Source organism: Glycine max, chromosome 9 (assembly GCF_000004515.6).
Source record: "Glycine max cultivar Williams 82 chromosome 9, Glycine_max_v4.0, whole genome shotgun sequence".
In the NCBI taxonomy this organism is placed as follows: domain Eukaryota; kingdom Viridiplantae; phylum Streptophyta; class Magnoliopsida; order Fabales; family Fabaceae; genus Glycine; species Glycine max.
In genome coordinates, this window is record NC_038245.2 from 49549022 (window position 1) to 49621110 (window position 72089).

Consider the following 72089-nt stretch of genomic DNA (forward strand, 5'->3'; position numbering starts at 1 on the left):
TGATGAGGCATATCCACAACTTTAGCTGTGACACCATGCAAATCATTTCCTGAATACCTCTGCATGACATTAAAATTCCAATCAATTCATGGATCAGCAACAAATTCTGAAATAATAATCAAATAAACTGAACAAGATCATGCACATGACCTATCATGAGCACAGCATTACCAGATCTACTTCGATCATTGGAACCTCTGTACTTTTCCGATTCACCACAAGAAGCCACGGGATTAAAAACTTTTCCCTTCCAACTTGAAACAATCTGCAGATAAATTAAAAATAAAGAAAACTATAACCACATTTTCTCCCGCAGTTTAAGAGCTGGGGTCAACCAGATAGAATCAGATAACAACAACACAATCATCCCATATGGTATAACCGGTACAATAGCACAAAGTTTCATCTCATCGTTTTCAGAATAGGATACATTTTTTTTTTGGAAGGCAGAATAGGATACATTATTCCTTTAATTTCCTGTGTCAAGCATTCCAACTTCTCTTCTCTCACCAATGCAATATATAAGAAGATCACCATCTTTTGGCAGCACACTGCTCATTTTAATTATTTGGTAAAAAATGCACAACCATAGATTCACTGTGTCTTCAGATTTTCATTTTATCTATTTTTCCCAGAATAGAGAAATCAATCAGGCACAAGCACCATTCACAAATTCACTCTGCAGAGAACAACTATAACTATAATTATCAAATCAAGGTTTTAGAAAATGGTCTGCAATTGCAATTTCAGCTGTATCATCGAGGTTTTTCGGCTCACTACAACCACATCAGTCACATTTGCCCACATTTCCCACAATGTCAAAAATTGCGACAAAACCACAACCTCCAGTGCAATCTAAAACCTCAAAAATCTTCATTTAGCAGAGTCACATTAAGTACAAACAGCAAATACCCCCCCCCCCCCCCCCCCCCCCCCTTCCCCCCTCCTCAAGTACATGCAATTAGCATCCGAAATGGATGTATTTGAGTCGAATACCTTTTCCTTCAAATTACTTCGTGCCATGTTCGTGTTGGATTAGCTTAAGCTAAAACTAAAAATCATTCTGAGAGATTTTCAAGGGAGAAAATTGAAAAAATAAATAAAACAAAGAGGCCTTTATTTCCTTACAAATTAAGCAAATTAAAAATGAGATCAACGCAATAAACACATTACACTGGAAGAAAAAAAAAAGGCTCACATTTTATAAGCATCAGCACCAGTGTAACCCGTGGGCTTGGGTATGGGCATCAACACCTACAAAGCCAATTCCCAGCACAAATAATAATTCATGTAGAAATTAAGAAAAAATAAACCTTAATTTAATGAATTCAGAAGATTCACACCTCGCGATTCACGGCGAAGATGGGGCAGTGGCGGCCAATGAGGTCCTGCCACACGGTTCGCGACTGCAATCGCAAAAGGAGAAAAAATAGTGAGAGATGCAACGGCGTCGTATGGAAGGAAGAGAAAATCGCAGAGAGTGAAAGGGGAAATGAGAACGAACGGAGTGGTATTGACCCATGCAGCTCATGGGAACGATGTCGCCGGGTCGGTAAGCGACGGCGATCCGAAGAAACGACGGTAGCAGAAGCATAAACCACAGTGACAGAAGCGGTTTCGCGGTGGCTGCTGCAGCCATGGCTACCAACAATCAACTGTTCAGCGTTTCAGGATTCGGACTCTCACTCACGGTGTCGTTTTGGAGCTTGAAGCACTTAGCCAAAGGAATCCGTATTGTCGTTTTTGCTTAGCGGGCTACTTGATTGGACCGAGCCATGGCTTATGTGGACTCTGTCACGGCCTAACTGGTTTAGTATGTAAAGTTGAACTTTGCTATTGGCACCTTCGAACGTTGTAATTTATCATAATGACCGAAATGCCCATCACAACAGAATTGTATGACTATGTGTCCACCACTTACACAAATGTAACATTTCCGTTGTGTATTTTTACTCAACAGAAATCCAACGTATACGTCTTTGTGACACCGATCGACAACTACAATGCAAAGGCATTTCCAATAATTGTTGTCGCTGTGATTACATTGCCATTATTAATTTTACCTTTATTATTGCCACATGTGCGATGAGCAAGTTAAGCAAAAAAGCTGAATGCAGTTGGGGCCAAGCTGGTGATGACTGATCAATCCATTTTATCTGGTCAAGAAAAAAATAAGCAAATCCATATCAGTAAAATATTTCATTCAATTATTGAAATTTACACTATTTTTATTGTAATTTTTTATACATTCTAATGTGATTTTAACTGAAAATATCAATTCCTTATCCAATGTCCTAGACATATTAACAAGATTCAGGAAACAAACAAACAAAAAAACGTGCCCCCCCACAATCTTCTCTGGCGGAGGAGAAGATAAATTATTGGTTACGTACGGATTAATTGTTATATATATATATACACCTTGAAGGCAAGGTAGCCTTCCTAATTTGCGCCATCCACAACAACAATAAATAAAGAGAAATAAAGTAGAATTGTTACAAATTGTAACTTGTGCTATGACACGTGTTCCAATTGCAAACCATGTTTTGCACTCAAATAATCTAGATAACCAAATATTCCTCTTCAATCAGGACCACGACAAACAATGAACTAATTAAGGAAAACACTTGAAAGAGACACGACCAAATTTTCCACCCGTGTAGTTTACACAGTCTACAGATCGAGTCGAATATTTACACCAACCACCACCCTTCTCCTAAATCCTACACACTTCACATATCCAAATTTGGGACTTAATTTCTCTCCTTTTCCTTTCTCCACTAAATCTTCAACAATCAACACTTGTCATAGCACATTCCTCTCTAATCCGATTTTTTTCACACCCCAACAACACTCCTATCCACAAATGTTCATATCAAAACTCTCCAAATTTAGCAGCCATGTTTCCACCCCTCGTTTCTTATTTGGTCTTTTCATTTTCCTAGCGACTCTTCAAAACAGTCTTTGTCTTCCATTATCTTTAACACCAAGGCACCAGCTATGAGTTAATCAGTAATCACACACACCCTTAGGCTCAGAAATCAGAATTCACTCTCTCTGGTGTGGTCTCATTCCGGGTTGCAACTCACACCATTATTAGCTTTATTATTAGTGTCTGGTTTACACACAACGGTTTCTTTGTCCTCTTATCTTCCAAAAAAATCTTAAAGAGTGTTATCTCTCTTTGTCCCTCTGTCTCTGGTGTTTTCTCCCTCTTGACACTGTTGCACCAGTGGTGAAGATGCCCTTATATGGGTTTTTCACGTGGAGTTGTTGAAATAATAACGTGGTTAATGCTTAGTGTTGACTACTCAAGGCTCTTGTGGCTATTATTTGGTGTCTTCTATGAGAGCCATGAGTGAAACTCAGCATGAGCTTATATATAACTAAATTGTTTGTTGCTATCTATATTATTAGCACTCGTGTCTATACACAACAAGCATAGCACGGGTTTGAGTTAGGAAAGTTGTGAAGATGGAATTGCCTGATACAATCAGTACAGCCATGTATAAGGGGAGATTCTGCACGAGTAGTGGAGTTAAGTCTCAGCTTGGTTATGTTGAAACCGATCCATCTGGTCGATATGGCCGCGTAAGTGTTTTTGATTGATTCTCGTTTCTTATTTTATTAATTGAAAGGCTCGGGGATAAGAGGACTCGCCTTACATGTTAAAAAAGTGGTTGGTTTTAGGCTCTGGTTGATTCTAGAGTGACTCTATAAGGATGCAAAATGAATGGTTTATGCTAAATCAATAGTTATGTTTGAGTATTGATGTAATCTGTTACATGTTAATTAACCTAACTGACTAATTCACTTGTGTCATTGTGATTTGTTGGTGCTTGTAGTTCAGGGATGTTCTCGGCAAAGGAGCAATGAAGACTGTGTATAGGGCATTTGATGAGTTACTAGGGATTGAAGTGGCTTGGAACCAAGTCAAGCTTGGTGATGCCTTTCACTCACCAGAGCAACTCCAGCGCCTTTATTCAGAGGTTCATCTCCTTAAGCACCTCAACCATGACTCTATGATGATCTTCTATGGTTCTTGGATCGATGTCAGCAACAGAACCTTCAACTTCGTCACTGAATTGTTCACCTCCGGCACCCTTAGAGAGTAATTAATCAGTCCCCTAAACCATGTTTACTACTCCATTTAGCTTAAACTAACCATCTATATTTCATAGGTTATATTATATTTGTGTTAACATGCTATATATTATATTTATAGGTATAGGCAGAAGTATAAGAGAGTTGATATCCGAGCAGTTAAGAATTGGGCTCGCCAGATTCTAAGTGGTTTGGAGTATTTACACAGCCATAATCCTCCTGTGATACATAGAGATCTCAAGTGTGACAACATCTTTGTCAATGGCCATCAGGGGAGGGTCAAGATTGGTGACTTAGGCCTGGCAGCTATACTTAAAAGCTCCCAACATGCACACAGTGTCATCGGTAATACCTCTTGCTCTATTTTAGCAGTTAAAATAAGTAAGATTAATGGAGTAATATGTAATTCAATATATGAAAGTGTGGTAAGTGGTAACTTGTATTGCTTTGGTTCTTGAAAGTGCACCTATTTTTCAAATTAGTTCTTCAATTTGTCAACTTGGTTAGAAGTTTATCATGTTTGAGTGAGCATTTTACAAAATTAATTAAAATTGATTTTGAAGTGAAATTATTTATATTGGAAAGATTTTATTCTAGAAACAAGTTAGTAATAAAATTTAGTATATTTTTTTATATTTAATGTTAAAGTTACTTTAAGTTATTTCAATTCAAAATCGATTTTGTAATTATAATCAATTCTTTCACATGAAATCAAACATCTTAGTATTTACCTAAAATCATGTTAACTAGTATTTCAACCCGATTTTGGATGAACAATATGAATTCAAACATGCACATCAGCTTAAAAAAAAATTCATCTATCAAAAGGATTTATTTGTTAAAATGAAAACTTTCAAGAACCAGATCAGCACAAGTTTTAACTGTCAAGGACCAAATTGTACATGATAAGTAATCTAGAGCTTGTATCTATAAAACTGAAATTGCGTTTGATGTGAACCATCAGGCACACCAGAATTCATGGCACCAGAACTGTATGAAGAGAAATACAACGAGCTGATAGATATATACTCCTTCGGTATGTGCATGATAGAGATGCTTACTTTTGAGTTCCCATATAGTGAGTGCGCCAACCCAGCTCAAATATACAAGAAAGTCACTTCGGTAAGCATAATTAAACATTGGACACTTCCCTTATTCTAAATTTCCCCTCATTTAACTCGAATTCATTAATTTCTCAAACTTTGGTTAATTTGATGTACCAGGGGAAGCTACCTGAAGCATTTTACAAAATCGAAAATTTGGAAGCCCAGGAGTTTGTGGGAAAATGTTTGACAAATGTCTCAGAGAGACCATCAGCGAAGGAGCTCTTGTTGGACCCTTTTTTAGCCATGGAACAACTTGAAATTCCATTGCCACCAAGCATACCAGCATTATTTACAAATAAGTCTTTCAAGCTTAATTGCCCTGCACCAATTCCCAGTGACCATCGTGATCAAACAAAGAACGCGGATATGACAATCAGCGGGTCAATAAACGAAGAGAACAACACTGTTTTCCTTAAAGTCCGGATATCTGACATAACGGGTATGCACAATTTTATCCAACATTTTGTAGTAATCTTAACAAGAAACTATTTCATGGTTTAAACACCATGTAGCCATGTTCCGATGAATCTCCACGTGATAAATAATTGAGTTTTTTAGTTTACGAACAAGAGTTGATAAAAACTGATCATGTATCACATGAAAATTGACTGAAATCATGACTGTCCAAGACCAATACCATATAATAATCAAGCTTAATCACTATTCTTTACAGTCAGTTTGTCAACAAATAATAAAATTACTGTTAATATAACTTTTTTCATACTTATTATTATCAGCAAATTTATTATACATAATAATTTATTATTAGATAACAGTGTAAAACTACCTTTTATCCTGTTACTGCATAAGATATTTTCTTGTAATAATTTCTCCTTTCAATATTTCAAGTCTCATAGTAAAGTTTTATTTCCTATACAGGGCATACAAGACATGTGTTCTTCCCATTTGACACATTAAAGGACACGGCTATTCAGGTGGCAATGGAGATGGTGCAAGAACTTGAGATTAGCCACTTGGAGCCATTGGAGATTGCTGTAAGGATAGATCATGAGGTATCAGCTCTAGTTCCAACTTGGAGGGACAGGGTTAAGTGTCACCACCAACGACAGTACAGCTTTAACTACGAAGAAGATGAAGATGTCAATAACCATCACCCTTTCTTCTTATCATCTTCTCCATCATCCCCTCGCGGTTCTGGCCACATGTCTGCTTCCAACTCCTTCAAGACTCGTGTTCGTGGAAACCATTACCCTTTTACTCAAGAATGGCCTCAAGGTACCTACTCTTTTTACCTTACATCTTAAGATTATATTTTGTATGCATGAACTATCTTTATCTCAATTTTTATTATTATTTTAATATATACATAAAAATATACACCTTAAAATCATAAAAAAAGAAGAAGAAATTGTTTACTTTCTTAATTTGTGTTATAAAAAACTAACCAAAACCATTCCAATAACAGAGGATTTGAATAATTGCATGATATTCTAAATCTAAACCTTACTATTGTTATTGTAAAAAAAAAAAAAAAAGTGTTCAATCATTCACAAGAAATGTCCTTTCCCGAAACTAAAATGTTATTTTAAACGCATGAATTTGGGATACTTATAGTACATTGAAGAATGGCTTACAATATTTGTAGATCTTTTCAGTTGTCTTTAGATTTAATTATATTTTTTATTCTCAACTTCTTATTTCTTAACAAATTTTACCCAGCAAATTAATTTGAACTTTTAAAAAAAAAAACTTCTAAACTAATAAATTCTCTTTGAGAATGATAACTCACTTCCAACACTGAGTCTTGGCAGATGATCCGTTCATGGTCAACGACGACGCAAGCCCACAAGCCTCACTGAACTCCTTCAAGTGTTCGAGTTTCCAGTTCTTGGACCCGGGCCAGGAAGACGAGCACGCCCCAACAGATGCAACCGAACGCACCAAGAAGTGCACACCATTATCGTACCGTACCGAAGAACCAGAACCCAATTACACGAAACCGTTTAATTACTGCCCTCCTCGTATGGACTCTTGTTCGTGTGGTTGCAGCAGGTTCGGGTCGAGCCACGCGTACCCGAGGCTCACAAGGATCCGGTCCTGCCCGCACGAGCGGAGGAGCCAGCAGCAGCTGCTGCAACGGTCGATGATGTTGGAGGAGATGTACAAGTACAAGAGACGCTTCTTCAACAACGTTGGCGCCGTTGAGAACCTCGTGTCTAGATGATGATCGATCATCATGCAATGCAAATTAATGAATCTACGTGTTTCATAACATCATGTGCTAATTTCCTTTTTTTCTGAAATACTGCATGCTCTCTTTATCTTATTTGGACTCTCCCACCAATACGAGTGCTTTTTATTTATTTATTTATTTACCTATTATGCTGAATTTGTAATGTTAGTCACGTAAAAGTTTCTCGTGGGGAAACTAAAATAAGTTCTTGATTTTGATTACCGTGGATGATATATACTGAAAGGATAAATTATGTTAAAGATGGTATCTCAAATAAAATGGACAGAAAAAGCATAACAGGCACAAAACAGCATCTTTTTATTTTATTTTCAGTTTACGTTCCTCATAGTCAGAGACCATGAAGATCTGTTAGCAGTTAAAGTTAACCTACAGCAACTTCCACTGAAAACCCGCTATGAGGCCCCACACAACTAACCGAATTTTTGTCTTGATATACACGTGGCGCTATAACAGGTGGACGTGGATGATACACACCATAGACCTCCATGGTTATTTTTAATAGAAGTTTCATTGTTAACTGATGTAGAAGAGAAAGGCATGCAGCTTGTCAAGGACACTGTCAATTGTCACTAATGGAGTTGTACAAGGTGCTAATAACTTATTTTATATACCAATATATGATAGCTGGGTTCACATGGGGAACGTTGCAAGTAGATTGGATGGGATAGTTGAGCAAGTGACTATGGTTCTACAACACAAAACATCAGAAGAGTTTAAGGAGCGGATTTAAGATACAGATTCTTGGATTTGCTTGTGCAGGTATCCGCATGATAATGTTCCCAAACAAAACCAAGACGCCTCGGCTATGAAAAAGACAAATTATGTGACCATGCTTTGCGCTTCTACCTTCCTATGGAGCACTGCATATTTTACGTCCAAACTGAAAGAGGTCCCCTATCATTTGACGCAGGTCCAGAGAACATAGTTGTCACCGTTGGCAAACAGCTAGAGGTAATTAATTTTATCTGTTGTTTCATAGTTAGGCAACTCAAATGGGTGTTTTCATATTTTAAGATCAAGTTTAAATTTCATGTATTCTAAGTGTTAAGTTTTTTATGCTATTATTTGATCAATTATTAAAAATGTTAGACCGGTAGCAATTGTGATGGTCAAATTTCTTTAATGATTTGATCATGCATAATAGAATTGATAGTGTAAAACGTTTTTGACTAACCAATGCATGAAAATTAAATCCTTATATTTGATGAGATTAAGATAGTGATATATATACTCTACAATAGTTATGCTGGAGGAGGTAAAAATCGAATTAACAGACGTTAACTTAAAAATCCAACTATTTGATCAGAGAGGGTCTTTTATTGATCACTAGAGAGCCCCATAAGATCAAATATTTTCTGTGCTGAGCAGAAACTAACTAAAATTTCACTTTTTGAATGTAGGGGTGGAGCCATGGTGTATTCAAATGTGTTCCTGGGGAAATGATCTTCATGCCGAGTTTCCAGAGTAGCCCTGCCTCTTTCTCCATAGAGCTTGTGTGCTTGGCCTCTTCGAATGATCTAAGTCACAGTTTAAACAATTCTGACGACTGTGACAACATAATATCCTTGGCGGATCAAATCATTGTTGTATTTTGTCTTATATTTTTATACTTCGTTTTTTCCTGATCCTCAGGACATGATTGCGCCGTTTCCATTTATTTGGGTGCCTGTTGCGTGGTCTTGATGAGAAGCGTAGCAAGTAAATTAATGAGAATGGGTGTTCAGAATTTCTGTGGAGGCAACACTTGCGCCAACAATTGCTGACAAGCTTCCTTCTTTTAGTGTTCAAAATCTAGAGTATACTTACTCGAATTCCTCACCCCTTTCATTTGTGAGTAGCTCCTTAGGTACCGATAGGAGTGGGTATATATTGGATTTTTAAGAATTTAATCCTTATCCAATTCATATATACTTAAATGGATTGGATCTTAAAATTATATTCATATCTTTTTTAAAAAATAATTTGGATTCTAGATTGGATTTTTTTGTCGACATCATAAGATGTTTTTGGCCGATGATAATCATTGATATTTTTTGGCCAACATCATTTGGAATTATATTTTGATCAACGTTGACTAGGTTTTTTTGTTGGTGTCAGCTAGAGTTTGTTGGCCAACATCGACCATGACTATTTCTTTTAGCCGACGCTGGCTAGGGATATTTTTTTGTGGACATCAATTAAGATTTTTTTATCAATGTCAATTGGGGGAATATTTTGGCCGACATTAGCTAGTTTTTTTTACCGATGTTGGTTGGTGATGTTTTTTGGTCAATGTCGGCCAAAAAAGTTCTAGCTGACATCGACAAAAAAAAAAGAGTCTTGCCTGACCTCGACCAAAATAATCTTGACCGATGCCGGTTGAAAAACCTACTCGACGTTGACCAAAAAATAATCTCAACAAACATCGCAAAAAAACCCTAACTGACGTCGACCAAAAAATAACCTCGACTGATGTTGGCCAGAAAAACTTTGGACGACATCGCCCAAAAAATAATCCCGATCAATGTCAACATTAATTAAAAAATAGTCTCAACCGATGGCGGCTTAAAAACATCATCAGTTGACGTTGTCCAAAATAACTCTAGACAAGATCGATAAAAAAAATAGCTCCTACTGAAATTGGCCAGAAAAACCTAGCCTTCATCATCCAAAAAATTGTATTGGATTTAAAAATCCAAACAAATATCTAATCCATATCCAATTAATAGGATTGGATTTAAAATCTAAAAAATTAGATTTGGATATAAAATCATATCATTTAAATAGATTTAAAGTGAGTTAGATTTGATTGAATTTATATATTTGAAATTTTTTGCACAACCCTAAATATGGATAAGAGCTTCCCTCTTATAGATTCTCATAGTTGTATTTTTTTTGGATATGATTTGATTCTCCCAAGTGTTTAGTTATTTTTGATTTATTAATATATTTTGAGATGGGTTTTTTGGTGGGGTAGGGATTGAGATGCCAACATAATTGGGATATCAACCTCTTATCTTATCTAGTTCTCATTTTTATTTTTGCTAAAATAAAAAATGAAATAATTAGAAATAAAAAAGGACCATACAAGAGTTTGATGTGTATAGGCTCTCAAAGCAAAATATTTTTACACACCTATCTAATGAGATTTAATCACTTTACCATGATCTTATTTATTAACATGATGATGACATAAATTCTTATTGAATATCTCTTGGAATATTTTATATTTATAAAATATATAAATTAAACTCGTTATAAAAATACGAGTAAAGAGTGGGTGAGAAAAATGGGATATAATTTTTTTATTTATTATTCTCACAATTTTTAAAGTAACAAAACAAGGCAAAAAATATTTTAATTTTTTTTCTCAAAATAGTAGGTGGAAGAAAACGTGCAAAAAGTGTAAGACAAATCTTCCTTTCATAAAATTAACTAAGTAAATTACAAAATCATAAGACAAACGTTGAGCACTGGGCCGATAATATTGTGTCGATCTCCTCTTTTCATTCCAAAATGATAGGAGTGAATAATGGACCCTGAATTCGGCCCATGATATCAGGCCTTCAGTACTGAGGATGAGATTTAAAAAGGTAGTATTTTTCAAAAACTCCTTTCTTGTTATGCCTTGCTTTTTAGACAATCAGAAATAAAACATTACGTAGTTAAGAAGCTTATCTATGAAGGGAATTTAACTCAATTAACCGAATAAAATGTGTGAATTATTATAATCTTATAATACTTATTTTATTTATTTTTTATTCTTACAAATAAAAAAATATAATTTTGTATTGTTCATGGGAGCATGTTTGACAAAAAGAAACTAATATCTAAATAAACAAAATTGTACGAATAAAATATTATTTAAGCCAAATTTTTTTGTACTGTGGTGTAAACCTTTCCATCTCAAATTAATTGTGAAGTACCACCACTTTAAAATTTATTTTATATTGAAAAATGGTTGTGCATGTACTTGAGGAGACTTTGTTTGCTTTTATAAATCATGGGGTTTGGAGGGGCAGAGAGATTTTTTCCTAAAAACGTTTTGGGTAAGGGCAGACATTCCATTCTAAAGATTGTACAAATATTCCCAACATTAACAAGGATGTCAGTGGTGGGGTAGGTGTGGAAATAGGTCAAGCAGACCTACATGAGTCTACGACCTGACCTATATAAAGTCTGATCTATATTGACCTATTTAATTAAAAGATTAGGTTCATGTTTTTTTAAAAGTCTATTAAATTAAATAGACCAAATTTAGACTTATTAAAAAGTCTTATAAGCTGACCTATATATATATATATATATATATATATATATATATATATATATATATATATATATATATATATATATATATATATATATATATATATATATATATATTTATATTATTTTTTGGGTACAATTAATTTTTTTTAAACTAGCAAACTTTGGTGCTCCATAACTTTCATTGCTATGAATAAGACTTTAAATGTGAGTTATGTGTCCCTTTATATTCCTCTTCAGAGCACAAAAATATTAAATATTTAATGTGAATAAGGCTTTTAAAAAAAGTATCAGGCCAAGTCAAAATAAAAGTTTTTGATAGGTTATAGGTCAGGTTCAAGCCTAAAAAATTCATCATAGATTAGACTCAGACCTCTTAAAACCTAACCTAATTTGACCTATTTCCAGCCTTAGGTGGGGGAAAACCTTGTTGTATTATGGTGTAGACGTTTTGAATTTCGATAGAGTAAAATAGCTAGTTTATAATTTTTTTAATGCTTAATTTTTATTTTTACTTTACTATTTTTCATCCATATCTTTCTTAAGTCTATCATATTATTTATTATTTACAGATCGTTCTTTTTTCATCTTATATATATTTCTCTTCCCACTTGAGGTACATATACTATACTTTCGATGAGTGTGAAATTAATTACTCTAAAACTAATTACGGTGAATCGTAGTTTGTCGTAAGCATACACTATATTCAATTCACTTAACATGAAATGGCATTTTCTGAAAAGGAAAAATGCTATATCACTAAAAAAAACAATGAATTATCGATTAAATTTAATGATCAAAATTATTATTTTTTTCTCACAAATTTTAGTGACGAATTTTTAAAAAAATATACTACCTATTACTAGCTAGTTGGATACTTCTAAAAAATATTAATGTAATTTAATCTTTCTTTGGGGAGAGAAAGTTTCATTAACTAATCGTGCAAATAGTAATTAAGAAAACGATACGCTTTTAGCAGTTACGATGTCGTAGTTAGAGGCCCCATGAGAATCTAACTTGAAATAACTGAAGTTTGTTGCAGCACCATATATTACGGGGAAATCTAGAAAATCACACCATTATCGTCCTATGAGATTATGGTACAGCATCTTCAAAATTGCCTAATTAATCGATGCATCGAAATAAAAACTCCACAATTTTGATATAATTTCACTATTAGGGTGATGTGTAGTATGAAAGTGTGATGCAACTTAAGAATCAAACGGTAATGAAGATTAGCTAGATGCCTAGATAGATGTTTTTGTATGTTCTGTGCTTTTGGATTTACTTAATAGCCCCTTGTGTAAAAAGTAAAATTGAATTTAGAGAGTAAGATCTAAGAACGTGTTTGACTGTAGTTTTTTGTTTTTTAATTTTTGAAAATTAGTATTTTATAATTTTTTAAGAAAACTAATTTTTAGAAAATAAGAATAAATGTAGAAGATAAGATAATTAAAAAAAATATGAATAATAGAAAATAAGAAATAAGAGATAAGAAAACAAAATCAGTTAGAAATATTTAAAAAAAATTAAAACGAGGCATTATTTTTTAATAATAATATTCAGAAATCAATATAATTAAATGAGTTATTTTAATTTCTTTTAAAAACAGAAAATAACAGTTAAAAATATAAGAAATAGATATGCCCGAAATCTCGAATTTTGATACATGTTTAATACATATAAAAATAAAATAAAATGAAATTTAATTTATAATTTTAGTGAATTTAATGGTGATATATTTATAATATAAAATAGTTTTACATCATTAATTTATTTTAACCAAGCGACGTAGCAAGGAAAATCAATTAGATTATGAGATTAATATAGATTGAGTCTATGGAATGGTATTTTTTTTTTTTTGTCTGTGTGAGCTATTCGGAAAGGAAGTAGTTTATTATATGATGAGAATCATGAAACTGGCCAAATACAGGCTAAAGGCCCAAGTGGAGAAGGACGAAGGCCCAAGTGGAGAAGGACAAAGCCCCCGAGTGGAGAAGGATGAAGGCCCAAGTGGAGAAGGATGAAGGCCCAGAGGCAGAGACACTATCAAGACTATTAATTGTTGCTGAAGGCCCAAACTAATTTGAAGGCCCAAGTTAAATAAGTTTTTAGTTATAATTTATTTTTATTGTAATTTTGGCCCAAACTGTTTAAAAGGCCCATGTCTATTTTTATCTTTTAGTTCAGATACACTATAAGTATTGGTTTTTGTTTTGAATAAAAAAAACTTTTGGCATTTTGATCAAATTTGGGTAGAGTTTCTCTCCGGGTTCCTTGTTGAACCAATTATCAGACTTATCAAGGTAATCCTTGTGGCGTCTACCCTGACTTATCTTCCTTCATTGGAAGTGGCGTCTACCCTGACTTATCTTCCTTCACTGGAAGTGGCGTCTACCCAGACTTATCTTCCTTCACTGGAAGTGGCGTCTACCCTGACTTATCTTCCTTCACTGGAAGTGGCGTCATCCAAACCTTCGTAGCCTGTATCAAACGATCCGCCCCGTAAGATTCACATCATCTGGTATCAGAGCTTCGGCTCTTGATACAGGTTCTATCTTATCCTATTATTTTTCTTTGTAATTTGTCCTGGTTCGTGTTTTGTCCTTGTTTTGTTATTTGTTTTTCTTGTTTGCGTCTTGTTGCGTTCTTGTTTGTGTCTTTGTTTCGTTCTTGTTCTTGTCACGTTTGTGTTCTTGTTGTTGTTCTTGTTTCTAGTGTCTTTCAGACTTTGTGTCAAAAAAAAATTGTTTGGGTTCTGTTTCAAGTAAAAAAAAAAAAAGTTGCAGAAATTTTGAAAAAAAAAAAAGAGAAGAAAAGAAGAAAGAGAAAAAAGAGAAAGTGGGTGTTTGATCTTTGAACACGAAATTGAGGCAGTTAGAGGCTTTTTTTTGGCAGAAAATCGTGTACCAAATCCCCTTATCTAGATTCTCCTCTGAATTCTGAGCATTTTGATATATAGTGTGCCTCAAACGGACAACCGTAGCAAAAGTTATGAGCATTTGAAGTTTACTTGTCATATCTGTTATCTTATCTGTTATCCTATCTGTTATCTTATTTGTTATCATATCTGTTATCCAAATTAAATCTAATTTGTTATCCCAAATCTGATCTATTATCCAAATCAAATCAAATCAAAAAAAATTATCCAAATCAGATTTGTTATCCAAATCTAATCTGTTATCCAAATCAAATCCAATCTGCTATCCAAATCAAGTCCAAGTTGTTATCCCAAATCAAATCTGTTACTCTGATAATTCTATTGTCTTTCCTTTTATTTTATATTACCTTGTGTGTCTAATTCGGTCTATCCAGGAACTTAAGAGGGAGTGAGTGGTAAAAGGCAAGAGTGAAAACATCACACAAAAGCCTATATTGAGAGCATCAAACACGAGTGAACTACCATTAAAGAGAGAAACACGTGAGTAGAGTGTGGTGAGGTCCTGAATTTTTTTTAATTTACTGCAAAATTCTTTGTTCCTTAATCATGGCAAGAGCTGGTGACAATGGTGGTGTATATCATCAACTGGATGAATCTCAACGCTTATTTCTGGACGCGTGGACTACACAAATGCAACGTTTGTTGATCAAATCTTCCTTGTTTACTCTTAAACCTCTATCCCCTAGAGAAGTGTGTGATGACCAAATCAGAATGAGAGAAAAGAGAGAACAAGAGAAAGAAAATAGTGAGGCTCCACAAAGGAATATGAAAAAGAAGAGTGATACACCCGAGGAAAAGAGTGATACACAAAAGAGAGAGAGTGATAATTCTAATCAGTTAACTATTTATGTTTCTCCTAGTGTTCAACCCTTATTGCAGGAATTTAAAGATGTCTTTTCCAAGGAGATTCCTCATGGACTGCCACCTTCAAGAAGCATAGAACATCCAGTTGATCTCCTTCTAGAAGCTTCATTGCCTAACAAGCCAACTTACAACAGCAAGCCCCAAGAGACTCAGCATAAGGATGCACAGGTCAAAGTTGAGTATGTGAAAAGATTGTATGACCAAGTGAAGGTGCAAATTGCAAAGAAGAATGAAAGTTATACTAAGCAAGCCAACAAGAAAAGGAAGGAAGTGGTACTTGAACCCGGTGATGATCCTGGACATTTGAGGACAAATGTTTTCCAAGAAGGAGGGAATGATGAGAATCATGAAACAGGCCAAATACAGTCTAAAGGCCCAAGTGGAGAAGGACGAAGGCCCAAGTGGAAAAGGACAAAGCCCCCGAGTGGAGAAGGATGAAGGCCCAAGTGGAGAAGGATGAAGGCCCAGAGGCAGAGACACTATCAAGACTATTAATTGTTGCTGAAGGCCCAAGTTAAATATATTTTTTAGTTATAATTTATTTTTATTGTAATTTTGGCCCAAACTGTTTAAAAGGCCCATGTCTATTTTTATCTTTTAGTTCAGATACACTATAAGTATTGGTTTTTGTTTTGAATAAAAAAAACTTTTGACATTTTCATAAAATTTGGTGAGAGTTTCTCTCCGGGTTCCTTGTTGAACCAATTATCAGACTTATCAAGGTAATCCTTGTGGCGTCTACCCAGACTTATCTTCCTTCACCGGAAGTGGCGTCTACCCTGACTTATCTTCCTTCACCGGAAGTGGCGTTTACCCTGACTTATCTTCCTTCACCAGAAGTGGCGTCATCCAAAACCTCCGTAGCCTGTATCAAACGATCCGCTCCTACTCAGGTTCGCATCATCTGGTATCAGAGCTTCGGCTCTTGATACAGGTTCTATCCTATCCTATCCTATCCTATTTTTTTTCTTCGTAATTTGTCTAGGTTCGTGTTTTTGTCCTTGTTCTGTTATTTGCGTTCTTGTTCTTGTTCTTGTCACGTTCTTGTTCTTGTTTCTTGTGTCTGTCAAACTTTGTGTCAAAAAAAAAATTGTTTGAGTTCTTGTTTCCTGTTGTTGTGCCTATCATATTGTATTCTGTCTTTTGTTCATAACTTTTGTTTCAGCCTATTCGAATTCTGTTTGGGGTAAAAATTGCCTAATTGCCGAATTGCTAAATTGTCAAATTTGCCTAATGATGATTGCCTATTGAACGAATTCTAATAGCTGGACGTCTGAAGAAAAAAAAATTTTGGGCGTTTTCATAAAATTGGGTGAGAGTTTCTCTCTGGGTTCCTTGTTGAACCAATTATCAGACTTATCAAGGTAATCCTTGTGGTGTCTACCCAGACTTATCTTCCTTCATTGGAAGTGGCGTCTACCCAGACTTATCTTCCTTCACCGGAAGTGGCGTCTACCCTGACTTATCTTCCTTCACCGGAAGTGGCGTCATCCAAAAACTCTACCGCCTGTATCAAGTGATCCGCCCCGTAAGGTTCACATCATCTGGACTTATCTTCCTTCATTGGAAGTGGCGTCTACCCAGACTTATCTTCCTTCACCGGAAGTGGCGTCTATCCTGACTTATCTTCCTTCACTGGAAGTGGCGTCATCCAAAACCTCCGTAGCCTGTATCAAACGATCCGCCCCGTAAGATTCATATCATCTGGTATCAGAGCTTCGGCTCTTGATACAGGTTCTATCGTATCCTATCCTATTTTTTTCTTCTTCGTAATTTGTCTAGGTTCGTGTTTTTGTCCTTGTTCTGTTATTTGCGTTCTTGTTCTTGTTCTTGTTCTTGTTACTGTTTGTTCTTGTTTCTTGTGTCTTTCAAACTTTGTGTCAAAAAAAAAAATTGTTTGAGTTCTTGTTTCTTGTTCTTGTGCCTATCATATTGTATTCTGTCTTTTGTTCATAACTTTTGTTTCAGCCTATTCAAATTCTGTTTGGGGTAAAAATTGCCTAATTGCTGAATTGCTAAATTGTCAAATTTGCCTAATGATGATTGCCTATTGAACGAATTCTAATAGCTGGACGTCTGAAAAAAAAAAACAAAAAAATGAGAAAAACTTTTGGCATTTTCATAAAATTGGGTGAGAGTTTCTCTCTGGGTTCCTTGTTGAACCAATTATCAGACTTATCAAGGTAATCCTTGTGGCGTCTACCCAGACTTATCTTCCTTCATTGGAAGTGGCGTCTACCCAGACTTATCTTCCTTAACCGGAAGTGGCGTCTACCCGGACTTATCTTCCTTCACCGGAAGTGGCGTCTACCCGGACTTATCTTCCTTCACCGGAAGTGGCGTCTACCCTGACTTATCTTCCTTCACCGGAAGTGGCGTCATCCAAATATCCGTAGCCTGTATCAAGCGATCCGCCCCGTAAGGTTCACATCATCTTACGGGGCGGATCGCTTGATACAGGCTACGAAGATTTGGATGACGCCACTTCCGGTGAAGGAAGATAAGTCAGGGTAGACGCCACTTCCAATGAAGGAAGATAAGTCTGGGTAGACGCCACTTCCAGTGAAGGAAGATAAGTCTGGGTAGACGCCACTTCCGGTTAAGGAAGATAAGTCTGGGTAGACGCCACAAGGATTACCTTGATAAGTCTGATAATTGGTTCAACAAGGAACCCAGAGAGAAACTCTCACCCAAATTTTATGAAAATGCCAAAAGTTTTTTTTATTCAAAACAAAAACCAATACTTATAGTGTATCTGAACTAAAAGATAAAAATAGACATGGGCCTTTTAAACAGTTTGGGCCAAAATTACAATAAAAATAAATTATAACTAAAAACTTATTTAACTTGGGCCTTCAAATTAGTTTGGGCCTTCAGCAACAATTAATAGTCTTGATAGTGTCTCTGCCTCTGGGCCTTCATCCTTCTCCACTTGGGCCTTCATCCTTCTCCACTCGGGGGCTTTGTCCTTCTCCACTTGGGCCTTCGTCCTTCTCCACTTGGGCCTTTAGCCTGTATTTGGCCAGTTTCATGATTCTCATCATTATAATATAACAAATTAAGTTCAAGTCTTAGTTGATTTTAATGGAGAGAAATATCTACATTTAATATACAACCATGATTCAAATAACATTATTTCAATGTATTTCTACTTCATGTTGGATTCTCCCAAATCACGTTGAAATGTTTTACTGTTTGATTTTACATTAAAAAATTGATTTTTTTATTTATAATTAATTCAAGGTTCAAGTAATTTTAGGTAGCTTTTGTGATTAGATAATTTTTTTATATTAAATTTTACTATTAATTTAATTTTATAATAAAAAATTTCAAATATAAATTACATTATTTTAAAACAAATGTGTGTTTGGTTTCTCATTTAACAAATATACGTTAAAAATAGCAATGCAACTAGATTACCTTTTTTGTCTTTTTATAATGTGAATTCTGGATGAATTGACGTGTATTCAAATATAAAATAAATTTGAATCAAAATTAATTTTATAAAAGTAATTCCATTCAGAATCGATCTTACATAAACAAATGTGGAGGAAAAAATCACTAGGGTGGACAGAGAAGGTTGAAGCCATCTCGTGAGCTGGATATGACATTGACACAAGGCAAAGATAATGACAGTGGCTTGGGTTATTGATTTCAGCAAAGCATGAATGAGATACTGAAAGCCCAGTACAAAAAGCAACGCCATTAGATGAGGACAATATAGACATAACCATTTATCCAATAAAAAAAGTTTTCAAAAATGTATTAATTACAGTAACAATCGTGAAAGTATTTGAATTAATTTAATATTACCTTAAATTTTCATTAGTTGTGTTTATAAACTTATTTGTAGTGCTTTCAAATAAACCTCAACGTCGTTTCCACTATGTTATGAAGGGGTTATTTATCAGGCAATCTTGCAGCAGTGATGCATATAAGTACAATTAATTAAAAACTCAATATGATATTAAAAATCATATGAAATTTGTAACAGATAGACTTCACTTTTATTTTAATACATTTCAAACATTTAATTTATCATTATTGTTTTTTTTTCTGTTCAAGCTAGATTGATTATTATTAATGTTAATGTATAGGTATTGTGATCATTCAATTTGAATTACTTCCTTATGTTCCACTTGGACAATGTTAAACATTATAGATACAAATATTAACTACTACGTGAACTTTTTTTTATTTTTTATATAGAGCATAACTATTTTTTGTGAAAAAATAATCTTATTTAAATCATATAAGATTGCTATAAACAATAAAAAATTCAAAATATTTAATGTAACCATATTCAAAATTCAAACTAATCTTCAATTAAGTTAAAACAGCCTCACACCTGTTGATTAATATGCTCGGTAATTAAACACTTAAGACCTAACACACATAAATTAAGACTTGACTTGAATTAATCCACATCTCTAAATTTTTACATGATCATATTTTGTGAAAAAATCATGTTTATTTCTCTCTTTTTAAACATGTACAAATTTTAATATGGTCGATTACCCATATAATTTTATGAAGAAAAAAATGATAAATACAATTTTCTTGCAGAATAGTAGTATAATAGTAATAGTAATATGAAAAATTAAACATGCAAGCCCTTTCTCGGAATCTCAGCTCCGTTATGTAGGGATATAGAAAAGGCGCGAGAGTCCAAAGCATTTAAGAACATATACACCGCATCATATAATTAATACTATGACCACTCCTCCCATTAGGATCTCCAAGATTTTGCCTCCTGCACGTGCAGTTAACCCCACATTTTTTTTCTCCATTTTGTCCCTTGTTTTCTTTTTTAATGTACATGGATAGACAATAGCAACTTCTACCCAAAATTTAGTAGGAGTTTAAGGGGAAGAAAACTCTTTCATGACCTCAGCATTGTATTTATTTATATATATGCGTTTCTCCCAGTGTTGAACTTCAAGCCGATGATAATGATGTATTCATGCTTGTGGCTCACAAATTGGCTTTTGAGAAACTCAAAGATTTGCATTAACTTTCCCGTATTATTATTTATATAAAATACATCTTAATCAAGTGGAAATGTTAATACTACTATATTGCTAAAAGTTGACCAACGAGTATGTGAATAAATAGATAAGAAATTGTTTCATTTTTAAAATTGAATTTTAAGTATGTAATTGTGTTAATAAAATCCATTAATGGTAAGTGAAATCTAAAATAAACTGAAACAAATTTTTTTATTTAAAATAAGAAAATTATATGTTGAAGTTTTTTTCCTCCGCAATATATAGTGTTTTTACTTTATAAAGTAATAAATGTTTTTTGATGAACAAGCTTAATTAAATAATTAATTAATTTAAAGCTTAATTTTTAATAGCCTTACTCTTGCATCAATCCTGCCGACCTGAGTAGGCTGGATTACTTCTTTTGAATGATACATGTTATCTCCCAAAAAAAATAGTACTAAAAATTGTTTCAGCCAAAGTAGATGGAAAAAAAAGAAAAGGAAAAATCTTAATTTTGTCTTGATAGCTATGTGGCCAAACCCTAGAAAATGTGAATTGTGGAGCGTGCAGCAAAATGATAGCGAAAAAGCAGCAGCCACTCACACACATGCAGGAGTTTGGTAGTGGCATGTTCCACAATAATTGAAGGCATTAATATTTTTATAGGGCAGTAGATAAAGCTACGAGGACCCTATGCCCTAGCTACATATGCATGGATATGTCTGTTCCTTTTCTATTCTTCTTTTCTTTTATGGTTTTTGTTTCTTGTGAGTCTTTTATGGTGTGGTGTGGTTCACTTTCAAGTTTCACCATTACAGTAATAAATTTTCTGAAACAGAAACTAGAAGAGCGACAAGACAATATACCCTTATCGAAAATCCAGAATCTTGCAGATTTTTCATGGCACAGTGTGCATGTTAGGGTTACTCTAAAGGTAGGTGTTATGTTGGATCTGACTCTACTTGTCCTTTGACAATTGAGATTTTTTGGGGATCATATATGTCTGCCAATAAAATTACTATTTTGCTTCTGACATTAATTAACAGACTCACCTGAGAACAGTATCAAACATTAATCCTTCGCCATTGTTACATTATGAAACGTAACTGTTCTAATTTTTACTTTTTTTATTTGTTTGAACTTCGAAAAGGGTAAAAACCAAAGTCAACGTCTACAGTTGATAATGTAAGTCACACGTTCTTAAAATGTTTTGTTTGATTTAGAAAATAGAGAACTAAAAGAAAAGGAAAGTAAGGAAAAGAATACAATGTGAAATGATTTTCAATTTTTTTGATAATTAATAAAAAACACAAAACAATGAAATGTATTTTTCCTGTTTTATTGTATAAAAATAATAAAAGAAATGATATATATATATATATATATATTTAATTATACAAATGTTTTTAATGAAAAGAAGTATGTAAAAATAAGGATATTTAATTTAGTATTTTAATCACAGAAAATGTTTATAGTAGCACATTAGTGCCAGTCCTGCCCCATGTTCTAGAGTTTGCGTCTTGAATGTTAACTGTTTCAGGTTTTGAACGTAATATTTCACATTTTGGATGTTGTTTGTAAAATCTAATAGTTATATATTTCACATCTTAAACGTGGTTATTTCATTCTCAACGAGTTTTCATACACATGAGTAGATTATGTACGTTTTTATTGAGTACGCAAAAATTAATTTCTTCCTAATGATATTTGTTAACAACTATAAGTAGTAAGTTTTATTAAAAATTTATGTTAGGGTTGCATTAAAAATCATGAAAAGTGCATTTTGTTTTCAAAAAAAAAAAAAAACTCCCTTTTGATTCCGTAACCTGGGAATACTTAATAATTTATCCCTATAGACATTTATTAACATATTTTCCTTCTAACTCAATTTTAACTCAATTTTAAACAGGCACACCTATTTGTTGTCTATTAATTAAGACACAAAATTTGAACAACAACTCGTTAAAGTTTGCATTGTTAATTAATTATCCGAGCAAGCTTATATATTGAATTTTTCTACCTCTCAAGCAACAATTAGGAGTCGTTTGGTTGCGGTTAAAGGTGCGAGAAGAGCAAGGAAAGGCAAATAAGTGGAAAGAAATATAGGGATAGTGGCGATTCGGTTGCAACGAGCAGCAGAGAATTTTTTTAAAAAATTAGTGGAACCCATAAAAAAGCATTCCCAAAGTGAACAAATTTGAGATTAAATCGAATGTTGTCAGCTTGCTGCTGTATTGTCATTCAATATGCTGAATAAACAAGTCATTTCTTACCACATAATAGTAATATATTTATTTAATATTAATTTTTCTTTTTTAATATTAATTTTTATCATTCAAATCACTTTAATTTAAATATTTATATTTTATTTTTTCCAATCAAATCACTTGTATTTTTACTTTACTCTATTACATTTTTTACATATTTTTTTTCTTTATCTATTCTCTTCTATTTTCTCATTTTGTTTCCTTACACCCAAACACACCTTTATTGTCCAGGTGGATCGTTAACTGAGGGAAAAAATTACATGCAGTACTTGTTACATTCTTGATCCTAGCAAGAAATACATGGAGTATTGGGAAAGATTAGAAGAGATCGAAGAAAAAAGCAACATGGGACCCGTACGTACACAAACATAGGTACATACGTAAAGATCTTTTGTCTTTATCTATTTGCTTAACTGTTCCTTTGCGGTTATTATATAGTATAAATGTATGTTCAATAATTCAATTGGTCACTACCCTATAACCCTAGTTATTGTATATGTTCGCAGTGCAATTTCCTAGCTAGGGATGTTGCTATCCTTGAACAATCTGTCTTTTGTTGACCCATCACTGAAATCTTATTTTATAAAGAAAAGAAGACAAAATTTAAAAAGATGTGAATCATTTCCACCGTTGAAATGCGCACATATATAACATATACATTTATTAATTCCACGTACTCCAATCTTTTTCATTGAATCTTCTAAATAGTAAACAAATGAAATGTTTAGCACGAAAATATCTATCGGTAAAGATTAAAAGTGCTCCTTTTTATTTTCCTTTTAAACTATTGAAACCAAAACTCACTCCTCGTAATGTCTATTATAGAAGCCTTGCTAGAATATAATGCAGCCAAATTGTGCTAAGTTTACGTTCTGCGCGCGCGTCTTGCTTGAACTAAAGGATACATGATACGTCATTCTCCCTACACCACATGACACCTTGAAAACTTCAACATTCACTACTTCAAAATGGAATTAGACCATGATAATAAATGAGAGCTGCCATGCCTTATGATTTTTCAGAAAACTGTGATCAGAAACATATACTATATGAATTGTCATTACCAATTATGAAAATGTCTTTTCTTGGCCCTACTTCCTCTTTTCATATACACACATTTATACTTAATCATTTTAAATATAAAATTTCTCTGAAATAAATCATAATATTTAAATTTTTAATTAATTAATTAATTAAAATAAATACATATATATGACTTTTTCCGAGGAAATATTTTTGCCGTAAATTAATCTTGCCTCCAATAACTCTACAATTAAGATTGAAGTTGCATTTTAATTTTTCGCACAAAGAGAATGGTAAAAGCCTTAATCACATTGCATCGATCATCTAATACTTCATTAACCTAAATGGTTGAACAAACCTCTAAGAAGTTGGAGACGTGGAAATCATATGTTCGACCTCATTTCTTGAATTGGATTCCACTGCACTACATTCAGTGAAACCATTTGGCTTGATGCCCTTGATTTTTCATGATTATTAATTAAAGAGTTTGTGGTAGGAGCCTTCTTTTTTTATGAATTTTCTGGTTATTGTTTCTTCTCTCTTTAGTCTTCTACCCCCAGATGTTCTTCCAATCTCTAGTCTAAATAGCATATCAACTCTTATATCACCTCACTTAAACAAGGAAAGAAGGAAGAGGATTATAAGAATCCAAAACAAAGAAATTGAAATAAAAAGAAAATCAGTGGTGAATCTAGCAGTCTTGATTTGATATTGTCAACAATCCCTAGCAATGGCATTAAAAAACTTGATGGGAATTTTGTTTTAATCATGTTAAGTATACCAATCATGCATATTGAGTAATAAAAGAGTAAGTAGAGTATCCTTAATTTTCAGATTGATTCAAGTATCAACTACTTTCTCAAAGTAATACTTTCGAGTAAATAAAAGATAATTAGAAAGACTAAGAATCATTAATTAAAAACCAAATTAAGAAAATAAATAAAAATAGCAACTACAGAATTTTTTATTTTAATTTGAATTATACTCTAGTAGTTCTATTAATTTGAATTTTCATGGAAAAAAGTTCCATAGCTATTATTTTAATTTCTTTTTCAGTTTAATTTTTGTTTTACGACCTATAGATATAATTCTATTGAAGGTACGGTAATATACTAATAAGAACATTAATTTATTCCAGTAAGATTTTTCAGTTTGGTTCTTAGCTCTCAATCTTTTTAAGATTTTTTTGCTAACTCTTTTTATCAGTGGAATTATATGAAAAAAGGTTAAAATATAATTTTGATTTCTTATCTATATTTTAATGTAAAAAGTTAATTGAACGATCAATTTGGTATAACAAGGCACTATACGAGAAAAAAAAATACCATTGGTGTACTTGCCACGATTAAAAAAAAAATGCCACTAGTTATACTAATCAAGACCGATCCAATATAATTTTTTAGTGTATGGACCAAAAGATTACTCACGTTTTATTAATAATTAGGGGACTATAGTTTAATTGTCGACTGTGTATATATTCTTGTAAAAAAAAATGTTGGGGGTAACAAGTTTTAAAATTAAATAAATAAGTATTTTTTTGGGTAAATAAATAAATACTAGTATGTGACAATAGGCTGAGGCTTCGAAAAAATATTATGAGGTCTTTAAATATTAGGGAGAGGCGCTTCCATGGCTCCTGTTTGTGGTATGCATGCCTATGTCTGGATCCATAACCACGCTTTTTTAAATTAATTAAAAAAAATAAAAGGGTCAAAGTTAATTAATAAAGTATTTAATTTAATAGAACGGAGTTAATTAATTCCAAAACTTTATGCAGCGACAAGTGAGATCTTGAAACTCAGTTGCAAGTTGGCACTGCCAGAATCACAGAAGCATTTTAATTTTTAAATATTTTATCTTTTGGTCTGATTGTGAAGCTAGAACCTCCCTTTGTCGTAAAAAGAGACAACATTATCAATTGTGGCTTTTCTTTCAACTGTGGGATTACACCTTTATATATGTCAGTTCACATAAAATGGGTAATGTAATTCAATTGGCCTGAAGCCCTAATTTACAAAAATGGGAAGGAAAAGACATTAATTACCACACTCTGTTTTGTGTTTAGTTTCATCTATCATGAATATAAATATTTTATAATTGTATTCACGTCTTACGATGCATAAAACGATTTTAAATTATATCTTAAAAACGATTAAATGATAAAAAAAAAAAAGAGAATTCAAGGTACGTATTCTTTTTTTTAAACCTGGGATATCTCCTGGTTAAAGATTAATTTTTCGAATTATTAAGGTCTATTTACAGAATTAATATTTCTAAATAAATTTTTATTTATACATATACTTTGAAGATCAAACTCCTAGTAATCGCTTACTTAAGAAGCTTGATCTCTTTCAACTGTATCACAACTTGTTGATTTTTATGAATATATTTTTATAGAGTATGTGATACACACTTAATAGCGCATGCTACGAAATTTCAATTGATTTCTTTTTACCCAAATTTCGATTGAATTATTTTAAGAATATTAAATTTTTTTAAAAAACTTAATATTCAATTACTTTTAAATTGTTGTGTAAACTTTTAACAAAACATCGTGATGCTGCGATAACAAAATTTCAAAAATTTATTAAACAATAATTTATAACGATTAAAATCATGACATGAGCTTATTTCCTTAAAAAAATTGATTAAAATTAAACTTCTAAGCTTTATCCTATAGTTTAACCCAAAAAGACAAAAAGAAAAGTTTAGCAAAATGACTTATGAACATGTTTATTTGATCTTAAAAAATAATTTTTCGCATTGTGTAAGTATTTTAATATAAATTTAAATTATTTTGGATATTCACTTTAGTTATGTTTTTATATTCATACATTAATTATGTTTAATCAGCTGTCAAAAATCAATTTTATTAAAATTAATTATACCTGATTTAAAACAACCCCCACAGCATATGTTATAGCACACTGTGAAACTATTCATATAAAAAGCCTAGAGCACAGGACTAAAACTATTCATATAAGCCTAGGGCACACAAGCTCCTCTCACTAGTCACCAGATTAGCCTATGTCTCTAGTTAATGTCTTGAAACATCTTTTGTAATAAACGAAGTAGCTTTAGCTTTTGAAAATCAAACGTTCACCTTTAGACAAGTTTCAGGAAATTAAAGAACTTTTTTTGTATTTTTTTTTTCCTTCTCATTTCCTCCACAGTTCATAGGGTTTAACGCAAACGAAACTGTAGCAATTTGAATTCTCAAGTTCATGATTAAGGGGGAAATATCTTCTATTTAAAAAGCATACTATATTGCGGAAAGGACAGTGATATCTACATATTAATTTTACTTTTAATAAAAATAAGATAATATAAATTTGTATGCAAAAGTAGATAATATATTACACTATAATGCCATCTAATCATAATTAGTGATAATTTCTTATTATTAACATTAGTGTAAAAAGTTTTACACTTCAATTTTGTTTGTATAACAAGGTACTTATAAAAAAAATATGTATAAAATAATGTGCAATAATAACTTGTGAATATATATAGCTTTCTTCCCAGTAGTTGTGTTGTTGAGGTGGAGAACTAGCATACAAGATCTTAAAAGCTGCATGCTCAGGCTAGGTAGGAAAGAAGCCCTTTAAATTTTGGGATGAAAAAGGTGAAATCAAGGAGTTGTACTTAAAAGGGCAATTTCTTTTTAGATTAAAAAATCCAAAGATTAATGGAAGAAGGTATCAGTTTTTGCAACTGGTTCTGTCTCTTACAATATGAACAATTAATACAACTCTGTGCCAGTTATGTCTTGTTACCAAACAACTTTGGGTCCATGAAGGTACTAAAACGATCAGAAGCAAATTTTATGCTCCAAGTTTTTTTCTTGAGGAAGCTGACAGAAAACTAGTATTACAATACAATGCCCCGTTTGTGGCAAACTTTTCTGCCTTTCTAAACACAGAAAAATGGTCCAAAATTCCAAATAAAGCTCGTTTGAAAGAAAAAAAACATTTTACTCGTTTGCATGTCAATTGACACTATTGTTGTGTCATACATATGTAATCTGAATTCTGCAGTTCACAATTAAGTTAATTGAATTATTCCCTAACCAACAAAAATTCCTCAAACCCATTTTATTAGCCTTAGCAGAGTAAATTTCCTTCTATAGTGGTTCAATCCCATCACAAAACCTCTGAGAGGATGCGTTTCTGCATTCAATTTCGTTTATCCATTCGAAAAAAATGGAAACATCTTGGACACTGTCATGCTCAAATATTGGCTAAACACTAAGGTCTATATATTAAACTAATTAAACCAAGATATTAATATTACTTACTTTTTTTTGAGCTAATTAATATTACTTACATGTGAACATAAGTTGTGTAAGAAACAGAAACTTGAGAAACTCATTTAGAATGGTCTCAAATCTCAATTGGTTGTTACTTAACTTGTTCTACTAATTGTTATCAGTTAAATCAAACCATATTTGCTTGAACACTTTGATAATGAGATCATGATACTCATCTGAATTCAAAGAAAGATAGCAAGCTAGAAGATCCTCCAAATCCTTTGATGTCCTTATGTTGTTCTGCACAATCATCTCCACCATTGATTCTCTGAAATCCCTCTGTGGATTCAGTGATGACTTCACAACTGCAAAGCTATCGGAGAGGCTTCTCCGGGCGGCGGCGGCGGCGGCGGCCGAGGACACGCTTCTCCGGCCGTTTGCCTGAACTCTCCGGCTGGCGATTCGCGGAGAATTCATCCGAAGCCTCACTCCAGGAGAACTCACAGAGAATCTCCTTCCATAGTTGTTCTTCTGTCCCTTCATTGATGCAGTGTCTTCCTTCACAATTTTAACCCTCAGAGGGCCCTTATTGAGGTTTGGTTCTTCTTCATGTGCAGCCATCTTGCTTCTGGTTTTGGTTTCTTTCTTCTTGGCATCACTGAGCAAGTCATTGAATTTTGCAGGCTTTGTCACAATTGGTGGAAGCACAAGGTCTGAGAAGGAATCACATTCATAATCATATCCTTCTAGCTTATCATCTTTTCTGGCTATGGAATTGTTGTCAACATCAATGATGATGTCCTTGGTGTTGGAGTGTACCCTGCAGGCACAAGAGTTTGCCCAAGGAACCGTTTCATCGAATGACTCGGTTGGAAGAACACGGTCTGTTCTGAATTCTGGGTCAGGGTGCTCTGAAGATTCAGTAGAGCTATTATCATGTGGTGATGAGGAGGAGTTGTTATTGTTAGAGACAACAAGAAGCTTAGGTGAAGAAGTCCTTGAAGTTCTTTTCTTCAGTCTTTGTTTGGATGATTTTCTGGGGGGTTCAGGGGAATTGTTGTCTTTGGCATTTTGGTTATTTGTTGGTGTTGGTGAGGAGTAGATTCTATCATTTGGGGTAAGCTCCCTAGTGAAATAGTAAGACTTTCTGAGATTGTATTGGTGGGGTTGCTTTGGTTTTGATGGTTTTGTGGTTGAGACTGGTGAAGGTTGCTTTTTCTTCCTGGAATTAGTTGTTTGGGTTTGCTTTCTTGTTTTTCCCATGTCCTTGAGTTTGTAAAACCAGGCATTGGGGATTATATCTGATAATTTGAACCTATAGTTACCCATCCCCTCTTAGTATCTGAGTTTCTCTCTTCCTTTCTCTATGTTTGTGAAGGTCCTGAAGAAGTTGTGTGGTTTCTACTTTCTAGTTCTCTCTATGATGAATGAAGGATGAGACTTCAGGTAAGTCCATGATTGTGTTTTGGTTTGGCACTCATGGTAATGTGAGATAAATACAGGAGAAATGAGGCTTTTGGAATTGGAGGTAGTAGTACGGGTTGGGGTCCACAACGCAGGAAGAAAAAAGGTTGGCAAAAAAATGAAAATTTTAGTGGGGCTGATGTGGTGATTGGTGAATGAATGACTATTACCTAATCCAAAAATATAAAATAAAAACATAACAATTTTTCTTCTTTTACCACTACTCAAAAGGATCACAAAGGTGATTTAAAGTTTAAACACCCTTCTACGTATGTGATTGATTCCCAAGTGGATTATCTTCATAGGAAAACAACAATTGATATTTGATTGTGGCCCATGCAATATTTGGAGTGTTTACCCTACTACTGCTTTAGACCCGAGTGCAGGCTCTAACACTAATAGAGAAAAATATGAGCCAGACCAATCGGTTATGTTCTCAGATGTATAAAAGTAAAAGCACTATTCTTTTGTGAGTGGAATAGGAGGATGCTATTTTGCAGAAAGTTCATTGGCTCATTGCAACTAACAAGCAATGTGGTTTTGGTTAAAAATTTGTTCTGACGAGAAAGGGAAAAGGAACACACTGAGAAAACTGTTCTAAAGAAGAATTTGAGGGGCAGGGGAAAAAAGAGAAGTTTTTGGAATTGGAAGCTTGTTGCGTGGGTCAGGAATACCATGCATCCAATATAGAAAAATCCCAGTGGCCCATCTAATAGATAGATTGTGCAATTTTGGATTACTCTCTTTTTTTGTTATATTCTTTCTTATGATTGCTTGCTTGTCTATCAGGCTTAGGGAAACTAGATCATGGGTTTTGTTATGAAGTCAACAGTCTTAGTTTGGCCCTGTGAGTCTATCCAACATTTTCTAGGTAAACTCTTGACGTACCATGTCTCTAAAGGTAAGAAAAGGAATCAAATTTTTCTTTTGATATGAAAATCAAACTGCATGTATTCTTTGCAGAAAACAATCTTATTCAAAACAAATAGAACTATCGGGATTAGTAAAAATCATTCATCTCAGTATACTTATGACTCGAATTAAGATCATTAGTTAAATTAAAATAAATAATTCTGTGTAAGTTGTTCTGTGCATTCTGTGATAACGAATCAAATTTCAGCAAAATATAATAGATTCCCATGTTGCAAACTAAATTAATAATGATAATAATGTAGAAAGAGAGGATATGTTCAAATGGATTGGTTGTGGATTCGCCTAGTGTAACCACGATCAGAATTTGAAATTGATATATACTTTAAATCCGTAGAGCTTTGAATGATAGCATGGTACATGCTGTACATAAATCATGCCAGAGAAATTAATGTTGGTTACTAATCTTGAAAAAATTTGCATTGGTAACTTAATTTGTACAATCATTGCAGTATCGAGCAGCATAAAAATATAATGGCATGGTACCACCACGTTATGGATGAGGTACGTAATAACATTACATCCATTCTTTCTTTCCAAAAGCATATGCAGAGAAGGTGAGGCATTGTTGTTATGCCCTTTGGCTTTGGGAGTAATGTTGAACATGGTCAAATGGTCCCCTTCCTTGATCCGTGCAAAGGTACAACCCCAGTGGCCACCCTAACGGTCTGGGCTCTGTGCACGTGTCAAAACTGTAGGCAATATTCAACAATTTTGTTTTTATAAATTAGACAAATATTTTTTTTGTTTTATTATTTATTTTTTTTGGTGGTGGGTGGGGACCCTAGAGTGTTTCTGTCATTAGTGAAATATATTAAGGTTGTTTGTATGAAGGATAGCATGTATCTCGTGCTATGCTATAGTCTAATCTAATCCCCTTTTTGTATTAGACAGCGTCCTCCTAATGCAATTTTGGACTATAATATCATATGCGATGGTATTTGATTTGCTTGACAAGAATGCAATGTTATTGTTTTTAGGTAAAAGTTTTGGACTTGGATGAGAATGGGGGAGGGGGAAGAACAGTTGTTCTTCTCCTATTGGCCCATTGTCATAATCACTCTTATCCATGTTGTCATTGTTATGTGATCAGTTTACACATTTGTAGTTGTAGGCCCAACTCAGCTTTTTGGTACCAGCGTTAACTTGGCCTGGTCAAATATCAGAACACACAGGGAGAGAAAAGAACAAGACATGTGTGGTAATTAAATAGATTAGTTGACTTAGGCCCTTAATTGACCTAGGAATTTTCATCAGGTCCTGCTGCCACTTGGCATTGGGACCATACTGAAGAGGGAAAGGGCACTTTGTAAGTTCAAAGTTTGGGTTGAAAGTTCAATAAATTGAAATTTCAGCTTATCTCAAGTTAACAAATACAAGCAGGATGAAGCATCTTGATATCACTTCCTCAAAAAAAAGATCTTATCACATCCCTAAGCAAATGATCATTTATTTGAACATTAGTATTTTTCTATCCATAAGAATCAAAGTTAATGTTAGGAAGTTTACAATAATTCACGCATCCTATTCAATCAATTGAGTTAAATCCATTATTAACATTTGAACATTAGTTTTGTGTGTGTTTTGTTTAATTTTCTTTTTCAATTTGTATATCTTTCTGGCTTATTTTGTTTGTGTGTGGCAAGAAACAAGTTGAAATGCTCTTTGATCCTAAAATAAAAAAAAGACAGTCAAGATCAATAGAAGGGACACAAATCTAATGAAGCAATAGGGAAGAAACATAGAAAAGGCAGAAACTTCATAGTCATATAATTCCCAGTTCTAACCGATGGCTCATCAAGGACATGAAGTTAGGAACACTCTTGGTGAATATACCTATAGTACGATGAGCAGATATGCTTCCAAAATTATAAGACTGCTTGTAGCTGCCAACAATTTTGAGACAAACCTATACTTCCTCGTATTGTGCAACAAAACAAGTTTGGAGGGAGGGAAGGAGGAGGAGGAGGATCAAAATCTCCATATTGCAAAATTTGGAGAGATCTGTGATACAATTATAAAATAAATGGAGTAATATATGATATACTGTTTGTTTAGACTACTTCCATTTTCTCTGTGAGACAAATCAAAACATGGCTAAAATCTCAACCCAAAGTATCATCACATGGAAGGAATTAGAAAGCAAATGACTGAACATCCATAATTAGTGTCAAGCCCTATTTATTTCATAAGAGTGTCTACTTGTAACAGAATAAAATTTAAGAAATTTGAGCACTTTTTTTTCTCCAAAATAAATAAATAAAAAGTATGGTCTCACTCTTTACTTCTTTTCATTGAAATAATGATTTTTTTAGATGTTGCAAGCTATTGCATTATATATATATATATATATCAAAAAGTGAACAAAACATGCGAGATAATATACATTTCTTTCATTCCATCCATATTTTTCAAAAAAAAAAAAAAGGCACTGACCAACTCAGGTTCATGAAATCAATCTACAAGGGCAGGGGAAATAGTTATAAGGAATATTGGTAGAGAAGTAGATGAGGTTCAGAGGAAACTGGACCACACTAGGATTTGACCAGGGATGCAAGCAAGACTATTTCTCAAGGATCAACACTAGCAAATAAATCAAATTAAGGGCCTAACATGTGGTTGATGTATTTTGACACAAAAATACAATTGCAAAAATGGAATTCCATAAGCAAATAACCAATCCCCCAACATTAGCAAACTCCAGTATTAGCTCTCATTGAGTTCAAAGGATTAGTTTCACTCTTAACTCTTCTGATAATGACATACTTAAATCACAAAATTATTTGTGAACTAATATATCACACCACATTGATTAAAAGGGTCCTCCCTGTAGTGCCAAATATAGTTCAGTCACTGCCTCATGCTTAGCAATTCGCATCATCATAGTCATATGTTTCAAGCTCCAAGAAACCAGTGCGCTGAAGGGCTCATAAATAAGGTGTTTGTTATTTGCAGTGTTCTGATGAGGTCAGAAGGTAGTTCTTCTGTACCTGATCATGGGTTGGTCTGTTGGGGTCTGTAGGTTCTGACAAATGTTTCTTTGGCTAGGAAACAACATCAATGTATCGTTTCTTGGATGGTACTACATGGTAGACATTACTTTTACTTTATAGTCTACGTACACTGTGTGCAAGTGTTTAACATTATTTCATGATTGCATAAAGGTTTATGCCATCCAAATATTGTAGCATTAAAGTGTTTAACATTTTAAAAGATGTTCAAGAATCAATCTAAATCATTCCAAACCATTTTACCAGTTTAAAAATACCAAAAAAATAGAACAGTTTGTCTACTGAAAAAATTAACCCCCCCCCCCCCCCCCCCCCCAAAAAAAAATAAAAAATTACATTTCTTTATTCCCTTGCCATAGCCTCCATAGTTCTAGATCCATTACGGTTGTCCGGACCCCTGGTACTAGACCTCACCTGACTAGTAACACCTGATATGAGCAATATCACAATCAAACACACTTAAACTAGAGTAGTTCTGATAGAGTCAGGGTTGGTAATGGTGTAGGTTCAATCATAAAACATGTAGGACATTCACATTTTTCTTCTCCCTCTAATTCCAAGTTCTTTATTCTCAATCAATTGTTTCATCATGTCCCAAATATTTCTAAAGATTTACTTATGATTTTCAATTAGAAATAGAGAGAGAAAGACATGATTAAGGGTAGAATTAAAAAAGAAATATAGTGGAGAAGATACATTATTTGAATACAGAGAAATAAGAAGCAAAGGAATAAAAAAATCCTTTTAATTGAATGAATATAAATTATTTGCAATTTTTTAAGCTATAATAAATATTTATTTCTTTTAAAAAAGGTCAAACAAGAAAAGGTAAATGTAACAAACATTTTTCCAAAATTTTAGGAGGTTTTTTTTTATATGTAGGACCCCAACATAACTTGTTTTCTAATCTCTCCTACTCAAACATACATAAGGTGAGTCAGTGAGTGTCTCAAAGCTTGCAAAAGTCAATGGTGTCTTTTTTCGGTTTTTCTCTTATCATTGGAATGTTAAGCATCAGGAAACAAGTAAGTCCTTCTCAACAGGACACTTTAAGATGAACTTTATGTCGTTTCCTCAGTTCAAGTCTATTCTGCTTGTCTCTCCCACTGCCAATCATGCTCAAAAGATGTCTACTCAGCATAACAGTGATTGACTACTAAATAGTATTAACTGACTTGTTCCCTTAACTTTCTAATTTTTAATTTCAACACTCTAAAATATTCTAAAAAGATACAAAAATGATATCATCATATATTTCTCATTTTCTAACACTTTTTCATAAGCTAAAGCTTAGTAAGCTTTTAGCTTGTTGCAAGAATATAATTCATTTGCCCACAAATAAAAATTAATTATAAATATAAAAAAATTGAGCTCCAAGAGAAACTATAGATGGTGGGAAAAAAATAACTACTGATATGATTCACTTGTGAGACTTTATTATCTGAGTGATGGAAAAAAATTACCACTTAATATAATTCATTTGTGGGAAAAAAGTCACTATCATAATAGCATCTTAGATATCATATTAGAATTTAAACATAAGGCATAACTCAATCTCACTAAATCAATTTGTAAAGGGAGAATTGTGTAAATTTTAAAATCATATCTAAGTCGTGTGTGCGCTTTTGTTTGTTGAACAGTAATTTCTTGGACTATTTCATGTTAATTGTTGTCTTATTAGGGGATTATGTGAAGAGTTGACATGGCTTCTTCCTGAACGGTTCCCTAAGTCAAAGCATGTTTTGTCAATTTTTGTCATTGAGGGTAAATTCATTGAAAGGGTTGGTACTGGAATAGTTTTGCTTCAGGTTAAAAGATGGAGTTGTTACATGTACTATTCCTAATGAGAGATTCCTTTTTCACCAAATATATACCAGGTAACAATGATTTACTTGCTGTGACGATCTCCAGAATGATCATTACTAAGATCATGGTATTCTCAAAGAAGAAGAAGAAGAAAGCTAGAATAGAAGGAACGTCTCTGAAACATTGGAACACTTGAATCTAAGGTGCAATGTCTTCCAAGCAAACCTACTTCTGCTTTGTGTGAGCTTTGTCACATTTTCTCATCAAAATAACATGAAAATATTTGAAATAAGTGAAAATCGTGTAATTCTAAAACTCAAAAAGTAGCCATAAGTAACAAAAAATTCATAAAACCTTCTTCTGCTCCTGAGTCAGAGAACCGTTCCGGAAGAAGGCACATCAATCCCTATTCACATTTTCAATCCCCCAATAAGACAAGTGTGACATAAAATAGCTCGACAAACAATAACTCCCAGTTTAATCAACACAAACCCCTTCATTGACAAGAAAACAAACAAGGAAAAAAATCTGAGTTGAAATCAAAACTTAAAAAGCCATCTGGAGGCATTGTATATTCACCAAGTCAATTGATTACATGTGAACATGGAATAGATCAAACTGGTAAGAGAAATCAAAAGATAGTATCTAATGATATTATACAACTAAAACCACATTATAATAAACTACATAACCCCACTTCCTTACCCTATAATAAACCTATTTCTCAATCTTTATATTTATATTCCCTTTGTTCTGCTGTTTGGCTTTTTCCTCCCCTATCTGACATTGCTTGATATTTTGTCACGAGTATTGATGGGGATTCTGCAAAATTGTTTGGACATCTACAATTTTTTATTCTAAACATGAATTTTCTTCCGAGATTCCATAGACAAAAGCAACAGCCGTTCCAATTTGAAAAGAACAAAAAAGAAGGGAAAAGAGTCCTAACCTAAAATCCAAGAGACCACATCGCCATACTAGCTAGTTAAGACCTAGATGCTTAGATTCAACAAAGTTATAGTGATCTTTCACGGGATGTTTACAAGCTTTGCACGTCTTGTTCTCTGATCAACTTCCACTCGGAGACCAAGTGAAGTAATTTCAGGCACATCAGCAGATCCTTGAATCTCCAATTCAGCAACTACCTTTTGGTTCTCATTATTTCCCTCTAACATATTCCTCACAGACCATATGCCCCATTCTCTCAGGAAAGGATTATCTTCATCAGTAACACACTGCTGCAATAGCAGTAGAATTCCATTCCTATGTCGGATTTCATCTTGTGCATGCTTCCTTCTATAAACACAATTGCCAATAAGTGCAACTATGTCTCGCCTGAAGCCCTTATAAGGGCATGGTTTTATGGAACAACTAGCACCATCTTCTTTCTCACATCGTTTGAGTCCTTTCCTGATTATTGCTGGAGGTTCAAGGGCCCCAAGCAAACACAAAAGCAACACTATGAGGCCATATGACAATAGCACATCAACAACATCATTTGAATCCTCTGTATTACCTCTCACACCATCTTGAGCACAAACGTCCCTCAGTATGGTAAGAGAGTAGCCAAGAACATCAACCCCAACAAAGCCACTAGGAAGACCAGACTTCCCTCTCGTTGCATGTTCAAGAACCCCAATAGACTTCTTGAATATCCCAAAAACAAACAGTGCAACATCCTTTGAAACAGTAACATCTTTAAGCCGCTCATTCAAGATTTCTGATAGGATTCGCAGAAGAAATGCTTGTTCAAATGAAAAGTGATCATCTTTAGACTCAGTTCAACCTTAGGAACATCCGCAAACTGTAATTTGGAAAACAGCACCGGCAATTGAGACTCTTCAAGGCATATTCTTGAAAGAAGCAACTTCAACCAATCCTCACCAAAACTAGCTGGTTCAGTAGAAACCAATGAATAAGAAAAGCACCAAAAAAAGAATGAAAAAGAAGAAAAAAAAATAAAGTAATCAATGTTATAACCTAAAAATTATCATAATCCCGTTTGACACTCATGACAGCATAGAAAAATGCCAAAGTATAGAAGCAACACGCTGCAGCAACAACATAAGCACTGCCCCACTAGATGAAGTCAGCTATATGGTGCACACAAAGTCATTGTGCATTGTAAAAAAAAAAAAAAACAGAACCAAAACTTCAAAAAGGCCATTTGTTAGGGACCAAACACACAGTAATGGAAAATAACACAGTAAATGAGAGAAGGTGAGTGTTATTGATAGCCAAATCGAAAATATAGTTGGGAGTAATCCAACTGCCACAGAGCCAAGCTCCTCTAGAGAGGTCACAATTCTCTCTCCATAACAGAATTCCAAAATTCCCCCATACCCTCTCTCTCTCACACACACCTTCCCTATATACCCTCAGATTCTCTCTCACACTTTTGGCAATTCTGTTACTCCCCTTGCCACCTCATCTTTCCCTTTCTCACCTTTGTTTCTTCTAGTATACACCCTCCATATCTTGGGTCTCTCTGTTATTTCTAAGCTCACACCCCCATTCCGATCACCATTTAAATCAAGGAATTACAAGCAAAAAAGAATAAACAAATGAAAATAAAATAAGTGCTATAACTTAAAAACCCCCATAGTCCCAAATGACAGGACAGCATAGAGAAAAAAGCAAAATACATAAAGCTACTACTAACTCACCAGAAGAGGCGGTTCTCACAATTTCTGCCATTACGAGCCTTCCATCCTCACTGGACAACCGTTTAAACCATTCAGGGTTTCCATCACAACATGTATAAATCACCATACACAACGGGTCACAAGTCTCCTTGGTGCCAAGTCTAGCAAGTGATACAAACCCATCCAGACAGAGCTCTTCCCAAACAGCACATTGATGCTGTTTCCCCGCCAAAGAAACATTTGCCAGAACCTGCAGACCCCACCGAACCAACCCATGATCAGGGCCTGAAGAAGCAGCCTCTGACCTCAGAACACTACAAACAACAGCCACGCCATTAAGCTCAAGAAATGAGTCCTGGTTTGCAGCTTCTCCAGCACACAAGTTTCTGAGGAGCTTGAAAGACAAAGAAAGAATATGATTACGCTGATGGTGGTGTGAAGCATGAGTGAGTGAGTGAACTATATTAAGTACTGCAGGAAGAATCTTTTTAGAAGCTAGTTCCAAACGCCCAGAATCGGATTTGGCATTCTGAATGAGAATCTCTAAGGACTTTTCCAAGTTAGAAGAGTTGGAGACTTCAAAGAGTAACTGAAGTATATCGTCTGATATGGGGTGCTCCAAAAATGCTGTACCACCACCCATTGCTTGATTGAAAAAAGAGAAAAATGTGAAATTTCAAATAAAAATTTGATTTCGATGAAAAATTGAAACACCCCACAATCTAATTGGTCAAAATTGTAGAAGAAAGGTGAAAATTTCCAGAAAAAGAGTAATAGATGAAATATGGTTGAGAATGGCGGTGCCATTACCATCTAGAGATCTATGAAGGTTTTACACGTACTACTATCCAATACAAAAATAAAAGATCCAAGCAATTCAATAATCAATATAGAAATTAAAGAAAGAAATTTTACCCATTAATGAAAAAAGAATCAACTGTTTTACATACATATTAAGCCTATTAGCCTGTTTAAAAGTCTATTTCATATTAAGACCTTTAAATAGGTCCAAACAAAAGACGGATGATTTCGCAGATAATTGTTCCAATGAGACAGACATTTCAATGAATCTGAAGGCCTACACGATCTAATTTGACACGTTATGCTCAAAATGTTAGAATTGGATTTGCCACTGTCTTGGCTTGAACTGTTTTAAGTCACCAAACTCAATTTATGAGAACACTCTAATTGATTCTGCAGGTATTGTTGTTTTAGTATTTAAAAACTTAATGAGAGAAAAGACCATGAAGAGTTACAAAGCAGGAAACATATCATAATCATAACAGGGTAGTCCATGCCAATGAAAGTATAACAGAAGAGACGCACAATGATAGAACGAACGCAGGCAGAAGATACCTCAGACTGAAGAACACACGACGGTGGCCTCTGTCCTCTGCTAGCAGGAACGACGACGTGCGATTAAATTAGGGGTCTTTGCTCTGATCATTCACTCATTTGACAGATAGTTTAGGTTAGGGTTTATAATTTTTAAAATGTAAAAAAATAATATAACTATATACTTTCAAACTTATAAATTATGGGTAGTATTTGATCGCCACAAATTGCCCAGGCCCTTTTCTCTTTTCATATTCCCCAAACCTCAAAACCCCTAAAGCCGAACCGCACAGATTCATTGCGTTTTCAATCCTCAATCCTTCTTGTCAAGGACAAATAAGTAACAAGGATGAAAACAAAACGTATTTCAGATCTAGGGACGAGAACCTGCAGAAGGAGGATCTTCGATTCTCTGCGTCGACGGAGGATCTTCGATACTGGGAAGCGATGGAGAACACGGTGTTGGTGAATTGTGATGGTGGCAGTTCGATTGAGCTCACGACGATAGAGAACTGCTCGAATGCTGTTGAAGATGTTTTGAATTTTTTTAATTTTCGATTAGAATTCAAAGTGTTTCTAGAAGAAGATGAAGATGGGTAAAAGAAAAAATTAAAAATAAATTGTGGAAGTTTATAGCCGCCAATAGTATTAATACATTACAATGTCCTGTATGGTTTATGAGGGTTTGAATGCGCAAAAAGTGTATTTTAAACCGCAGCAATGTGAACATAGTTAGCGCCACTAGCTCCATTAAATGAGAGACAAGTACACCGACTAAAGCATCAATTGAAAGTATAGAGATTAAATCTACAATTGAACAAAACTACCTAGAGTAAAAACATATTTTTCTCTATTATATTTATATATATGTTTAATATTGGGTAAAATATGTTTTACTTTCCAAGTTTTTTTAGTTTTTTAATTTTATATCATCTAATTTAGTCTCTTGAATTAAAAAAAATGTGTTTTCATTTTCTCAGCTCACTCTTCAATTTCTATATTTTCTTAATTTCATGTTGTAATGATGGACTAAAGACACGTTTTGAGAAAACAAAAAAAAATGCATTTAGCAAATAAGGGAAGTGTATTTAGTAATTTCCTAATTTGGTAAATATGAAAGAAAAATTATTAGACTACATAAATTTTTTTAACAAGATTATACATAATGTAAATATTGATATATTATGTTGATAAACTAAGTTGGTCCAATATTATTTTATGTATTTTTGGGTCTTGATAGTGTTGGATTTGAGTTCACATAGATGATTTTAACAAAAATTTGGGTTGGATAAGTATAAAAATAATTTTGTTGTGGTAATCCCAGGTCCACCTTATAAATATAATCACTTCTTTTAGAAAAGAAATAAATTTGCTTATTATATAACAATCACAAAAATGACTTGGATGACACTTGACAATCATATCATCCAAAATGTTTAAATATGAAGGATTGATGTGACATTTTATTATTCACGTCAATAATTCATTAAGAGTGTGTTTGAATAGAGAAATCTAACTGAGAAAAGTAATTTATTAGAGAATTTAAATTTCTTTAATCTAAAATTCATTGTTTAGATGTTTTTTTATGAAGAATTTAAATTTTTGGAATTTTAAATAACTAAAAATGTGAGATTTTAATTTCCTTCAAAAAGGTGAAAAATTAAAATTCTTTTCTTGATAGAAGAACATTCCAAAACGTTCGCTTATGTCCTTTATAACATTCATCCTCCCTTCCACCTAAGAGTTCCCGAAATCCCATTCTCGAACTCGCGACTCTTACCTCACACTAATGATTCTCTTCTTCAAGAAACACAGTCTAAGCTCATGAAGCGTTGATCGGGTGCGGGTATAGGGGAACACGTAGAACTGCACCCGTCAATCAGGGGAGCAACTGTCGCTACCCATCACGCTGCGGATGTGCTCGCCGACATGGAGGGCCTGGATCATGCCTTGTGTTGTTGACAACATGTTGTGGTCGGGTGTGATGGTGCTCACCATTGTGTTTTGGTTCCCCTGTGACTCCCCATGCCACATTAGTATTTTTCTCTTTGGAAGCACACCAATCATATCTTCTATTCTCTTTGCATTCATTTTCTTTCACCTTCACAATTTTAATTTTTTTTTATCCAAATACAAGTTTAAAAATAAAAAAATTTCAATTGAAGTATTTAAAATTCTTATAATTTAACCATCATTTAAACATACTCTAAGACTAATGGGATTTTTTTTTTTTGAATGAAAACAGTAGTAGCAACTTTGTAAAAAAATTATCTTCCTTGGAGAGCATCTCAGCGGGTCTAATTCCAAAACAAAGTTTCTAATTGCAACACCGGTTTTCTCGATGTACACTTAGTCCATTTGCAAAATAAATTATTAAAAAATGCATGGAAATGACTTTAAAAGGTAAAAAGTAAATATTGTGGAGTTCATTTTAAAAACTTTTGTGAGTTATTTTATTGGAGTAAAAATTTGATTTGGTTGTTTAAAATAAGAAAAGTGACGTGACATTATAGGTAAATGTGAAATATTAAAAAAAAATAGAAGAAAAGCTTTGGCTGGTTTGTGGGTTATGGATACTCTAACAATGTTAGATGTTTAGCTAAAAAATAATACCTTTTAAATTTTAAGGACCAAAATTGAAAAAATTTGGAAAGACGAAAATCAAATTTTTACTATTTTAGAATGACAAAAAAAAATATATTTTTTTATTATAATTTGTTTTGTATTAGCCTAGGAAGAAGAATATACAAGGAAAAATTTGAAATCTCTTTAGGGATTTCTAAAGCCAGGCTCTGGCGTGCTCACTCCCATAAACTCCAATGCCGTAGTGAATGTTTGTAGGAAATGATGAGGTAGGTGAGAAATAGAGAGTGTGTATCTTATGCTTGCTAGACTTACTCATATATGGCTCTGTTTGAGCATAAATAGTGTTTCCTGTGTGATTGTGTGTGAAAAACGCCTTCATATCAAATCCCTCGATTCGAGAGTTCTTGCTGGTAATGATTCTTTTACAGTGTCAAAAAAGGTTCTTAAGTAGGAAAGGGTGTTGGGCTGACATTGGAGAGTTATCTATTAGGTCTTGTTGTTTTTAGGCTAACATATTTACTTTGCTTTATTTTATTTTATTTTATTTTTGTCGACCTAAAACATAATTGAAAGTGATTCTTTTTTGGTTGTGGATTGGGTTGATAATGAGAAAAATAGGCCTATGAGACTCTTAAATGCATGTCTTGATGTAATTGATAATTGATACTGGTGTGTGAGGATGTGAATTGTCTAGTTGTTTGAGAGAACAAAACATTTGTTGATTACTTGGCTATTGGCTTTTTAATTGTGCACTTCCTAGTTGAGAAGGATGTTCTCGTGTCTCTATGAAATAATTGCTTGGTTTATTTTAAGGATTATACATTTCAACAAAATTTACATTAAATTTATAACATAAATATTAAATAAGTTCTGAATTAATTTTTTTTATCCAAATAGATCCTTAAAATAAAATTGACTTAACCTAATTTATTTCTATTTTTATTTCTCATGGAGTAGATGACCTCTAAATATATTAATGTTTTTTTTTTCAAACTTAAATATATTAATGTTTGAAGTATGCCAATTTTTTATAGGTGTCCCATTGATCCCTAAGTGTTGGACATTTAATAAAATCTTATCTTTATGAAGGTGGTCCATTGATCTCTAAGTGTTGAATATTTAATAAAATCTAATCTTATAGGAGATATATTCAGCTAAAATATCTTATAGAAGATATTTCTTAATTTGTCTAAGAAAAAGTGATTCGGGTTAAATGCTGTCTCCATTTCGGTTCATGGAGGTGTCATTAATATTATTACCCCTCATCCAATGTATTATATTAATAATTAGTTTATCAATATCAACAAAAATTGTTACATTAGTCAATTTTAATTGATAATATCATAAACTTGTTTTTTTAGAAATATCCATAAAATTAAATAATTAAGTGATATTTATATTTGATAACACTACTCATAATTTAATGGATAATTTTTATCATCAATGAGTGTGACTTATAATATTGTTAATATATAGACCAATCTATACATTCACTTGCATGAAAAATAAGTAGATATCTTATTAATAGACTTCCTCTCAAAAAAAAAATCTTATTAGCAGACTTCCGTATAAATTAAAGATATGAAAATTAACAATTAATGCATGATTTTTAATTAATCGATACATAACATGCAATCAAGTGTTGTTGATTTTTTTTTCATAAATTAAAAAACTAATATATATATATATATATATATATATATATATATATATATATATATATATATATATATATATATATATATATATATATATATATATATCATGTAAAAATTAATTGAGATCACTAACACTTAGCAGTCCCAGATTACCTAATATATTTTCTTCTAAGACGTTGATTGAAATTTCTTATCAGCTCAGGTGATGAAAACCTATCGTAACTTTATCCATATTAAAAGATGTATTAGTAGATAAAGGAAAGGGAGTGTATATAAATTACCATTAACCTAGATTCTTAAGTTATGAGACATTGTTTCTATGGAAACAGTAAAAAAGTGTTTCCCTATCACTCATCCATCTATGTTCATCTTTCACCATATGTTTTGTATTACATAGTGACGGGCCACTCACTGTGATAGTAAAGAGGCCTGCAAATCTGTCACTGCCAAGCATTGAATCCATTTCATATACCGAATGGCCAAAATTTATCTAAATCCTCAACGAAATGAAACAATAATCTCTTTCTTTCATATCAACCATCGTTCGTGTGCTGGCATGAGTTGGTGATGTTATAATATTCATAAAACAAAGAATAAATTAGTAATGTTATTTTCACAATTACATCAACATAAAATAATGAATTGTTGTTGTAAATGATAATAAATTTGTGACTCCTAATTAACGTTGCAAATTTAAAAAGAGGGCAGTGTCACACTCATTAATTAACATCATCATTTTTATTCGTTTTTATAGTCACTGTCACGTTGTCTTTTAAATCAATACTGAGTTCTTTACGTTTAAGTTAACTTACGACACTCCTATAAAAATAAAGTTAACTTAATCGACAGAATTAATTTTAATAAACTACATTAAGGTTTAGAGAAATTATAAAAGCACAAATTAGGGGCGCAACATCTTCAAGCATAAAATATCGCTGCAAGTATAATTGGTTTTAAATAATGTACGCAACCCCCACATTCTTTTTAAGTAAAAAATATATATTTTATGAACATTTAAATAAAATAAAAAATTAAAAAAATTGAAGAGTATTTTTAAAATTAAATATGCATATTTATGAAATATCATAGAAATATTTTTTTTTCTTAATAAATGTTTTCCAATCTAACTTATGCACGCTGCATAAGACAAAATAATCGTCACTATTGTATTTTTAAGTTTTTGATCCCACATGGCACATTGTTAGTAGAGATTTGGATTCTTGGGGAATTAATTGATTAAATATCAAAATGCTTGGCTAGCTTTAACGGTTTGTAGCATCCCTTCTAAGGAGAAGGTTTCGTCATTTTCGTGTACTTGTTTGTTTCCTTTCTGTGATTTGTTAATATATATTCCATCTTCTTTGAAGTTTAAGAATGAAGATACTGAAAGGAATCAATCCGTCCTAGTTATTGCACTCCCTAGTCTTCGAAGATCCTGGAAGACAAGTACTTGCGAATTTTAATATTATTATATATGCCAATCTAAGTATATATGAATATAAAAACATAACTCTATATAAACAACTGCCAGACAAAAATGATATTAGTGTATTAAAATTGACCCATTACACAGAAAGTTAAATATTTATTATTAGAGTTAGTTGGTTACAATTTAGTGGGCTATGCAGTGCCAGTTACACTTAATTATTTCTTTTATTGTATCATGTATATAACAGTTTCACTGTTAATGAATTATGTAACAGATTCATATCACCAAATTCTTTTCTTTGTGTAGCGAGGGGTCTCTATCAATCATGACAGTCATGGAATTAATTTCACAACGTATGTGTCCTAGCTAATACGTCGATACAAATGATTAAAGATTTGGTATGAAGTATCATCTTTTTCATAGCTGTTGATTCAAATTCCACTAGGTAGGCAACCTTCTCAAGGAAGATCACCTAAATCCCTTAGTTGAGGAATAAACGATTAGTACAGTACAAGAATCATTTTTCTTTAAATAAAAAGAATATAATCAATTATTTGGGCATAAACGATTATATGTCTCTTGAAACTTTTTTTTTTTTTTTTAAATAGAAGGCAGCTACACCAGCAAAGAACAAAAACAAAAGAAGAGGGAAAGGTCATTTTTGTTAAACCGTACCCAAAACAAATCCCTCATTGCCTTTTTTACTGTTACTTTAATTGTTTTTCATCTCATTCTTTGGCGTAATTTCTGTCATGTAGGACTCACTTTTTTTTTTTTTTTTAAAGTTTCAATCTACTACTTTCACCTCTACCAAACTGTCATACATACTTTCCTTTCATCTCTTTTTATTGCTATCCACTTTCAAACCCTCCTACTTTCATCAATATCAAACATAATGTAAGTGTATAATAGGATTTTGAGTTTCGAAATATATTTATCCTATTAGATTTGGACAATGATTTTATGTTATAAAATTGCTACTATGATCGTATATTCATATATAATCCATAGTTTATCTGCTTCAAATTAATTCCAAATGCGATCACATCACAGAAAATAGAATGTCCTACACATTGCTCAAACTTTTAAGGAAATTATATTTAATTATACGACAAAAAAGGTTGTTGCTGTACGCGTAACCTTTAATTATAACCCGAAAAGGGACAGTAATTGTATGTGACCAATTTATTATTTTTTTGTGACCACAAACTTCTTACTAACCTAACTTTTCCACTTGCTAAAATCTAGCAGGGTCAGAAAATATCTAAAAAGATAGAAAGAAAACAAGTTTTGATAATGTGCTTAGAAATGTATGTAATCCACCAGCCTGTACAGTAAAAGAGTCTCATTTTAAAAATAAAAGGATTTTTTATTGTATTGCCTCTTTTTCTTCTAATTCATTAATTTCTTAAAATGATTAATTATTTTCAATTTTTATGTTGAAGTTTCTTTTCTAAATTTTTTACCCCATCAGACTTAATCACAGTTGCATGACGTGATTTTTTTAGTTTGGAACACGTTTCACATTTTTATCTGATCGACCTATGTACCAGCCAAATTGATGATTCATCCATACAGATACTATATATGCTGTTTCTTCAAAATAAATATTTTTTGGAGCATTCCTTTGTTTTAAACTTTTAATGGTAGGAATGGGGGGAAAAATACTTGTGGAAAGTTATCTTTGTAATTTTAATATTAATTACTTCCATATGCCAAGCAACATTTATGCATAATTTTGATGGATAAAACAAAATATATATGTAAACACACAAGATAGGAAAAAAGGATATTCTTTCCATATTCTAGTTTATTTTTTTCGTCTTCGTTTTTTAGTTTCCTTTTATTACATTTAATGAGGAACCACTTCAATTGGTGTAAATAATTTGTGGTTCACAAAAAGTTTAACATATGGACTCTGTTTGGATTTATGTACGCATGATAATGACTTGGCTTTTGATGACTTGTGAACCCTCCACTTGTTTTTTTATCGTATACTATCTTCCATGAAACTGCGTTGAGGTTGAGTAACATATGAAGAACTATGTAGTAAGGCAATGGGGGGGATCCTAAAGCTAAAGGCCAAGGTCCAAGGACCACTCAAGTTTGAATGTCCAGAGTTTTCATATCTCGAAATATTTTCTTTCTGTTTTGAAAATTGATGTCGATGTATCATATCTTTATAGAGATTTTTTATTTACAATTTTTTGTATTTTAACGGAAACTCAATAACTACATATTTACAAATTTATGTATTTTAACTCAAGAGAGATTAACAAGAATAATTGGATATGCTTGAACAAAATGTTACGTGAAAATTTTCTTTTGTCTGATACGACTAAATGAGATTAAAAATAAGAAAACAAAGTATTGTTTCCCCTTTTGTTTGAGTATTAAAAAAATTACTTTTAAGATACTGTTTTTAGATATTTTTTGAAATTGATTTTTTTAATAAAGCACTAAAATAATTTCTTTCAACATTTTTTGTTTCTTTTAATTTACATAGTTTTCATACTTTTTTTAAAAAAAAAATGAGAGAAAAACTTCCTTTGAGAAATACATACAAATAAATGGGCCCCTGTATTTTTTTTTGTCTATATATATAATCTATCGGCTGTACACGAGTAGATTATATTGTTACAAGTCATTAGTATTCTCGGTGCATAATAAATTATCTTATGTTGTAGCATGTTTTAACTTGTTCCACATTAATACTTTTAACCTTGATCCTTATTTTTGTATAGATAATAAAACCAATGAGCTAGATAACTAAAATCAATATACGTTTACCTATATATCCATACACAAGATATTACAAAGATTATGACCATTTCTTAAATACTTTTTATTAAATGGAAACTCCAAAGATTAAAACCAGCAATTTTGACCATCCAACAGTCGATTTCAAACAACAGGAAAAAAAAAACTATTCAACAGTTGCTTTTCTCACTCACCAACTTTCTCTTCACATAGAAGTAAAAGTATAATGGGAATCTAATTACCGTATCTACAAGTTACTCATATTTATTCCGTGAAGCTGAGGTGAGAAACTCTTGTAAAATTAATCGTTTCAGAATTTCACTAGAGATGAAAACCAAAACCGAGAGAAAGAGAGAGCTTGACCTTGAAATCCCATGTAAAATTCGTCTGAAATCACACCATGACAATTTATAATAAAAAAAAAAACAAAATCAGATAAGACAGTGCTACTATGGTGAATTCTCCATTCCCAACATTGAAATTTTACGACAATTAAACACACAGCCAAAAAAAAAACCTGCACCAAATCATATCATCTATGTTTTTCCTACTGTACCACTTCCTCTCTAATGAATTACTTGCATATAAAAAAATCGCTACTTTAAAGAAATATCCAGAAAGCAGTAAGCTTCACCACGCATTATATATATACTTTTTCTTTCTAAATTGTTTTATTCATTAATTTGTTACAATAATAGGCACGTAGAATACTCTAATTAGTACGTTGATACTTCAGGTTCATGTACAGACAAGAGATAGCGTGGTACCATCGTACCATACACTAATCAGTAATCGTTTGTGTCCATTCACCTTTGATAATTTTCTCTAGTCACCACGCCCTGTCTCGCACTCCCTTCACATCATTAGAGCTTGTTTGGCTACCACAAACACCAAATTTTAGATTCAAACCATACTATCGTTTTTGTTCATAACAACCCCTAATGTATATGATAGTGATTATCAATTATGCCAACATCACTAACTCTGATTTCATTTTAAAAAAAATAATGTTAATCAGTGCCCTTAGTAAAATACTATTTAAAGAACCTTTAGAAAACTTTTTATTGAAAAGTGAAGCATTATGGTTATAATTTTTTTTGTTTTTTATTTTTATTTTAAATATTTTCTCAATTTAATTCTTTAACCAATAAACAAGACCCTAAAAAAAAAATTGGAGTACCAATAATTAATCCACTTTCTAATATAATCCTTTAATAGTTTTTTTTATTAGTTAAAATTTATTGAAAAATCTAAAATTATATATGACGTTCACTATCACTAAATAGGTAAATTAATCAGTATAAGATTACATAATGATGTTATTTGAATCCAACATATTTAAATAGCCATAGTCTATACAGAGTCGATTGGTCCTGTTTTTCTTTGTCCCAAACACACTTGAACTCCAGTCATTTCCTTGAAGTTCCTTATGCAAATCCCTTCAGAAAATCTCTAATATCCAATTGTCAACAATCACCATTGCGGAAGCCCAAAACAAATCCATTTCACCGAAGAACCATGACCGTTACAACAGAATTCGCAGCAGCGACAAACGACGAGGAGGTGCCATCCGGCGTCGTTTTGTTCGGGAAGTATGAGTTAAGGCGGTTGCTGGGAGCTGGCGCATTCGCCAAGGTGTACCACGCGACGAGCGTGGACGACACGCGCCAGAGCGTGGCGGTGAAGGCCGTGAGCAAAAACAAGGTCCTGAACGGAGGCTTCGCTGCCAACGTGGAGCGCGAGATCTCCATCATGCGCCGCCTGCACCACCCCAACATCATTAACCTCTTCGAAGTACTCGCGACCAAAACAAAAATCTACTTCGTCATGGAGTTCGCCGCCGGCGGGGAGCTCTTCCACGAGGTCGCAGGCAAGGTGCGGCTCACGGAGGAAACCGCCAGATTTTACTTCCGGCAACTCATCTCCGCCGTCAAGCACTGCCACTCGCGCGGCGTCTTCCACCGCGACCTCAAGCTCGACAACCTCTTGCTCGACGAGAACGGGAACCTTAAGGTCTCCGATTTCGGGTTGAGTGCGGTCACGGGTCAGATCCGACCCGACGGGCTGTTGCACACGGTCTGTGGGACCCCTACCTACGTGGCACCCGAGATTCTCGCGAAGAAAGGCTACGATGGCGCCAAGGTGGATCTTTGGTCGTGCGGCGTCGTTTTGTTCGCGCTCACCGCAGGCTATTTACCCTTCAATGATTACAATCCCACCGTTCTGTATAGGAAGATTTACCGCGGTCAATTCCGGTTCCCGAGGTGGATGTCGTATGATCTGAGGTTCCTCTTATCACGCCTCTTGGACACGAATCCCAGTACGAGGATAACCGTCGATGAAATCTATAAGAACACGTGGTTCAACGCGGGTGGTGGTGAGTATCGGTTCAACCGGGTTTCGGTCACGGAGAGTGAGTGTGAGAAGCAATTGGGTCGAACCGGGTTCGAGTCGTTGAATGCTTTTGACTTGATTTCTTTCTCAACCGGGCTTGATATGTCGGGTCTTTTTGAGGATCCGAATGGTTCAGATTCGGCTGAACGGATTGTTTCGTCAGTGGCGCCGGAGGAAATCATGGAGAGGGTGGAGGCAGTGGCGGAGGAGGGGAGGGTGGTGGTGAGAAGGGAGAAGAATGGCGGTGGAGCAAAGCTAGAAGGGCAGGATGGTAATTTGATTGGTATTGTTGTGGTTTACCGATTAACAGATGAGCTGGTAGTGGTTGAAATGAAGAGGGGTGAAAAAGGAGGGAAATGTGGTGTGCAGTTTTGGAAAGATAAATTGTGTCCTTTGCTTCTTGAATTGACAAGTGATTTGGAAGAGCCGGTATCCCGGTGACTTATGGAGAATATAGTTTGGTATCTATGTTTTTTTGTTTTGGGTACCAATCGTAAACCATTGTTTTAATTGATTGGTGTTTACTCAAGGGTTTAGAAAATGCTGAAATTATATAAGTACATAGTAAAGAAATAAACATGTTTACTAAAATTTAAAGACGCTTTACTTTTATAAGTTTTTTAGATAATATAAATCTCTACTGTCAATTTATGTGAATAAAGCAAAATTAATACTTATTTACTGTACTCTCATTTAATGAACTCTTGTTAGGTAAACACATATTTTTTCTTTTAAAGGCAAAAACATAGTTAAGTTGTCTGTTTAATATGTGAATTATTACTATTTCCTTAGGAAACAGAAGATAGTGATAACTCAGTTTAAGATTCATTAATGGAATCCATTTTTTTTTTCAATCTTCGGATTGAATAATAATAATTTAATTTGCTTCAAAAAAATAATTTTAATTGGAAATTTTAATAATAGTTAATAGTAATTATTAGGAAAAATAGTCTTATTTATAAGATAAATTTTCTGCTTTACTAAATTATAGTCACAAATAGGTGACTAAAGCATAATAAATAAATATGTGAATAAAAAAATATAAAATAAAATAACATATAAATCCTTGACTAATAGCTGGTTTGAGGTCGGTATAAGCTTTTTTCCTCTAACGAGAGTGTGGACATGAATATTATATTATTTTATTCAAATTTATTTAGTGTAATTCCTTACTATGCATAATTAATATCATAAAATTGTTTTTATACAATTTTGAAAGATTTCAACTTATTATAAAATGTGAGTGAAATATTATGTAACAAACTTTTAATTATAATATTTATTATTGGCATAAATTTATAAAAATCGCAAAATTTTGTATATCTTACTTTTAAGTACACTATCTATGAATTAACAGTCACTTGAATTATATTCACCATGAAAAAGATAAGAATAAGGTTTAATAATCTACTAGAATTCCTAGGTATAAGAAACAGGAATCCAAAGTTGTTGATGCTTCAAACTCTTTAATTTTAGTAATTTTGGCTCAAAACTTATTTTGCTGCTCCTGAGTTTTGATATTCTAAAATATTTTAAATTGGTTAGAACTTAATTGTTTCAATTTTTTTTCATTCTTAAAATACTTATTCTGATAATTTAATTCAACTTTATATATATAACTTTGTTTGAATAAACTAATTTAATGTTTATCATATGTAATTTATAAATATTTATTAAAAAATGAGAATTATAATTTTTCTAAAAGTAAACATTAGAAAAAATTAAATAAGAAAAGAAATTAAAAAGTTGGTTTGGAAATTAGAAGGATTATTTAAAAAGTTATAAAATTAGTTTAAGGGGAAAACATATAAAAGGAAGAGAAAAATGAGTGAGAGGTATGGAAGTTACAGAGGGGGTAGAAAGAGAACTACGAAAAGGAAGGGGAGAGAGAAAGAAGGAGGAGATGAAAAAGAAGAGCAAGATCCAACAAAGATAAAATACACACCAAAATATTATTGGGACAATTAAAAATTGCCACTTTGTCAGTTATGCTAAGCAAATTTATCTAAGCCGGCAAGTATTGCTTTAAAGTGATTTTTTAATCACCATTATGCTAAAATTATTAACAACGTTAATTTTAAACCAATAAAAAGATCAAATTGAATTAAAATTAAAAGATAAATAATCAAGTTGAATTTAAATAAAATGATAAATAGTTAAAAGTGTAATTTAGCCTTTAAAATTTACGTTTAAACACAACTAAATATTTAAGTAAAATATAAATAAATAAAAATACTATTAATTATTTTTTTCAAAACTTTTTTGAATTAAGAAACATTTTAAGATAAATTAAAAAGCTTAGGCAGACAAAAGAGTACTGGTCATTAATCCACTTTTCTAAGTTGGCAAAATGAACGAAATCGATGGAGGTTAGGCAATGATACACGTTAAACAGGGAAATGTAGGTCAAACCAAGATTAGAGATTGGATGACGGAGCCTTTACATTAAAGAGAATGAAGACAAACGTGGATGTGCGTTCTATCTTCAGACATCAATCATTCTTATAGACAACAATGGCTGCATGGTTAGGGGTAAAGGAAAGGGTCCACTCGCACCATATTTCATGCCTTATACCCTTAATTAGCTTTCATGAATCATGATGGAATTCAAATTAATTATTTATAGTACTTGAGTGCAAGTCATAACTTCAATTTGTTTGATGGAGTGGAAAACAAATTTATACCAAAAGGTTAACTTGTAACAACTTAAGGAAATGCATCAATCAATACATTTTAGTCCGAAATGTGTTCCAACATTGAACAGTGCACACGAAAACATACAGACATAAAAGAATGCTAACATGTTTGCCTAACATTAAGAAATAATCATTGCACAGCATTTAATATCCTAATCGGCTAATCCATTGAATCTCATGTGAATTGCTTGTTAGGGTGTGTTTGAAATGCTCCCACATTTCAATGCAAACACTTGGAAAGAAGGGAGAGTTAGACTGACATTCAGATGGATGGAATGGACACTCAAATGCACACTTACACATTATTACTTATATTTCAAATATATATGCCATATTGAAAGTTTTAATTTATTTTGAAATTGTATATTTCCAGTTTTAGGCCGACCCATGTATGGGTCATTTTTATATGATCTTATAAGTCTCCTTTCTCTCTTTGGCTTAAGATTGGAAGACAATATACTTTTTAAGTTTTAGACAAATCCATATAAGTCATAGACTCATGATCTTAATCCAACTAATCACTATGTGATAAGTCTATCTCTTTAATGTCTCTTGGGACCTCAACCTATGAGTAAGAATGTTATTTGGTTGAATTGTGCTTGTTTAAATGATCAATTATGTAATTTATTTTTAAAAATACCTACTGTGATGTTTTTTAGTTGTCATTATTTTAAATTATTTTTTTTTAAAATTTAAAAGTTAACAAAACACTAATTTTTTAAATAAAAAAATAAAATAAGGAATCAAAATAAAACTTTTAAAATTTAATATATTAAAACATAAAAAATAAAAAAATGGCATTTAATCTATATTAAATTATCTCTCCTTGGTTGTTTGAAAAAATATTACACCATGTTTATAAGGAAGATTGATGCCAATGTTAAAAAAGCAAAAGGATTTGCGTAATTTCAAGGAAATTTGAGAATAGTCAGTGTAATTCACTTATAATTAGCTTTAAGATTTTATATTTTTTTATATATATCCTTGTGAATATGTAAAATTGATAATAGATTTAATTGAAGTCATAGATAATAAGAAACTCATTAATTTCAAAATAAATTAAAATACATAATATATATTAATTTTTTAAAATATTATTTATAAAATATGTAAAAAAATAATACGTAATTTATACATATATGAATAATGGGTCGCAATCTCTTCATAACTTATCTCGTAGGAATCAATTATTAGATTTAGATCAGCCGTAAGGATCCTCACATGCAGTTCCAAAGAGAAACAATGATGCAGACGCCACTTCTTGTTTAAGCGTGAATATAAATATGTGACTACAAAGGAAACATTAAGATCTGCAATTTCAACCATAATTATTATCAACAGTCATATTAGCACGCGGCCTATGCTTTAAATTTTAATTTTAATGTATTTTTTTTCCAAAAGAAATAATAACAAAAATAAAGATTTAGTTCTATCTCTTTACCTTTTTTTTTTTTACTTTTGATCTCTAATCAAAATTTGGACCGGTCTTAATTTTTGAATTATTTTTCTGTTATAATTTTGGTTTTTGTCTATAAGTATTGCGATTGACAGTCAGTAGAAACTAATTTATCGTGATGTCAATGTGTAATATTTTTTTTAATAAATTATGTTTTTAATCTCTCATTCTTTTTACAAAATTTACTTTTAGTACTTTAACATTTTTTCTGATCCTTTATTTTTCACAAAAACTACTTTTAGTTTCTCACAATTATTTGATCAATCTTAATAATCCCCATAATTATATTGTCCTTATTTTTAGTACCTCCCATCTTAGTAGTTTTAAGACGCTGTAAATTTCCCATATGTGTAAAACTGTTAAAAGGGGTGGTTTGAAAATTTGAAAAAACAAAAATATGAGAAAGAGATACAATAGCCAACAACTCACAGTAAGAAAAAATAGCAATAAACAAAATTACAAACCACTAAACCCATAGATCAAGATTCTAAGTACCAAAATTAGAAAATCCCTAATCTTTAAACCCTTCCAAACCCTAATCCTCTCCCACACCTTTCATTCTCTATGTAAATATACTTGAGTTTCTTAATTTATGAAAAATAGTTAATAATTTTTTTTACATGTCACGTACAAATTAATGGTCCAAATCATACAATAATTTACCCTAATATTGGGTGGCAGCTAGACTCTTTCACAAATCTAACAGCCACAATCTTGAAAAAGTATTGTGTCGTTGGATGTCACCAAATCTATTGCTGCGAAGTGCAAAGGGCCCTAAAATTTCGACTAAGAAACAATGCATGGAAACCGGAATGTATGTATGTGGACATTCACGTGGCAGTGTGCATTGCACGATTGAAATTGTAACAATTGGGCCCAAAGGCGTGAAGTTGTCAGCCGAAAGAAAAAGAGAAATTATTTAATGCACCTCTTTGATTGATGCACCCCCAAGTGCATTAAGGATTGGTCAATCCATAATCCCAAGAAGAGTTCTATACAGTTAAATGGGTTTCGGGCCTGTTGCGAACATTTGAAAGGATGAGTCAAGGCCCCACTAACAATAAAATCCACTACCTACACATTATAATTAGGCTTAAATATGTCTTTAATTTTTTATATATATCTGAATTTTATGTTTAATTTTTGATAAAATTTTTCTTTGCATTTACTCCCTGATATTTAAAAAGTTTATTTAGATCCCTATCGTCAATTAAGTGATGATATGTTTGTTAAATATTTGATAACGTAATTTGTGGCGACTAAAAAAATTATCAATATTTGTTTCAAAATCAAATCTAAATTTTATGGCAATTAAGAATCGCTAGAATCAATTAAAGTAAAAAATAAATAAATCAAACATTAAAAAGAAGAAGGCAAGGTCGAACGCATCGACGAAGAACAGGAGGTTGTGTCGATCAACGTGCCGAACAAGCAACGAGACTCGAGGATCTCAACGCCAGTGACATCATTGATGTCAAGGCGACAGAGTGTGATGACCTCGTGGCCAACATCGACAGAGATGCAGAGGACGCAGGAGTGGTTGAAGGCGGTGACACAGAGAGAGAGGTGATCATGGAAGAGGAGGGAGAAGAAGAGGACCTTGGCGGCCCAAAGGCGCATGGATTGGACCATAGGGTGCGCTTTTCAACGAGGAGGTGGGGGCCGGAACAAACCATCGCAACCACTGTCGCCTCTCTATTTTTTTATGACAACCCTTTTCAAAGAAAACCTACTCCATTTTTCGAATCAACAAACCACACTCAAAACCCTAATGACGGTGACCATCCCATGAACATCGATTTTGGCAAGGAAAAGAAGTGGAAGAGGAATAAGGACAAAACGAACAAAACCCCAACCCCAACCATTAATACCCTTGTTTTTGTAACTGAAGCTATTGAGAAATCAGAGAAGAAGAGGAAACGTGATTCCGACGAAGGAAAAAACCTTAATGTGGATACAAAAGCGATTGGGAAAAGGAAAAGGAAAAGGGACGAAGTTGAGAAAGATTGGGAAGAGGAATGTTTTTCAGAATTGAAATCTGTTTTGGAAGATGAAGGTTGAAGGGAGAAGAAGGTATGTGAAGGGTTGGTTCTCAATATTTGAAACAAATATTAGCGGTTTTTGAGCCGCCACAAATCGTATTATCAAATATTTAACAGATATGTTATCACTTAATGGTAGAGATTTAAAACAAAACTGTTGAAATATCAGAAAGCAGATACGAAGAAATTTTTTTATCAAAGATCAAACACAAAATTCGGGTATATATTAAGGATTAAAATATATATTTAAGTCTAATATTGATAAAAATATGTTTAAGAAAATTAAATTCTAAACTTTTATTGTTAATGAATCATATTGCTTAAAGAGACTATAATTCAACTTTTTCTCTAGTTTTCGCCAAAATAAACAGAAATTCCTCGATCTACCTTAAGTCCCTACAATCTTAAAGCTAAGAATAAATTGTTCTAAAAATATAATGTTTTTGAATGTTCAAGACTAGAATCTTTACTTCTAAACTTTTTTTAAATAAAAAATTATGGGCATGACATTTTTAATTCAAAATGTTCCGAACTTCACATATATATCAGTTGATGAGGTTGCTTTCAAGGTAATACTAGCATACGCTTTCTACATGTGTGCTCAAGTTCAAAGAAAACAAGGAAAATTTGATGGTCAGTAAATACACAGGAAATATGCAGCCTTGAAAGTAATAGGTAAAAACTAGTCACCAGCAATTTGATGTTGACAAGCATTTTTTGTACCAACAAAATTTATAAATCAATACCAACACTTTGAAAAGAAATGACTTATGGAAATTCGAAAATATGTATGCTAGTCTTTTATTAAGGCTTGAGGTATGTGTATTTTATTTTTTGCATTTACTTCACTTGATTAATTGACTTATTTCTCAGGCTCTAGATTTATCATGAAAAAGATCAATAAAAAAAAACTGATTTTTCATAGTAGCTGTACTTTGTTTAGCTATTTCTGCATTTACTTATGTATTTCCCTTTGGAAATCCAGACTATAGGGCAGCATTTGGCAACTGCCTTATTTTTTTAGAATTCTCAACTGTGTAAACTAGAAGCAATTAGGCAGCATTTAGAAGAACTTATTTAGGCTTATGGAAGTGGCCTATGACCTACTGAACTTATTCAAGCTTTATAGAGAAACTTTGATAAAAAAATCAGATTTTTTTCAACTCATTTCAGTAAGTTTCACGGTCGAGCACATGAATAATTAGCTCTCGTTAGAAAAGAACTTACTGATAAGTGTTTAATTAAACTGTTTACCCAAACACACCTTATGGATGAAAAACCTTTACTTACTATTTTCAGCAAGTTAAATTATGCAACTGTGCTGATTCTGGCTATGGTGCATATTTTCTTTTTCTTTTTAATGTTTTCAGCTTGTGAGCATATTTATTGTATGATAAAGATATACTAATGCAAATTGCAACAATGATAAGCATCAATAATTCAACAATTACATTAACAGGTACTTTAATCATTAATGTTAGGACTAATTAAAATTGAAAATCCTGAAGGTAACCAAGAAGCCAATGTCATGGTGTGAATGTGACATTCAATGGCCTTGAAATAATCCAAGGATCCAAATCAACGCTAGGAGAGTTGATTATAGTACTGCACAATCGATTTCCCTTGTACCTTAAGCTACAAATATAATTATAATGTGCCTCAAACCAAGAACCAGCTAACGCAATGAAAAATATTGGTTCCAACTTGCAAGGAAGGCAATACAAAATCCTTTCCTACTAGAAAATGATTGATTATTATTTCCTTGAATTTCATCGCCTTATATATATGCATGGGGTAGTACAATCATAGTGTAGGTGTGCAGAAAACAAGGTGAGACCAGCTATTGATACAAACAACAACAAAAGTCTTATCCCACTAACTGTTCTTAGATGGTGGAAATTATGAAGATTTGAGATTTGGGTTTGACATTCTCCTTTTTCACTAAGTACAACAAAAATTTACAAAGAAACTCACTGCAAAAAGAAAATACAGAACAGTTACTGTAAGTCTGGGGTAAAAACAAATCATATTTCGAAAGTTACTACCCACAATTATCACAAGAATTCAGTCAAACATCAGTTGGTATAACTCACACGAAATCAAACTTGTGCAAAGCAGCATTTACCTATATGAACATTCCATAAACATGTACAAAGCATGGGAGAGTCAACATGTGAATTATAAAAACTAAAAAGTATTCCCATCAATGTATTAGACAAGTATCGCATTTCCTGAAGTAAACTAATGCTCCATCGTAATCTGTTCAATTAACTATATAAAATTCTAAAACCATTAGAGAAGATCACACTTTCTACCAGTGTCAAATACATAAAAAGAGAAAAAGTGTGAAAATCAAAACAAAAGCATAAAAAAGAGTGACTTCAAAAGACTTAAGGAACTCGAACCTTCAGTTTTGTGATGACCTGTATGTTACCTACCATTCTGTGGTCAATGACCTTTGATAGATGATGTACGAAAAATTATAATTAATTTTAAAAGAAAATGTTAAATAAATTACTATATACTATATTTAATAATGATATAAGTGAGTAAAATCCAATAAAAGGAAGATTGAGTGTCTCATAAGACATTAATTCTCATGACGACGTACAACCTAACTGCAAATAATGTGGCCGTCTAACGTGACCCCAAAGCTAAAGTTTGCAAAACCTTCAAAGCTTACTTGCACTTCACGAGCATGGCACATCCAATACGTCAAAGTTAACCATCATTACTCTCTTGTATTAAAATCATGAAAATATCACCAAATTAATAATATGCACCTCGCAATATTTCTCATCAATGAACACCTTGAAATCTGTCCATGTTTCCTCAGAAGCCAATCAAACACAAGTCCCCACCAATTCTTTTTCCATGCAAACATTAGATTCATCTGTCCAAAGTTTAGTGAAATCATGGCAGAGAAGGCAAAGATGGCTGCATCTATTCACCAAATCCAGCCCACAAGATTTGAATATTAATAGAGCATTATGGCGTACTCATTTGGCCAATTTTCTGGATTCAACATCGGTTCGCGTGTTTACAATCTCATTGCTCATTGTAGACCTCATCATCACAATCCTTGAGCTATCTTCCTCTCTAGTTTCGTGCGAGCGAAACGTGATGAACAGCGTAGCAGAACAATGTTTCCATTGGATTGGAATTGGCATTCTGAGTTTTCTTTTGGCAAAGACAATGGCTTTGCTAGTGGGGTTAGGCTCTTCATTTTTCAAGCATGTGGGGTATGTTATTGATGGAGTTGTGGCGATAGGGGCTATATTTTTGGAAGCCTTTGTGGTGAGGAAAGGAGGTGGTTTGTTGGTTGTGGTGAGTTTGTGGCGTGTCATTAGAGTTGTGGAGAGTGTCTTTGAGTTGAGTGATGAGGCCATTGAAGCTCAAATTGCAGGGATAGTTTGCCAATTTGAGGCACTCAAAGAAGAAAATATGAGGCTCGTAGGAGTAATATATGAGAAGGACAAGATGATTGAAATGCTCAAGGAAGATTTAGATAAGTGTAGGGAATGAAGCCCTTGCATAAATTCAAAAAGAATCATGCATGTAATTCACATTGTGGACTTGCTTGAGAAATTATTTGGTAGGTAGTTACGGACTACCACTTGTTTACCACTTGTTTATGGTCTTGGTCAATCTGTATGAGTCACATATTTAAATTTTTTGAGTTACGAGGAGTAATTAATGATACATGATTACATATCATGTGAAAATTAGTCTAAATTATGAAAGTTCTCAACCAGGATGGATCTAGGAAACCATAAAAAGGAGGGCTATTTTTTTTTTGTACTTCTCCCCCTAATGGCCCCCATAAATCCCTCCCTGTTCTCAACTATCTACTAATATTTCTGTAACATACTCCTCTTTATATGTTGATTAGAGAAGACTTCTCTACTTCTTGATCAATTATGACTGGTAGAGAGTAAAAAAAGGAAATAAAATTAATGCATACTTCATAAATAATAAAGTTAGTGTCATATTGCTTCAAACCCACAAAAATGGAGAAGGAAAAGTTTCTTACACATAAAAATCATGAGGAAAAATAATACCCTTTAAACTTCAGGTTAGCCTGTGGCAGTAAGAACTGATGGTGCAAATAAAGGTACGTAATGGAAATATTACTTGTGTTTACTGGCATCGAAGAAGGCTCAATTGACAATTAAGTGTACCTTCCTTGTGAGATTTTGGAGGCAATGGGAAATGACTCTGAGATTAGTGTGGGTACAAGGCAAAACTTAGTTTGGCTTAATTCAGTTCACATCCATGATTATGTATTGTGCAATGAATAGTTGTATCTTAATTGGCTGCATGCTTTCCGAGTTAGGTTCATTTTGAACTTTGGAATAATTTTGATGTAGCTTCCCTCTTTCCCTTACGATTCTCATCTCTTTTTGGGGATGGTGCAAAGTAGTATTGCTCATTCCCATAGCCGAAATAGGTTATAGACTAGATTTTGTTTCTGATCAAGAAACAGAATATGCAAATGTTGAAATTAATTATTAATTCTTAATGTTAAATTGATAAATTATAAATTTTGTGGGACCATTTATGAACTTGAGTGCCTTTATGCCCAAAAAAGGTTTACTCTTTGGGTATACGCATCTTCTTTCATTAGTTAAACTTAAATCATTTTTATTGAGTGACGTAGACTAGTAATTTAATTAGGAATTAGCTAGCTATTAGCACTTGATTTTGACGATAGAATTAAGAAAAATTATATGGTGTATACTTCCATAAAATTATTCATACTTTGCCATATTTCTTTAAAATTTTGTTTTTGCTTCAATTTGCTTGCTCTCTATCTCCTCGTATAAAATGGACTCTGGTCTGCTTTCATGGTTCTCTGAAGAAAAACCATTATCTGGGTTAAGAAAATCTTATTTAAAGCTTTCATTTGGTACCGTGCAACAATTGATGGATGTGAAGAGAGGTCTGCTGTTGAAAGAAATTAATAAGGCAAAGCCTGATGCTGGATGAGCGCTGTGTAAGTCCCATACTAACATAAATAAGGTAAAATCAATTTTGACGGGACAAAAAACAGTTAGATTGAAGTATATCACATTCACATTTTACTTCCTTAAATATGCAATGCCATTTTTTTTCTCAGATAATTTTAGTTAAACAAACTTTGCCTTCCTACCTGATCTGATTCTACATTGTTTGTTGATGCAGAGAACATAAACCTCAAGATTTTTAATATTATATTAAATTGTCCCCATCTTTTTTAAAATTTTTTTTTACATACAAGCATCTTAAAATATATTATAAAATAATAAAAAAACATAACTTAAATTTATTTAACTTTAGCATAAGAATTCATGAAAAAATCTATTAGATCAGTCATAGATATATATCTATGTATGGCGAGTAACATCAATCTCTTATCGAATGAATTGAAAAACAAATGATTTTTTAATCATTGTTACCAACAAAAATATTATCATTGTTTACAAACTATTTTTCATATGCAAACTGATTGATATTTGATTCAGTGAAATCTTTGGACCCTCACACCCAAATCTATGTTCCTCCGGATCAAGACCCAATAATTAGATGTCCTTTTCGTTAAACAAACGAACACTCTTTAATTTGTATGAAAAACATCTTGTACACACACTAATATTTAAAAATTTACACAAATCTAATCGATTTCTTAATTTTTTTTTTCTAAACCCCGATCAGTCCCTACTACGTCTCCTAATTTTCCTGCCAATATTCACCTGAAAAAAGAAACTATAATACTTGTACTATTCTACACCTTGTTATCATCTCCTTGTTCATGATCATCAACAACACGACTATTAGCATTTACATTAGATATATTATTATTATCCTTAAAGTTGTTGTTAGTAAAAAAATTCCTCACCACCTCCTCCCCCCACTCCCATGCATGCAACACAAGGTACGTCCCAATGCCCCCTATCAACCCATAGGCAATAGAATACGTCAACGGCATCAACACAATCGTCACAAACGCCGGTATCGCTTCTCTCATATCCTCCCAGTCAATCTCCACCACACACCTCACCATCATCACCCCCACCATTATCAGCGGCGGCCCCACCGCCCACGCCGGAATCGACGCCAACAACGGCGTGAAAAAAAACGCCATCAAAAAATACCCCGCCACCGTCACCGCCGTCAGCCCCGTCCTCCCCCCCTCCCGTATCCCCGTCGACGAATCGATGAACGCCGTCACCGGCGACGTCCCCAGCAGGGACCCCACCACAGTCGACGATGCGTCCGCCATGAACGCAAAATTCTGCCCCTCGAAATCACCGTTATCATCAACAAACCCTGCTCAAAAAACCAGTTTTTTTATAAAAAAATAAAAATAATAACAACAACTAATTATATTCATAAACGATTATATAACCAACCTTATATATAATTTGTCAAACAAAAAATAAGTATGGTTATTATTTAGCTATTTACTAATTATAATTATGATTATTTAAATAATGAAACCATGACCACACCTACCTGCAAATCTGGCCATCGAATATAAGGTCCCTGTAGTGTCCAATATATCAACGTACAAGAACGTGAAAAGTGCTTCCCAGAATGCACCCTTCCACATGCTATCAAAACTCAACGCACCGGCGGTGGTTTTTATCACGTGCACGTCAACCACCTTTTTAAAATAGTCATACCCGGCGTCACCGAGTTGGGTATTAGGGAACACCGTAACCGGCGTGTTCCTGAACCAGGAGATCACGGTTACAAAAACGATGCCGTATATCATAGCCCCCTTTATGTTCTTCATTAAGCAGTAAGCAATGATAAGAAACCCAACCAAACCAAGCCATAAGGTTGGGCTCTCCATGCGGTTCCCAGAACATAGTATCTTGTCGGAGACGGTGGCGCCAGGAATTAAACTAACTGTGCCGTTAATTGTGATGACCGGAGCTAACGCCGTCAGTTTGTTCCTCGGGCAGCCTCCAAGAGTGATAAGTGTTGATGGGCTGAATCCGATGAGCCCAATGCCTTCGTTGCTCTGAAGCCCAATGAAGGCTAAGAAGAGACCGATTCCGGCGGCGGAGGAGACTCGGACGGGTTTTGGAACGAGTTTGGCGAGTTTCGCGCGAAATCCAACGGCTGAGATTATGAGGAAGATTAGGCCTTCTAAGAAAATAGCGGTTAATGCGGTTCGGTAGGGTACGGGACCCGACCCGTGGAACCCGACCACGGAGTAGGCGAAGTACGCGTTGGCGCCCATGCCGGGCGCTAGGGCTAAGGGGAGGTTCGCAAAGAGGCCCATTATGCCGGAGCCGATGAGGGAGGAGGCCACGGTGGCAACGATGAGGTCGCGGCGCGTGCGTTCCACGCACGCCGCATAGCCCGGGTTGACGGGAGGGTACTTGCAAGACAATCCGGGTCGGGTCAGGAGATGGGTCGGGCATTCGGAGAGTGGCGTTTTGGGGTCGGAGCATAGAGGGATGCAATCGGAGACGCTGCATGTCCCGCCCGAATCAGCGATGATGGTGGCGTTGACGGCAAGGATGTAGGCCATAGTGAGGAACGTGGCAGTACCAGCGCGAAGTTCGGTGGTGAAGGTAGTATTACGCTCGGCAACCCTAAAATACTTGCCTATGCGACTTTGAGCCACCATCGAATTCAGCCGAGCCGCCAATGAAAGTTGACGACCCGACAACGGTGGTGGCCGTAGTTGCTCCATGAAGGATGTATGTGTGAAGTTGAACTAAAGTGGAGAGAAAAAGAAGGTTTTTTAAGAATCAAAGAAGGTTGAAGGTTACGTATGGGGATCTATTTTCATCCTATTATGTAGCTATCGTATTTATATTCCTTGTTAGTGCTATTGGACCTGGTCTCCGTCGGGTCCTTTCACGTTGGGTCCCTTTTTCCTTTCTTTTCTTTTTTTAATTCTTGTCTTTTCGGATTATCATATATATACTTCCTACTATATATAAAGGATAAACATATGTGAAGTTATGAGAAAATTAAAATAAAGCAAGATATATGGTGTTCTGGTGCGATTTTATATATGGCTAAAATTGGCAGCTTGTTTTTATGGAGAAAGAAACAAAAATATACGTGTTTTGGTTTATCTCTATTTTTGGGATATTGAAAAAAATGTGTATATATTCCATTTTATGGGCATCTATTTTCATCTTATTATGTAGCTATCTTATTTATATTCCTTGCTATAGTCTAATTAACATCGCCTCTATTGGGTCCCTTAATGTTGGATCCATTTATTTTTTTCTTTATCTATCTTTTTAAGAGCTTTTTCTTCAAATTAAAGCACTTTCATAAATTAAATATCAAAACTGGATTGTTTTAAATATTATTAATATGAGGTTTTTTTTATCATTAACTAAATCAATCAGTTAGTTTTTTTTTTTTGAAAAGCAAAATAAAGATTTTATTAATAAAATGCTATATTTACATTAGTGTACCAGAGGTACAAAGGGAGGATCAACAACGAAAAAGGATAAGTCCTCCATAAAACTAAAACATGTGTTGTATCCAACCAAAAAAAGTTTCCCATGTATATATATATACCCAGTAGAAACATAAAACATCTTGTATATATACCCCAATTGAACAAAAACATCAATATTGATTTGCTACTTCCAATTTAGCCCATATCTAGATCTGGTCATGGTCCAAAGAAGGTTACCATTGGTGAGATACACCACTCTCGAAAAGAGACACTGGTTCTATTTCCATTTCTAGAAGTCATCCATTTCCAAGCTGATGCCTTAATCTTTATCACTAAACCATCTAGATCAAATGTCACTTACCCAGTTAGTTTGATTAACGAATTACTCAATTAACAGTTAAAATAGCACATGCCAATAATATAATTTAAAACAATTCCATTTAGTTTCTAATAGTACGTGTTTTAATTTGGTCTATCAACCTACTTTCAAGTAATTACCCAATGGAAACTAGGTTCCCAATCACAACCCATGTAGCAAGTTATACCAATTGAGGAGTGTAGAATAACCAGTTCATAAGGATTATCTTTGTATAACCATTCATCAATGGATGTTAATACTTCCCATATTGGATAAAACTGCAAAGCTATAGTCACAGAAGTAGGAATAATGACATAAAAAATGATATTGTTTTTCTAAAGTAGAGATCCAAAAACAAACTCAAATACGATCAAATAAATAGGAGGGACGATAATAAAGGGTAAGAAAGTTGGAGTCTTTTTTTTTTTTAAAGGAAATAAAATTTGAGTTTAGTAAATAAAAAAAATACAGTTGAAATGAGATATCTCATTAAAAGTGATCATTGATTAATTAGATTTACAATAAAATTTAATTATTAATAAAATTATTAGATACTTTATATCAATAATATGATGATTCAAATAATAAAATTTAATTATTAATAAAATTATTAGATACTTTATATCAATAACATGATGATTCAAAATAATATATAAGGTACAAAAGGAGGATAATTTATTTATTTATAATTGCTATCAAACATGTTTTAGTTATGATTTAACTTATTTTTGAATAAATTTTTTCATAAATGGAAACATAAAATAAGAAGTGTATTATTTTTTACAAGTTAAAGTTAGTTTATACAACCAACAAGATCTATATAGTGGTAGATGACTGATTTTTTAAATGTACTAACATAGATTTAATTATCTGGATATGCATGTGAAGAATATTTTTTGTTGAGAAACATAAAAGCATTCAATTTTTGTCATATATAGTAACCGCACTGAAAATGAATATAGCAAATCCAAATTTATTTGTCTATGAAATTAATTAGAAAACCAAAAGTCATTAAATTTTGGATGGGTAGCATTTTTCGATAATACTTTTTTCATGTTAATAATTAAACTTTGGACTAGTTATTGTTCGTGGGTACTAAGAGTTCACGTCATGCTTGGCTTATAATTCATCAAAAGAAGAAAAACATACGATATGATAATTGATGAAAGTGGCTGATTGTTGCCTGTAATGAAAGGGTTTGCTAGAAATATGAAATTGAAGAAGGATAAGGATAATTAAGGACGAGGACGAGTAATCAGTGTACTTTTGAAGGTTGGAATTAATTGGAAGAATATATAACTGCATCTGCATGAGGTTGAACGTGTGAAGGGAAAGGGAAAATAGTTGTACGTGGATGGCATTTCAAACTGCAATAGCAGCCAAGGTTCCTTCCCATGAGTGACCACAATCTAGTAACATCATCTTGTCTATTGACAACCGTATTCCTTCCAAAAATTGAGAATTCTTTTTGCAAAGAGTCTCATTTTCATCGGTAAGGTTCCTTTTCATACTTTTTCTTTTCAAATATGCTATTATCTAAATTAGGATTAGTCAAATATTTATGTACTTAGATTTTACTTTTGTTATTATGATATTAGTATAAAATATTTAATGGCTATTCTCCTTCAAAATATCTAATTGGCTGATTTTGATGATCTTTTGCGTAATCAAACTTTTTTTGTCAATCAAACATAAAATTGAGATCTTATTTAAAAGATTCTAATTAAATATCACATATATTAATGACATGTTGATATTTATATATTTAGATTTAAAGTATCTTTTTAATATGAGATTTAAAAAAAATTAAATTAATAAAAATATTTAAAATTTATTTTTCAAAACTTTTTTAGACACGAAATTTCCTATCAAATTATCGTAATGAATCTTGTTTAACATTCTTCTAATCCTAAATATCAAAGTGCAAGCTAGCTTTTTCTCCAATAAATAAAAGAAGAAACTACAACCATAGACAATATAAAGGGAAGAAATAATGATGTTAATAAGCGGAAAGTATGAAAGAATAATGAAATCCTTTTATGGGAAGAATAATAAGTAGGATTAATTAGGAGCCTTTTTCTATTAAAAAAATGTATATTTAATTACTCTGAATATGTGAGCTAGTATAGATTGATCAAATACTTACTAACTTTTAAAATATTCTTAAAAAATATTATTAATAAGTAAAAATCATTTTTGGGACCTTATATATCTTATTCTCAAGGACTATTTTCCTTATATTGACATATAAATGAAAGTCTTATGTGAGTATTCTTCTTTTATCCCAAAGAATTTCCTACCATAAAGAAGAATATCATTCCCTTACCTCAAAATGCATCTATAAAAGAAGTTATTATATTAAATTCTACAGTAGAATTTTTCAAAAGTTATTTATATAAGAACCAATGTTTAATTAATTAAGGTCCCAATCATTTATACTTTTTTATATTAAGATAAAAAAATTTAAAATTGAAAAACATGCTTTGAAAATTTATAATAATTACATTCAAAAAAGAAAAAGTAAAAAAAAAATAGTCTTATTATAAAACAATTATAAATATCAAAAAATGATTAATATATATATATAAGAAACAGTTTTTTCAAAGCTTATTTATATAGCTATTTAGAATTATTGGATTTAACCAACTCAGCTGACCTAGGAGTAAGACAGCTAAAACTAAAGTTTTATAAATTACAGATTATTTGTTATTAATTTTTATAAAACAAAAGGATTTATATATTGACAAAAAAGTCCAATGTACATCTTTCTCATAATTTAAATATTAATCTCACTTTTGTTGAGCTACCCTGACCTAGTAGTAAGGAATTGGATAATATGCGTAACATCTTATATTCAAATCTTAATACTGTCTTTGTAAAAATAAATTAAAAAATATTGGATTTGGAAAAATTAACTTATGCTAGTTGAACACATGACAATGACATAAATTTCTAATTCTTTTATGCACACACAGACGCAAGCAACTCAGATTCCATTAACTACAGAATCTTCTTCTGCATTGATAACCACATAAAATTGTTGAAGCAATGTTACTTATGTGGAAAGAATAAGAACTAATTGATTGAGAACACGAACACGAAACAAAGGTTAATTTTTCTTATGGAATTTGTAGATCCTATTGTCTCTCTGCACGTACTGTTGCTCTCACGATAGAAGTAGGGCTTCTCATATATAAGAAGTGATGATGATGAACTCACTCATATGTTGCTTTCCAGGTTATATGATCCCAACCAATATAAGTAGTGGTAATTAATTAAGCTCTCTGTATGCCACTCAATTCCACCACCCCACCGAGCTTCCTCCTCTCCCTTTCTCCTTCCTTTTTCTTTTTTCTCTGTTAGGTCAGAAGTGCAACTTTTAGGTATGGTGGGCGCACGTACACCTTTTTTCTCTCCCTTACATTGAGTAAAATTTATCTTTCTCAATTGTTTTCACCCAAAATTACTCAATCATATTAACAAGCTCACTGATATCATTAAATTTAGGTCAATTTTATAGATTGAAAAGAATAATAGATATTTTCATTATTGATAACAATTAAATACTCTATTATATAATATTAAAATTATTTTAGGTATCAAGAAATTTAACTCCATCTATTTAACATGTTGTGTTTAAAATGTTGTGTGAGTGTTGTAAACTCCTTAATATTTGTTTTCAATTTCAAATTATATAAAAACAAAATTTTAGGTAAACTTGGGAACCATAGCTGGAAGCTCATGATTAATCCTTCAAGATACTTATATATCTGTTTAAGAAAATCACCTCTTCCAATGAATGTTTTTGCATAATTATGTGATCAAATTTTTAATAGTATGCTTAAAAAATACTTCTAATTTTTTTTAAAAAATACTTTTAAATATATATAAATTATATTATAAAAGTAATATTTGTAATAAAGTTACACTATCACAAATCAAAATACATTATTGATATGACTTGAGAAGTAATTATTATAAAAATTTATAAATTTATCATTTACTTAATTGTCTGTTAGATGATAATATAATTTTTTTTATAAATTATCTTAAATACAAATTTTTTTATGAGAGTGATTTCAAGAGTTATTAAGAGCTATCATCTTCATATTTACTAATATATCGATTTTTAATATTTTTTAAATTATATCAATAATTAAAAATAATATTATATCATAATATGAATTATTTATCATAAATTTAAATATAATTTAAATATTAAAAAGTATTTATTTATGAGCTGACAATGTAAAGAGCTCATCACAAACTGTACAACTGATTTTTTGTACTGTGATAAATTTAATTTGTTGACCCGTGGGTTTCGATTTTTCCTTGTTGTATTTATTTGATATAAAAAATATGTATTATTTTAAAATATAAATTCATATTTTTTTATTTCCTATTGAAAACTTCACTTTTTTTTATCAACTATCATTTTATATAATCTCGACCGATCTTAAGTGACGGATATCCACAACGCGATATATATTTAATCATTAGGAAATATAAAAAAATGACACTTATATTTTAGGTTAAAATATAATTTTTGTTCTCTTATTTTCTTAAATATGTGTTTTTAGTCTTCTCATTTTTTTTAATTCAGACATTTCATTCCTCACTTTTAAAAAGTTCACGATTTTAGTTTCTCATTTTTTAATTAAGATATTTCGTCTCCTATTTTAAAAAATCAAAAATTTTAATTCTTGTAACCAATTTCAAATATTAATCTATATACTATATAAACAATGTTGATTGACAACTTTTTGTTTATTATGCACATGAAAGATGTGTTTTACAAATTATTTAATTGCTAATAAGTTTAATTTATTAAAAAATACAAAGTCAACAAATTTGAAATTCATCAAGAAAACTAAAATAACAAATTTTTAAAAGTAAAGAACAAAATGTCTTAATTAAAATATAAGGAGACTAAAATCACATATTTAAGAAAATAGGGAGACAAAAATTATATTTTAGCTTGTATTTTAAAGGAGTAATAGTATATTCTCCTACACATCTTTCTACTACCTTTTATGGTAAATATTGAATAAAAAATAAATATATTTAATGTCTCAGAAATATAAAACTTATTTTAAACTTAATTACCATAAAAGATAGTAGAAGTATTTGTAGAAGGATGTAACATTATTCATTTTAAAATAATACATATTTTTATCTCTTTAACTCAACCCTTTAGATTAAGACAGACAAAAATATTTACTATTCCTATTAAATATTTTCAATTATTTAAAAAATTAAGAATTCAATAACTTTTATATTTATGATATAGCAAACATTTGAAAATAAATAGTATGTGTATTGATAATATAAAACTTTATCATGTTATTAAATTACAAAGTATTATATATATATATATATATATATATATATATATATATATATATATATATATATATATATATCATATTTGTGTCACTGTGATAATAATTATTTCGAAATTATAATAAATTATAATAAATTATTTTTAATTGGTGGATAATGTAAAAATTCATTAAGTGTGTATTTATTAAACTTTAAATAATATATCAAAATATTTTTATTTTTTTGTCTTGAATAAGATATTATAAGTGTCTTTTGATTCATTAGACTAAGAATTAATCCTACTCGTAGTATGTGATTGTCATTGACTTAAGAAAATTTTATACACAATTAATACAAGGATTCTCCTACTAAATAAATTACTTCTCTACATGTGAATGTAGTACAACATTACTATATCAACTCCATGGTTGGATTTTTAGGAGGAAATAGGAATGAAGGGGAGTAATATATATCCCTAGACATCTAATATCCTTTCAATATTGGAAGGGAAATAAAGGGGAGGGGAAGATGATTTAAAATATTTCAATTGAAATTATAAAAATATCTCTACTTATAATTTGAATTTTAAAATTATAAAATTACAAAGGTAAATTTATTCATATAAAATCCCTCATCTCTCCTTATGAACCAAACAACAAAATGGCTACCTTCCCTCCCCTCCCATATATCATACATAATGCGTAATGAAAATATTTTCCCTCTATTTCCTTCTCTCTCCCTCGCCTTCATTAAAATTCCTCCCCTCTTTTTCCTTCTTTGAACCAAATAGTTTGTGTGTTTGATGATAATTATTTTAAAAATAACAACAAATATAATTAGGCTAAAATATATTTTCAATCCTCATAAATATGTAAATATTTAGAATTTGTCTACATAAATTTTTTAATACATTTTTTGTTCTCACAAAATTGAAATGCATCATTTTTTACTTGAAAGTATATTCAAATAAATTCAAACATATGATAATAATTTTTTATATTGATTATACATATAATCGATGTAATGTGTGACATTTTTTTATATCGATTGTGCATGTAATCAATGTAAAAAAATCATGTACATAAATTCAAATGTCCAAACCTTACTCCAAACCCAAAAATCAACACATTTTTAATTTATAAGAACCAAAAAAGCACTAAAAATATTATAAGGATGAATTTCAAATACTTTCATACTTATGAGAATAAAAAATATATTTTAGACTAATTTTTAATTGGTTGATAATATAAAAATTTACACCAAAAGTGCATATTTGTTAAACTTTAAATATTAAATAAAAAATATTTATATTCCCTTAATCTACGCACAAGATACATTAAATATTTATATTTGTTAAACTTTAAATATTTGTTCAACATCGTTAATGGATTACAAGTGAATGCAACATAATTAGGATTTGTCTTCCAATTGAATGATAGGCTTATTATCTATTTAAAGTTCAAAACCGACCATGAGAATTAACTATAGTATTAATTATATTATCACAACTTCTTTATATGGACCATCGAAATTGGCTCATGAACTTTGACTTGTACAACAATTTGAGCAATTTTGGTCAAACCTCAACCTATTATGGTTGTTTGGTTGGTTTTCACTCACTATGACGGTGACTAGCAACTTTTTGGTGGGATTTCTCCACAACCTTGAAAAAGGTGAAGATAATTAATTTCAAACACGTTATTGGTAGATATTAAATTATTATTTATTTGTATATAATATAAAAAATTCTTTCACAACTTTTGTCTTATAATA

At 32.5% G+C, this 72089-nt stretch overlaps 6 protein-coding genes and 1 pseudogene across 6 annotated transcripts in view; 3 read left to right on the forward strand and 4 right to left on the reverse strand.

Annotated features, from left to right (window-relative positions):
* The window catches only part of LOC100817258 (uncharacterized), a 4634-nt gene extending 2857 nt beyond the window's left edge, over positions 1–1777 (reverse strand). The window contains exons 1-5 of the mRNA XM_041005210.1: positions 1505–1777; positions 1344–1406; positions 1199–1254; positions 172–265; positions 1–59 (exon numbers count right to left, since the gene is read on the reverse strand). The exon at positions 1–59 is cut by the window's left edge and continues 2 nt beyond it. Of these exons, the coding sequence (XP_040861144.1) occupies positions 1–59; positions 172–265; positions 1199–1254; positions 1344–1406; positions 1505–1639 (407 nt within the window). The 5' untranslated portion in view covers positions 1640–1777. The remainder of the gene's footprint in view (positions 60–171; positions 266–1198; positions 1255–1343; positions 1407–1504) is intronic.
* Positions 1778–3474: 1697 nt separating this feature from the next.
* Positions 3475–7395, forward strand: WNK10 (with no lysine kinase 10). Its single transcript, NM_001249075.1, has 7 exons — positions 3475–3591; positions 3846–4111; positions 4226–4449; positions 5069–5226; positions 5328–5649; positions 6090–6446; positions 6983–7395. Exons 1-7 carry the CDS (start codon positions 3475–3477, stop codon positions 7393–7395), a joined length of 1857 nt encoding a protein of 618 aa, NP_001236004.1.
* Positions 7396–28039: 20644 nt separating this feature from the next.
* LOC100817790 (transcription repressor OFP1) lies at positions 28040–29498 on the reverse strand. The gene has a single exon (XM_006587864.3). The coding sequence runs from the start codon at positions 29332–29334 to the stop codon at positions 28174–28176; it is 1161 nt and encodes a 386-aa protein (XP_006587927.1). The 5' UTR covers positions 29335–29498; the 3' UTR covers positions 28040–28173.
* Positions 29499–35762: 6264 nt separating this feature from the next.
* LOC100818323 (ataxin-10-like) lies at positions 35763–39872 on the reverse strand (annotated as a pseudogene).
* Positions 39873–48913: 9041 nt separating this feature from the next.
* LOC100810319 (CBL-interacting serine/threonine-protein kinase 14) lies at positions 48914–50600 on the forward strand. Its single transcript, XM_003534598.5, has one exon. The coding sequence runs from the start codon at positions 49148–49150 to the stop codon at positions 50462–50464; it is 1317 nt and encodes a 438-aa protein (XP_003534646.1). The 5' UTR covers positions 48914–49147; the 3' UTR covers positions 50465–50600.
* Positions 50601–59019: 8419 nt separating this feature from the next.
* On the forward strand, positions 59020–59742 carry LOC100818862 (voltage-gated hydrogen channel 1). The gene has a single exon (XM_006587865.2). It carries the CDS (start codon positions 59020–59022, stop codon positions 59740–59742), a length of 723 nt encoding a protein of 240 aa, XP_006587928.1.
* Positions 59743–61788: 2046 nt separating this feature from the next.
* Positions 61789–64011, reverse strand: LOC100819932 (adenine/guanine permease AZG1). Its single transcript, XM_003533620.5, has 2 exons — positions 62713–64011; positions 61789–62526 (listed from the first exon to the last, which is right to left on the reverse strand). The coding sequence occupies exons 1-2, from the start codon at positions 63905–63907 to the stop codon at positions 61982–61984; spliced, it is 1740 nt and encodes a 579-aa protein (XP_003533668.1). The 5' UTR covers positions 63908–64011; the 3' UTR covers positions 61789–61981.
* Between the last annotated feature and the right edge of the window lie 8078 nt (positions 64012–72089).

Coding starts and splice junctions, on each gene's coding strand:
- WNK10 (NM_001249075.1), top strand. CDS start 3,475: ATGGAATTGCCTGATACAATCAGTACAGCCATGTATAAGGGGAGATTC. Junction 3,592..3,845: donor CATCTGGTCGATATGGCCGC/GTAAGTGTTTTT, acceptor TGGTGCTTGTAG/TTCAGGGATGTTCTCGGCAA. Junction 5,227..5,327: donor TATACAAGAAAGTCACTTCG/GTAAGCATAATT, acceptor TTGATGTACCAG/GGGAAGCTACCTGAAGCATT.
- LOC100818862 (XM_006587865.2), top strand. CDS start 59,020: ATGAACACCTTGAAATCTGTCCATGTTTCCTCAGAAGCCAATCAAACA.
- LOC100817790 (XM_006587864.3), bottom strand. CDS start 29,334: ATGGGTAACTATAGGTTCAAATTATCAGATATAATCCCCAATGCCTGG.
- LOC100810319 (XM_003534598.5), top strand. CDS start 49,148: ATGACCGTTACAACAGAATTCGCAGCAGCGACAAACGACGAGGAGGTG.
- LOC100819932 (XM_003533620.5), bottom strand. CDS start 63,907: ATGGAGCAACTACGGCCACCACCGTTGTCGGGTCGTCAACTTTCATTG. Junction 62,527..62,712: donor TTCGATGGCCAGATTTGCAG/GTAGGTGTGGTC, acceptor TTTTTTGAGCAG/GGTTTGTTGATGATAACGGT.